A 65,282-nucleotide genomic window follows, 5' to 3' on the forward strand; every position below is an offset into this window, starting at 1 on the left:
CTGACTAGTAGTCTAGTAGTGACTGACTGCACTGTTCCCATTTAATTCAGACCAATAAACCAATACTAAACATAAACTGAACGATAACCAAACAAACCTCATACGACTTGAAACGAGACTTAAGTTATGAGAAAAGCTAACACTGAAATAAACATGTGCACAATTAAAATATTTTATATCCATTCACTGCATTTAATTATTTTATATATAGTCTAGTAATTGTAATTGTTTTGTTTCTTGTACTATCTCGTACTACCCTAATACTCGTATTAGGGTGGAAAATCTTTCTAATTGCCTAAAAGGTCAATACAATCTCAACCTCTCAATATACAGGGTGGGGCAGAACCAATTGAGCAGTTTTGAGGTAAAATAAAAGAGTAATGGAGATACATAAAGAAGAAATTTTATTATCCTAGAGGTTAGCATAACATACCATTTAGAATACTTATGTTTTGAAAACAATATCTGGAAGATGGGGGCCGTTAGCTGCAACACATTGTTGGAGTCGTTCTCAGAGGAGGGAGTAACCATGACAGTGAATTCCGATCGCTATGCTGCAATGTTGCAAAATTTCTTGCAGCCCATGATGGAAAACATTGTTGAAAATGGAGCATTGGGAGACGTGTGGTTCCAGCAGGATGGGGCTACAGCTCACACAGCTCAAATGTCACTCAATGTTTTGAAACACATGTTCCCAGGCTCTGAGGGGTGATTTACAGTGGCCTGCGAGGTCACCTGATTTGAGCATTTGCGATTTCTTTCTTTGAGGACATCTAAAAGAAAGGGGTTCAGAAGTCGCCCTCACACCCTACCACAGCTAAGGGAACAGATTATTGCAGCTGAGGTTTTGGCCATACCTCGCCATATGTGTGAACGTGCTGTTGGAAACTTCCGAGAACAACTCCAACAGTGTGATGCAGCTAACAAACCCCATCTTCCTGATATTGTTTTCAAAACATAAGTATTTTAAATGGTATGTTATGCTAATCATGAGGAAAATAAACTTTCTTCTTTATGTACCTCCATTACTCTTTTATTTCGCCTCAAAACTGTTCAATCAGTTCTATCCCACCCTATATAAGCTGGCTAACACATTTAAATTGTATATTGTAATTAATATATAACAAATAGTCAAATAGTTAGACTACTTATAGCCTTATAAGAATTAGCTAAGCTGCCAGCTACGTACAATGTATTGCACTCTTGATGCCTCTGTACTTATTTCTGTTGAAATGAATACTCCATTTATTGGAACCTAATACACACTAAAGGCAACAAGTTTATATACCAATTTGTCATTCATAGTACATTTATACTAAACCATGAATAACAATACCTCAATATAAATTAAAGACTGCCACTCAATATTTTTAAATATATGAAAAAATCAAAAAAATCAAAAAAATCATGATTTTTTTATAAAAAAATAAAGTGATTGAATCACATGATTTAATCATTTTGATTTAATCATTGCCAACCCTGATTTGAACACTAACAAATTTCATATTGCAAACTATTGACTGAAACTGAATTTTTTCATAAAATAGCTTATATTTTTTATAAACTGAGTGATCTTGCAGGTTTGATGTTGAAATAATCATAACTTCACTTCAAGACACTATAGGAAGAATTTTTGAGCTGTGAATCATTTTCAGAGATATGAATCTAAATTTCTTATCTGCTACTCAGTTGTTGTCTTGTAGATATAGGGCCAAACTTGATAATATAACTGTTGCATGCATTTTTTCTTCATTACAAGGAAAATTATGGGTTAATATAATCTTATTTTCTGTTGATCACTGAGGCATATGATTGTTTGATTACTGAAATGACGGAAATAATTGAGTCAATGATCAAATGTATATGCCATTTCAATTTGAATTCAGTTAAAATTTTGGCAGATACAAATAGTAGGATTTCAGATTCAACAATTATCAATACCAACAATTATATATGTTGATATAATGATTCTATAACTTCTTACATGTAGCCCCTAATTCCATTATTACTTAAAAAAAAACTTTTTTTTGCAGGTTACCACTAATCCTAAATAGGTGTGAACAGGAATTGTCCGACCTTAAATCCTAATCTGGCCTTTAATCTCTAAATATGTCTAATCATATCAAGTTTCTTTAGAAGTTGAGGCTAATGACCTTACTTTTCTTCATGTAAAAAGTTTACATCATGCCAAGTGCTCATCAATAGTTATTAACCTCATGAAGTGTCTCACCGCCTGACTTTTCTCATGATTTCATTTACTGTACTCCATTACAGATCAGAGTCACTCAAGACTAAAATCCAACTTTTGAAGTGTCGTGAAGAATGCATTTTTTATTTAGGCAACAACAATAAAAAGTTATATGTTCCTAAGGAACATGAATTGCTTCACAGTAGCTAAATGCATGACCTTTGCTATAATTCCCCCCAAAAATAGCTTCTGATCTGCTACTTGTTACTTGTTATTACAGCTATTTTTGCAAGTTGAGACGGTTGCTCCAACCTCGACGGTGATGATGGATTGAGCGGTTCAGCTATTGGTCCTACCTGTCTCGACTTTCACTCCTTCGGGAGCAGCCGGACCAAGTAAACACCTTGACAAGCAGTAAGTTGATTGTGAATTTGATGTGCAATGTAATCTGTGCAACACATGATCAGTTATTAAATTGTATTTGTCATTACCATTATATTATTAAAAATATGTCTAACCAATATTCAACGCTCCTTTCAATAATCACCTAGTCGTAGCAGCCTTGCTGACATTTGTTAGCAAGGCCAAATTGTCCTTAGGTGAAGCTGCACAACTCCAAGAAGTATTTCAGCTATTTCAAAGATGCCATAAACAGGAGTGACTTTACCATAAATTGGCATGAGTTCGTCTTGCAAAAAGATGGGTTTTGCATCATTGATTGCATCAGTCAGATTGTGTTGAACAGAGTGGCAGTACTATAAAAAGTTCAGTATAGGACTCATAATTCACAGCGATCCCAGTAAAGTTTTGAGCTGAAATCCGGTCATGCACCTTACTTACAATAGCTTTAATAGTGACCTGTAAAGTGATTTGACCATTTAAAAATATTTTCAGGTGAGGGCGCAACGTTGAAGCTGACTGACTGGGGCTTGGCCCGGTATACCTGGTAGCCAGGGGTCATCCTACCGCCCCATCTTCAGCATATGTCCAGCAGTCAAGTTCCTGGACTCACACGTGGACGACCTCACGATCTTCGTGTCTTCCTCGATTCCTGACGCTGCGGAGCTGACCTCGCTGGGCTTCTTCGGGGCGTCTCCGACTGGTCTACCTCCAAGAAACTGGCAGTAGCACCGTGCAAGTCATTCGTCACGTTCATCCCAACTGACACCCACCAATCCCGCTCACCCCCTTCCGCCACTATCTGCAACGGCAGTATCCCTCTAGAGAGTCTAGATAAAACTCCAAAAATTCTAGGCGCACCTCGGATACCCACTACACGTCTTCACCACACGTCAGAGCCACAGCCACTAGAGCGGTGGGCTCTCTACGTATCCTAAAAGCCATGGCTGGCACCAAAGGAGGTTTATCCAAGGAGGACCTCATCGCCACCTACCGGATAATCACGCGCCAGATCCTCGACTGCGCTGCCCCACCACCGATTGCATCAGAAGAGGCCTCGCTTCCTTGCCCCCACCGCACTGCTCTATCCCAGCTCCGCTCGGGATACTGTAGTTCCCTGGAGTACTACACCTTAATTCAGGGTCGGACGCTCCCCCAGCAGCACCTGCCCGGAAAGCAGGGACCCCCTCCAGTCCGTCCAGCACGGCTTTACCTGCCCCTCCTTCCCTCGTCCCTCAGCGTCTCGTCATTGTGGGAGAGTCCCGAAGAGGCGGCGGCGTTCCTGGCCACCCTTTATATTTCTGCCTTCGCCCATCTCCCTCCTTTTCCGGTACCTCTCCCTCGGCCACCACCAGAGCCTCCACCCCTGCTAGCGTGATGCCGGTGCCAGGAACAACAACTGGGGCTTGGGAGCTTCGTGAGCCACATTCAAACCATGATTACCGCCCACCGGTGAGCTCACTGCACTTGCTACAGCTGGGTCAACCAAAGTGTCACGCAGTCCTTCCGTCCTACAATCTTGAAATTGTCTTCCGAATTTCAACTCACTGCATCAAAAAATTATGTAATGAAGTGGTACTGGTCAGTGCGTCGAAATTGAACCTTGTCAACACAACAATTCATTCTTGATAAACATCAAATGCTTTCGGTGAATACTAGAAAATACTAAAAAATTATATTGGTTAATATTTAGAAAACTCTTCTCACTATTTAGTTAAATTGACAGTGCCTGGAAAGTTATTCAATATCAAGATTATGATGATTGAGGTTAAAATATAATTTAGCCATACGGCCCTAGTTTAATAAGAACCTTATTTTAATTTGTTATACATCTTACTCGCTCCTACTGTGTAAATAAATTTCATATGTTACAAATAACTGTGATTGATTATTTAGGAACAAATTTGATATTGAATTGAAGGAAATCAGTTGATCAGAAAGAATTTGACACTTGTCACTGTTTTTTTGTGGTTGAGTTTCTTATATATATCTGCAATTTTACAAGCATTTCTTTAATAATCGGAATTTTATGACGCAAACGTAACATTTTTATTTCTCAAGTTTGCTTGACGTCTCCCTGATGAGTTAATAAAGTTTGTGTTGATGAAGTTTTTCGATGAGTTCATAAAGTTTGTTGATGATTTGATGAAGTTTGTTATCAATTTCATTGTGATAAAGTTTGAAACTCGATCCTTCATGCCATACTTTGAATCCTAAATTAAATCAAAGTGTATTACAAACACGAGCCACATGTTTTTACTGTCAAGAGTTATTATCGGTGCTAAATTTTTACGACTGCACGAACTTATTTTTCGATGAAACCTATTATTATTTCCTATTTTTTGTCTACTTCATCTCATGTCATAGTTTGCTTCTATGTTTCAACTTTTTTAACGAATAACTGCTTTGAGTAACCACCATGATTAACCTGTTGAATTGTATTCAGAAGACTGATACAGGTTAATAATTTATGGAGTTGTGACAGCGTGTACAGTATGTTTCTTGCACACGCGTGGATTTGATTTCTGCGTCGTATGTAATGTGAATTTTATAAGAGTAAATTGTTTTATATTGATCTGATTTTAATTCAACTTTCGTTCAGTTATAGGAAATTTATTATATTCGTACAGTAAAGTGTAAAAACTGCTAATATTCAGCAATCGATTTATGCAGATTCGGCAACGATTAATATAGATTCAACGTAGATCAATGATGATTCAACATAGATTAATGCAGATTCGGCTTCAGCTACTGTATATTCGACATCGTTCGATGCAGATTATTCGACTCGACAAATTATCGGGAGCAGAAACTTTGAAGATCTTCACAGAATCGGCATAGAATTCTCCTCTTTAATCGGTGCTGCGCCCCGCGACATTGCCCCTGTAATTATCGACTCCAAATTGAGTTTTGCCTTCGCCGATCGAGCAGGAATCTGCATCAATATTCTTGATCGAACCACATCAATCTCCGTCGATCGATCAAGACTTGATTGACTGGGCTCCCTTCGGTTCAAGTCGCGAGGCAAATTCGTCATTGTTCTTACTCAAAAATCCAAGACTGAAAACTCGGCCCTTAATTCCAGTGACGATGATTGAGATGCGTGGTTGCAATCGCTGTTAGTCACCGCATTGCTGCTATGGCATGCGCCGCAAGAATATATATGAAGTTGAATTTCTACGCATTACTTTGTTCAGAAAATTTTAAATGTTATTATGATGCATTTATGCTTTCCAATTTCGTGTCTCGTTACAATTTTGCATTTCTGCTTTCCTCGTGTTACGTTTCAGTGGCTCGTATTGTTTGCTGGCTGAAGTTCATGTCTCTCGAATCCTGGTTGTCTTTTTTAATTTGCTCTATTATTTTTGTTTATATATGTGTTATTAATAGCTTTTTCACTCGTTCATATCAAGCTTTATAGAACTCATAATAAACGAATATTATTATCTTTTGTTCAGTCCAAATTATACTTCAGAAAAAAAATTAAAAGTGAAATTTTATCGAGTCAAGTCTTGGTTCGATCAAATAAAGTCTAAGACAAAATTTCTTCTTCTTCGAAATGGATTAAAGACAACATCTAACGTTTCTCGTCAACGCTCAGTTGTATAAAATTATCTTGACTTTGATATTTCCAGTTGGAAGTTTATTGTTTGGGTTTGAGTTAGTTTTGATTTCATTTGGCCGGCTACAGTTTCCCAACATTTCTTCCAATGGTGTGGGCAACCTTCCGCATTTCTTCAAATCCACCTTTGAAGATATAAGCTAACTTCAACTTTTAGTCAGATTCAGAGACGGCCTATGAGTCAGATTTCTTACGACCGCCAGCTACGCCACACCTTTACGCTTTGTCCTCCACGTTTACGTTATATGGAGTGAGAATTTCAGCTTGGATCTCGTCTGAGGTGGCGGCCTCGAGGAGCAGGGACGATCTGGGAACTGCGGCATCGGCTCGTCTTCTCACGGAGGACGGGTCACTGCGAGAGCTGAGAGGACCGGATGCTGCAGGTTGGTTGTCCATCGCTAAGGCTCAGGGTGTTGTGGCAACTTGTAGCTCCGGCCGGTTTCCTTTTTGGATGACCGTCTCCCCTTCACTGCTCTCAACCTATAAACAATAAAACCCTCCTTGTCTTTCAACTGAATCTATATATTTCGTGGAATGCCAATTTGTTTCTCTCATTTTAAGATGACCATAAAATTTTAGGAGCATAGCTGTCAGGTTCGTAAATTTAAGCATTTGATAATGCTTCGGACCCTAATCTTCAGCTTGTTCTAATTTTCTATTTTGGCTTTAGTTTCCTTAACATCAGTTGGCTTTTATTTTGACAAGATGGGTGGCACGGAACTTAGCACGTCAGTTTCTCTGTGCTACCTGGTTGGCTTGCGCTGGCCAGGGGAAGCTCTAGCTCCCGGTTTACTGATAACTTCCACCCGGCAGCGGCTCGGTCCTGTTCACTATTCTTAAGATTATTTTTGTGTTCCCATGAACACTGTGCAGAAATAAAAATACTTTAATCTTAGACGTTTCCTTCCATCTTTCTTTGTCGTAATAAAATTTTTCTTCCACTGAAAAGGGAGGTCACGCTAAACTTAAGTTTTGTACTCCAATCAATTGATGTATTGGATAAGTAAAACATAATCAAGTGTTGTATTGGATAAGACGCAATCGATTGTTATATCGGATAAGTTAAACACAAACAATTGTCGTACTGGATAAGTAATACACCATCAATTGTTGTATTGGATAAGGAAAACAATCAATTGTTGTATTGGATAAGTAAAACACATCAATTGTTGTATTGAATAAGTAAAACACAATCAATTGGTTCATTGGATAATTAAAACATATGGGGTAAGTAAAACGGATGAGGAGTCCCCTGGGTGTCATTCTTGCTAACTTCTACATGACCGAATTGAGAAACAAGATCTTTAAACTAACACACATTTAAAACTTAATTTTCTCCGAGATATCGACTACCGCTTCACAGTCGCCGATTCCGTTGCGTCCTTCTTACAACTCCATAGCAGATACAATAACCACAACAGTATCAACTACACATCATTGGAAAAAACGTACGCCACGTTCTATTCTCTAGATTTTCTATTTTATATTCACTTACTTGCTGCTATGGTATCGGGCGGCTAAAAATAATATTGTAACTTTTTCGTTAATTTCCATTGTTTTAAGTGTAAACATCATCTAGGTTGGAGACTTGGAGGTAACCAACTCATGAAAGAGTAAGGGTTAATCAGCACTTGAGAGGATAAGGGTAAGTTACCCCTAATCCTCTATGAATTCTCTCTATGAATACCCCTTATCTCTAATGAATTCGAGGGGGGCTTTAAATGACTATAAAGTATAAACGATGGGCGGAGACAAATCCCTCTCCAGCTGGAATTGGTTGAGATGTCATCCTCTCTAGACTGTGATTGGTTGATAAGATTGTGATGTCATAATCTCCAGACTGTGATCGGCTGTGGGATCAAGATATCTTCCTATCCAGCTAGACTGGGATTGGTTAGGCGATGGCCTATCCAATATGCAATGATTTTTTGGTCATTTGAAACTCCTCTAGAATTCCACTATGGGGGTAACCAAGGCTTGGGTGGGTAATGGGTAAACAATACTCGGGAGGGAAAGAGAGTAACCAATACAAGAGAGGGTAATGGGTAGGCAAGGCTTGAGAGGGCAACGAGTAAGCAACACTTGAAAGGGTAAGAAAACTCAACTTCTTGCATTTCATGGATTATATTCCCGTCCCATCAATATATATTGTTTCTCAAAACAATTCCTTACATTATGAACGCGTGGACAATATAGGCACACTTAATTTAGAAACTCGTTCTGATATTAATGTTGATTTCAGTCGTGTTCCCTATGAGTTCAGTTCGCCGTGTTCTAGGTGAGTTCTGTTTGCCGTGTTCTGTATAAGTTCAGTACGCCGTGTTCCGGGTGAGTTTTGTTTGCGAGTTCTGGTGCGTTCTGTTTGCCGTGTTCCGTGAGATTTTTTTTCTTTCGGTTGCCTCAAAGTTGTAATTTTCCATTTAGGCACCAGACGAACCGATAATACTGGAAAACAGGACACGAAACATCAGCATCAAACATTCGCAGATACAACAAATTGTACTCTCGCATGGCATGGATTTGAGTCAGAGGTGTAGTCACGCCATACATTGCATCGAGTCTCTGATGGACTCGATAAGCAATATATGTTAAAAAAATGATTTGAAGTTGGTCTGAAGAATGTTAAAAAAAATTAAAAACAAAGTAATCATTCCTTACGTTCAAGTATTTCATGGTGGAGTTCTTGCAAAGCTTGTACGCGGTTGAGAACTTGACGTCCGAGTTGCACTTGTCCTGCAACGTTGTTTTCTGGAAAGCAGCGTCATCGAAGGAGCCGTCGACTTTGAGCTGTTGAAGATAGAATAGGATGCGATAAGTTAATGGAGAAAAGGAAGTCTTGGAAAAGAAGAGATCTTTTTCTCATATGAGGGTTCATGTGTAGTAATATATTATAGGAACAGAAAAAAATTAAATTGTGGATAAATCTAGATCGTTACGCTTCATGCAAGCAAGTGATAATAGATGAATCACAAGAATGTGTCATAAGAAAAGAAACAAATTATCAAGTCCCCCACAACATTGAATATTAGCTTTGAATGAATTGCTATGGTGACACCAACTGATTTCCTTTGAGATACTGTAACTCGAGTTATCTGCTTATTGCAAATGACTTATATTCATGTTTCTTTTTGGAGTGCTGAATGTAGGATAATATCACACCAGCACCAATTTTTGAGAAAAAATTATGCAAATTCAGACCGTATACAATATAATAAGATTTTTCCTTTCGATGCACATCCATTCCCACTCCAATGACCGTTGGCCTCATTAAAGGGACTGGACATATAAGGTGTGAAAAAGATTTACGTCCCAACGCATTTTATTGCAAGCTAACAACCGTGAAATAAATAATAAAACCAAAATTTTGAACACTGAACTCATATTCAGCTCGCCAAGATACTCACAAGTCCTGATGCTTTTAAGATGCATTTCATGTAATCGAACACAATCGGATCACAGACTTCAACATTGTACATCGACATCGTACCAGAATACCATCGGCAGTTTTCGACTGTTGAGAGAGGATTAAGTAAGATAACAGTGCGAAGTTATTCTCTTTCATTTCATAACCTAACAATAATGCAGCAGAAAGGAAAGATAGTATGCAGCCTTCAATAAAATTACTTTCCGCAATATTTTATGACGTAAATGGTGGCTGACAACGACAAAAAGAGTGTCAGAAGGGATGCGTTGGCTGGTATCATGCGAGTCGTCATTTACGGAGCCAAGCTAGGGTGTGAGCGGGACAATCATGTACCTCAGGAGGATAAGATAAAGAAACATGTTCCAGCGCAGCGTTGAGCGTAGAATGAACTGTGCGTAAATAACGTAATAATTTGTTGCTTATCTTGTGGGAAAATTTTCCTAAGGGAAGAGAGACGACATACACTAGGCTGTTCATGTTTGTTCTTTGCTAAATTTGCTCATTGTTGTCGTTGGTTTATGTTGTATTCAGTTTCGTTTCATAATTAAGTAAGCAGTTCCAGATGGGGTAGGAGGAATCATGAACCAGCATTCATTCTAGTCACATCTCCAGTCTATTGACGTAAATTTCATTTAGTCATTATCTCCTCCCAACGAGGAGTTCACTTATCATGTATGCACCTGGTCAAGCCTCGAGTTCAGTTAATTAACTTCAACCGGCATAAGAAGTTCCTTATATTCTACCTGTATTCCTAATTACTGCTTCACAATCGCCAATTTTTCCTTCCAGTATCTGGGATTCATCGGGGCAACGGCTTTCATTATATTTTTCACTGCTGAATTCGCTACCTCTCTTTTGAGATCATTGTCCGTTCTGGATAATCAACTCCTCGTTCATTCTTATTTTAAGTCCTGCAAAATATGAATTTCTAATTCAGCTGGCTCATCATACTGTCCATATAAATTTTCATTTAACATTCGTTTAATATTATTTGCATTATTTTCGTCCTATTGTGCGAGTTAGTTATATTTTCAGACAATCTATGACCTTACTTGCGTTGTACGAGTCCCACGCCATCCGGTAGTTGCAAGTCCTACCTATCTTCTCCAGACTTCTGTCCACAGATGTCAGGGCCAATTCACAAGAGGAGGGGACACTGCAACAAAAACATACATTGTATATTTTTATTTTAATTTGCATTAGAGGAAACGTAAAATTTTGCATAATCATTCGAAATTAAGTTGGCCCTGTTTTTCAATGAAGTTTTAGAACATTGTCAATTTTTTTAGACGTAAAATAGTCACAAACGTCATCGTGAGCGCAACTATCTACTGCACTGTGACCGCGCTACACTTACGTCTGGGCCGACACGGACGCCGCGGCCACGACGAGAAGCAAGAAACCTCGATTCATCTTCTGCTTCGGGATATGCCGTGGGTCAGAGAGACAGAACAGGATATGCTTGGGGTCCCGGTGCTGTTGTTTCACTGTTGCAGTGTTGGCACGAGACGAGCAGTTTAATATACCTGCTGTTCGTTGGTTCAGGTGCACTGAGAATAAATTCGCAGCCAACCTCCACGCGCTGCTTTGATAATGCATTTTGTTCAAGGTTGCAACCAGTGCAGTCATCGAATAGTGATTAGGCAATGATGCTTGTTTTTTTCAAGAATGATGGAACATAAGAAAGAACTGTCTATAGTTTTTTCGGTTTTCTTGATAATATACTCGCTGAATTTTTCCTTGTTGCTTCCGACTGGAGCCGAGGCTGTTCGATGGAGGCCCTGAATTTCAATATTCATGTTCTGACATGCACTGTAAATGCGACGGGGGTGTGAGCCGCTCTTACTTCAGCGCCAGCCAGACCAACCGAACTTTAACCGCGCGTGGAAGGGAACTTTGTATTTTCGACACTTCATTGATAACGATCGAAGACACTGGTGGATACTGATGATACAGAGCAAATACAGAAGCAAGAAAAAAACGAACTAGTGAATGGCACACACTGAATTAACTGACCCTGATAACTGAGTTAGTTTCAGTAAAACTTGGTAAAAGGAACAGTGAAAACGGTAAAGGGTACAGCAAAAATTCGGTTGGTCCGAAGTAAGAGCGGCTGGCATCACGCTTTCTACGAAATTTATCAAATAAAACATATATTCACGACACTAATCGATCCAGCCAGTAACGGAGTTGCTGAAAGGGTTAATCGAACCATTAAAATTGGTTGTAAATTTTTCTCGTCATGCTAAAGTGGGATGACACTCTACTACTCGCGGCAATAACGTATAACGATATTTTTTATATGTCTAGTAACAGACTGCATAATCTAACGCACTATTTTTTATATATTAAACCATTGACCTCATTGAAGTATACATGTACACTCATGGTTTATACAAGGTCCCAGAAGGATTACTAGAATTTGAAACATGAACGAACACCAGGGGCCACGACTATAAACTAAGAAAACTGCGCTGCAACTTATCCACGCAACAACATTTCTTCTCGCTTCGAGTCACCGACATGTGGAACAGCCTCCACGATTACATCATTGACGCTCCAAGTATAAACGCGTTCATGAAGAGACTAGAAAAAGCTATGGAAACATATTTGTTCAGACTTGAAATGCCCAACACTATATCGAACCCGGTAGAAGTCTAGTAGCTATTTCAAACTATCGTCAGTCATGAAAAATCCGGTCAAAGAAAATGCTTTTGGTTCTTCTGTGAACAAATCACGAAAAGATCGGAGACAGGCCACATCAGGCCTACTCTTCAGCGCCGACATCACTATGTTATGTTATTTTATATTATGTTATGTTATATTATGTTATGTTATGTTAGATTATGTCATGTTATGCTATGTTATTTTGTGTTATGTTATGTTATGTTATCTTATGATGATGTTGATTATCTTGCTGGCAGACTTGAAGGTCAATATTCCGATAAAACTATCATTAAAGTATTTTAGTTCCTTATTAGTATTCCTAAGAATATTTGCTCGTTGAGATGCTAATGACATCTGCGACCTCGACTGCCGGAGCGACACAATCGAACTTCATTAGTTCGAGAATTTTAATGCAATGCATTTGCCCCGAGTTATCAACTAACAAACACGCGTGGTCATTATTGCAAGAATAATTATGAACGCAATCGCTTGATGGCGCCGATGTACTTAATCACCGCCCACATGCAAGCCGTGTTTGCTCGTTGAGATGCTACCCAGTTAAAATTTTGAGCCGAGACCGGCGCCGGGTTTAGCCGGGCTGGTCGCGCTTTAGCAGGATGGAGCCGTGAAACTATAACCGGCCATCTATCCCTAAAACTGCGCTGCGCCATGGCTGATACAGAGACAAAATTCTAGCAGCTCGGCAGAGACGGTACTCTGCGCTGTTTTAGCGCTGGTACTTGGGATTGCCCGGCAGGGAATTTTTTAAATCGTTGTTGACAAACGGTGACGCGTAACTGCCGCGTACACTGCCAGAGCCGCCCCAGAGCAGGCGTTGGGCAGATTTGAGCAGGTGGTGCTCAGTAAGGGCTGCGTGACGGCAGGACAGAGCACACCTGGGCAGGTACTCAGAAGCTAATTAGCGCTGATACGCGGCTGGCGATATCGTCTCTAAAGCGGACATTTCTGCTCTATCGCTGCTCTGTCGCGTCTCTACGCCGGCTCTGCAGCCGGCGACGGCCTGCTCTATTCCCTGCCCTAAATTTTAACTGGGTAATGACATCTGCGACCTTGACTGCAGGAGGAAGTCAATCGAACTTCATTGGTCCGAGTATTTCAATGCAATGCATTTGTCCTGAGTTATCAACTAACAAACACGCGTGGTCATTACGACAGTTAACTAATGATTCTCCTCAGGCATCAACAAATGTGAGCTTCAGTTTGTTTGAACGTGTGAGTCAATGGGCTTAATAATTTTTGGTCGCCTTTCATATTCCTTTAATCTTTTCTCATTATTTATTATTTTCATCAATGATGAAAATATCGTTATATCATAAGTGCGATTCTCCGGGTGTGGCACAGACCGCTAAGGTGTGAGAAATTCATTATTCTACACCGTCAATTTGTACAGATATTCTAGGTTTCCTTCATTAATTCATTTTTTTGATTTCATTTGTAGAATTAGTGGGAATTAGAATCCAGGATTCTGGAGCCGATGGAGAGGGAGTCGGTCAAAGTCAGAAGCTAGACACGTCACCAAGTCCAGTCTCTGCAATATCGTATTCCGTATCATCAATATAATGGAGTCAGCAATAATTTTACCGTATTCAGCAAGAAGTGTGACCCTTAAGTATCAATATACTGTATTAGGCAAGAATTTTACCGTATTCAACAAGAAGTGCGACTCTAATGGATCAATATACCGTATTCCGTTTCATTAACATTGCAAAAGTCATCAAAGAGATTCACCATCTGAGCAACACCGAGCATCATGCGGACATGGTAGTATGTCCAGCAGCTATTGCAAATACGCGTCATTTTTGAGAAGATCTGGTCAAAAGGCCAGTTTTTAGATCTCCTCTAAACAAGTCACGGGAAGAACAAAAATCAGCAACAGGCCATGGGCCCACTACTTTATTTATTGGAGAAATTTCATGTGAACCCCCGATGGCACGAGGAAAAGCTCCGCATTTAACTGAAATTTTTTTAGCTACTTACAGTACATATATACATACCGCCGACATATATATTCTGGCTGTTAAGAGTTAGCAGGAGTATCGACAAAGCGGCAACTGTTCAATACACCAACGTCTAAATATCTCTAAATCGTTTCTATTATCCTTCTTCAATATATTTTGGTTCGTATGACTGGCGTTTACTTCTCGGTAAATTAGTATATTTGCATTTTCTACGTCGAATTTCTAAGTAATTTCTACATAAATGTGAAGTTGGATGGCGGTTAAGGCTCAAATCTTCAACGTAATTAAAATTTAGTATTCAGATCTCAACGTGCAAATAAACTGTTTAAAAATTTGTCAAGATTTATTATGTAAATACATTAGTGTATCTGCACATGCGGCGTGGCCCCTACCGTGCTAGCAACTATCAGTTGCTTAAACCAAATCTCAAGTTTATTCTTCTTCTCCGCAGCATTAAAACCTAACACTATTCTTTCGGTCGTAACATTCAGCTTCCCACCCCGAGTAGGGCAACATGGGGCAGCGCCCCCCCTTTTTTAAACTACATTTTGGATGAAGTTTTAATTTATACGAGGTGGTTCTTTCTTTTGTTCATAGGTACAACTAATGAGGAATGTATGATGTGAACTAGACGCCTATAGAGTTATTCAATTTTTTATGAAACACTATTTTGTAAAAAGTGTCAAAATGGGCCCATTGCCCTACCCCTGGGGCAATGGGCTTGGGGCAAGGCACCCACCCTTTGTACCTTTACCGCAATTGCATATATTTCGTTTAAAAATGATAAAACAATACTTTGCAGTCAAAAATAAGAAAATTTAATAAAAAAGCATGACATTCATTCATTTATTAACAACTCAAAAACTCATATCCTTAACTTGAAAAAAATAGACTCGTGGCTTAAAAAATTGATCACTGACGTGAAGAAAAATATTTCATTGACGTAAAAATATATATCCTTAACTTGAAAAATATATCCTTGCGATAAAAAATTCGTCCTTGAAATGGAAAAATGTATCCTTGACTAGAAAAAATATATTTAGTTGATCAGAAGAAAACTTCGTTCCAGTTTCATCCATAATCCAGATAATAATGTGCAGAGAATACGTACCTAATCATGATTTCAGCCAACACCATAAAAACTCATCAACTTTTGGCTCATTGGTGTTGACTGAAATCAACTTTTGGCAAGGCAAGAGTCGATAACTCGATAAGGGTCATAAATATCTCGAGGAGTTCTTACAAAAATACGCATAACTAGAAACTAAACCTGCTGCCCTGAAGCGGCAAATCAAAACATCATGCAATATGAAGTGTAATTTGTAATTCAAAAAGCTAGTCATAGTTTTGTAAAGGTCATTGAGACAAATCTAATGATGTATAACACAAGACTTCACCATGGGCGCTTTGCCTCGTGACACGCGTGGGCCTGTTGCCCCACTAGGTATCATTTCATTTAATATTGTGTCAACATTTTGTTTTAAAAGCTAGTAGTCTAAACTTGATCTCAAAATTATCCCTGTAAATATTTCTTTCGAAATATAATTCACAGTAATTTCAAAAGCTTCATCTACAGTAATCGAAAACAGTTTTATTTAGCAGCAAAAAGAAATTTATCTGGGCTAAAACAGTTATTCGCAAATAAATTAATAACGCAAACACTTAGCAAAACGTAAATCCGTACACTTCATCCCAGTGAAACTGTCGACCGGCGGTAGAGAACACGGACCAATATCTGCCAAAATTAGCGAGAAACCCGCTATGGGCTCATGACCAGCAGTGGGCTTGCTGCTACCCTACCCGCTACCCTACTAGGCTGGTGGATAATAATTCAGAAGTAATAGAACGGGAACGCTGCTTGCGCATCCTCCTCATTCAGCTGTGCGCGTCCATGCCGAGCAATATAATGTCCCGGTGTCCGCTAGAGATTTTAAATTTCTAGCTTTCACGACCGGTGTTTCTGACCTACGAATTTTAGACTCCCTGTATATTTATAAACAAAAAACTAGTTTAAATGTCGCCCCCAGCTCCTATACCCAAGAAATACTGGAATAGATAGGCCTATCACCTCAGGTTAATTTGTGTTTTGTTTTATCAATTTAGGTTTTTATCTTCAATTTTAGTTTCCTAATTGATTCTGCTTGTCCTAAAGGATCTTGAACTGACGATGGAGCTGGACCCCGAAATGTTTTCTCATTTAAAAAAATGGTAAATTTTCTGGCTATTTTATTTGCTTTTAAATTCTTAAGTCATTCACTATTCTAAATTTTCTTGCAAAGAACAGGGTAATGGTAAAATTGCACCTGCTTGGACTTCCAGACGTTGCATGCATGGTCCATCAAGACAATCGGTCCATAACCAATGTATGAGTTGTTGATGAAGGTGGTTCCGTCCACAAACACCCTCGCTGCGATGACTTCTACTCCGTTGCTCCAGACGAACTTACCGCCGGTCAGAGTTGCCGGAGTCAGCACAACCTCCGACCATAATAGAACTGGAGCCATGCAAAGAAATCGATATCAATCAACTACTGCACGAAATATATCCAATAGTTTACGGCTCAGGGGCCGGATTATCAAAACATGCTAAGTTTACGTAGCCGCTAACGTTTAGCGTAATTACAGCTAAATAGACGTAACTCTACTGAGCGTTATTATCGAAACATTTGCGCGGAAAGATAGGTACAAAAATCGTGCGTACCGTTAAGGCTGCTCGGAGGTGTCGTAGGTAGAGTTCCGCTCAATTTCTAGGTGTCCCTGTTGCAGCAATGTCGGAGTAGCCGTTCACGCTTGATTTGGTTTGCAAACTGTATAAAGAATGCTGAACAAAGTGGGTTAATTTCTCTTACTTTTGTGTTTTCGCTGTGTCTCCAGGCGCTCTGGGTCTTGTTTCAATTATGGAGCACGAGCAGAAAAAACGACGACCAAATTTTACTGAAGTCTTAGTGCTAATAAGTGAAGTCTTGAACAGGCAAAACATATTACTTTATAAATTTGATGAAAATGTGACGGCAAAAGCAAAAAGCAAAACAGTGGCAAGCTGTTACGGATAATGTTAATTCTGTCATAGAAATGCGTCAAAAGAAATGTGGCTGAAGAAAATTTTATGACCTCAGAACAAACTTGAAGAAAAAAATTGCAGCTGACAACAAATACAGTGAAAGTGTGAAACTACTGGTAAGTCCATTTCATTTGTGCTTCAATGAACTAATGCTCATCTCCATTGACTAATTTTTTGTTGACCTTGGTTTACTTACCTACTTTATTTTTCTAATATCTACTAACCCAGTGAGTAACAATTTCAATTCTATACCGTAAAATAGGTAGCTTAGACTACTTTTTTTTAATGATGCCATTTTTTACTGGCTAAATTAAACTTAAATTGAAACATGCAAAATGCAGGTCTATACTCTAGGTTCACTCACCATAAATTGCTGGCTCCAGCCTCTCACAGTTTTTATGTAATTTCAAAAGAAGTATTGGTCTTTGTTACCCCAGCTCATGGGGTATCTTAGGCTGGGTGTTAAAATCAAGTATATTTTTTTGGCAAAATAACTCCAAATAACTCCAGGTTTTGGTGTATTGTACTAAAACTCTTTTAGTTACATATGCAAATGGCAAATTTGAGGAAAGTGTCATAGTTTGCAAATGGGGAGGGTCACTCCCGAATGGGGGAACTTAGACCACCTAATGTCAGCCGTGAAGTGGTAATATTGACCGGCTTGGGAATTAAATTAAAATAACCATATATAAGACTCTGTAGAGTCTGAAAAAAAAACATTAATAGGTGTATCAAACATGAAATATGTTATATATGGAAATTTTAAATTAATTTCCAAGCCTGTCTATGTTACCCCATCAGGGCAGACATTAGGTGGTCTAAGTTCCCCCATTCGGGGGCGGCGCCCCCATTCGCAAACTATGACACTTTCTTCAAATTTGTCATTTGCATATGTAACTAGAAGAGTTCTACTACAATGCACCAAAACCTGGAGTTATTTTACCAAAAATTAAAAAATTGGAGGGGGTTCTATGACAGGCTTTAAATAATAGCTCTTTTTCGTGGGTCACATTTATGATTTTTTAACCTATTAGATATGCATAATTTTTTATCTTTCTATTGTGTTACGTAGCCTCGGTATTAGGCCTTTATTACCAAAAATTTTCTATGTCAAATAGGTTTGGAGTTTTGGAGGTTTCTGTTAAAAAAACTAAAAGTGGTCTAAGTTACTCGGGAGTCAAAGTTACCCCATTTTACAGTACGCCACTTTGTATCTCGTTGGTAGTCATGAGTTTATAATCAAAGTGAGACAATTAGTTTATTATTATTTGAGATATAGCAACTTTGAAATACAATATTTTAAATGATTTTATTATGCCACATAATCTTCAATAACCCTCAACAGCTCAAGGCTGTTTTTATTCTTTAAGTATTCATTGAGGTAATTAAACATTCTCTTCTGCAAATGGAACTTAAGGAAGGCTATTCAGATGGAAAGCTCTGTCTGTGTGTTCAGATGGGATTGGAAAGCTCTTTCAAGTCATCCCATAAATTCATATCAGTTACACCCAGTTTTTCAAAAACCAATATTGCCCATGGCTTTGTCTCTAAAAATACTATGGCTATAAGATCATAATATCCATGATTTTTCTACCATATTTGTCCCATATATATGACACATTATAGATCAAACAAAGAATCCTGCAGATGCCACCTCAGAAATTCAGAATGAGTGAAAATTGCTCAAGCTCATTAACAATTTACCTGCGCTCATGGGCATGGCTATTGCCTAATTTTCTGCTTTTAGGTTGATAAGAGATACTAATTTTCACTTATGAATAAAGAAAAAATGTATAAAATTAGGACTAGTTTCTTTAGAAAATTTTAACTTTTTTAATTGTTTTCTTTCTAGTAATTGTGTTTTAAAAAAATGTCATACAATGTTACAGATAATTTATTCAATAAAATATGTTACCGGCACCATTTTAATGAATCTTTCGCCAGAGTTACACACTTGTAAATTATATGAAATGTTGAATTGATTTTTCTTGAGTGTTCATGCTTCTTCTTATTTTATTGTCCCAGGTGGAGGGTCTGCAATGACTGTCAATTAAATATTCTGCTGCTGAAGAGGCCATGCTACATTTGCTCTCAAAAACTGCTGTGTTTGGTGTGAAGTTTTCTGAGAGTGAATGCAACGTTTCCAATCCTGGTTAGTATTGAATTTCAGTGTAAACTTCTTGATTAAATTCTTTTCACATTATTACCTCTCCCACCCTGTGAATTAAAATTTATGGCAAAAGTATTTTATTATGCGATATGAACATATTTTATTTCTGATTTAATATGTAAAGAAATATTTATTGTTAATTTATAATAATTAGTACCTATATGAATTGAAAAATTTTTATCCAAGACCTCTATGTTATAAATCATTAAATATAGTGATTAGTCTTTGTGACAAATATACTGTGTATAAAAAAAAACAATTATGAGTTCATTGAGTATCATTTTGATTTAGAACTAGAAAAAAATTTTCTTACAAGAATTGTACCATGGGAAAAAGTACTCTGACAATATTGAATTGAATTCCCAACATGATTTAAACATGTTTTCTGTTCCAGTTGTACAAGATGGACAGCCCGAGGAGGCGCAAGAAATTTGTCTTGAAATCATTGGCTTGGAAAACACTGCATGGGTTCCTCCTGGAACAGTGACAACTCCTGAATACGTCAGACATCTTCATGCTGATTCAGTGCCCTCAGGCAATCATGCTACCGCCCCTTACAGAGTCATCAATCCCATACCTAGTACGTCTTCTGGAATCTCCTTGCATAAGCAAAAATTGATGCCACAAAGGCCCCCAATGCTTCAGACAGCTGCATCTGCCAAGCTTGCCAATCAATCAACAGCAACAATCTGCTTGTGCAGTAATTAGACCATACACCCCTTCAGAGCCAGAGCTTGCACTCCTACTGGGAATTATTTGTACACACCTACAGAGCCTTGCACCTACACTCCATCTGAGAGTGAGAATTGTAACCCTTCAGAGCACAACCCAGTCAAGCAGCAATGTGGGCAACGAAGTCGATTATGGTGGGTTATGTCATATCGCGAAAGATCCGCCCACTCGATGGTTTGGCAGTCGAGTTTCCCTAGACAATCTTACTCGATAATCGTCGTCGCGCCCCGCGACATTGCCCTCTCCGTTGCCCACTCCAAATGGGGATTTGCCCTCGTCGATCGAGCAAGAATCTGCATTAATTTCTTCATCGATCCGTTCTAATCTTCATCGATCGACCAAGGCCTGCTTGACTGGGAAGTCAACTACCACAGCAAGTGTGACCACAAATGCATCTCATGAAAAATATACTCGGGAAAGGAAACGTAAAGGTGATGCTCCTAATCACAGTATGGCAAATGATATCTTAACTGTTCAAAGGGACATATTAACCTCTATCAATGCCTTAGTGGCTAATGCCGAACGTATAGCCTCCAATCCTGAAAATATAGCAACATCCCTTTCAAGAATAGCAGTAAATACAATGATGAATAATTTTTATGCAGCTTCAGGCATGCTTTAAGACATATCAATTGGCATAGATCACTATATATTTTTTTTAATTAATTAATATGAAAAGACGTTTTTCTCACTCCCTTCTTGAAATAGCTGAAATCTGTGTCAAAACTGATTGTTAGTTGAGCACTTCTATTAAAATAATAGCTTACATTAAGATCAACCTTTCTTGAGACTTATTGTGTCAATAATTTTTGCAATAACAATATTTACTGCCTTTGCTTTTGGCTAACGATCTTTTACAGGTTAGTTACTCCTTTAATATTTGAAGCTGTATTTGTCAATGTCTTAAGAGGATGGTATTTATTTAGTCTTAACTACAATTTATTTCAACCTTCTTAGCTAACTATTCATACAAAATATGTAATTTTCACCTTTTTGCTGCTCTCTGACCACCTTAACTGAATTTTCAAACTAGCTATATCATGTTAATTTTCCACTTTGTACTATTAGGGCGAGCCCAGAGCTGGGCAGCGCTACTTGAAAATGTAGCGGCGCTACCGCTACCGCTACATGCTACCGCTACATGCATACCCACTAGATTGTAACGGGCGCTACCGCTACCGCTACAGTTAAATTTAGCGCGCTACATTAGCCGCTACAATGGCCAAAATTATTGGAAATCTCTAAATATTTATTGTTCTGCTACTGGGATTTACTCATTAACATTTAATGATAATAAAACATTTTTAAAACATATAAATGCAACTTTATTGCAATTAACTTAAACGAACTTGTATGGGTTAGCCCCAGGGTTAGATACAGTAAATAAAAGTTACAGTTATTTTTCTGTTTTACCTTCCCTACATGGATGTGAACTTTAATCTACCAATCTAAGAAATTAACCACATATACATATAAAAATCAGTCTTTTTTGTATATATATGTGGATTATTTTTGAGATTGGTAGATTAAAGTAGACATCTATGTAGGGAAGGTGGAACATAAAAATAACTGTGTAAAAACAACTAAGCAAACTGAAAGATGAAAAAAACCTGTAAGTGGTAACTGGTAACAACTTAACAAGTAACAACTAACATGTTGACACTAGAAACAGGCTGAGGTTGACAACATTACACCGAAATCTTTCGTACAGTTTTATTCTGTAATTTATATTATGTATGTATCATGCTGACTGATCAAAGGATTTGATCGCCCTACGACAGCATAGCTAACGGGCTCGTCAGCGGCTGAGCGAAACGGGCTAAGGCTAGTTTGTGCAGTGCTTATTCAAGTAAAATGAACCTTATTAAGTAATCGCAGTCCTTAAACGGGAAACCATGGTCCTTCGAACCGGATCTGAACCAGTGACCTATGGATCTACAGCAAACAGCCTAAAACGAAGTTTGCTCTAATTTGATAATTTTATATCATTATTTACAAATAATTGGTATTTATATGTCATTATTTAGGTTAATTGCAAAGTGTTTGCACTCGTTTGAAAGCTACAAACAAGACGCGTTTAACAAAGCTACTACCATGGTAAAATGTGAAAAAATGGGAAGAACGCGAAAAAAACGATGAGGAAAATAAAAATTCGGGGCTCCACAGTCGCTAGGTATTGTTGTTACAAATCGAATGATATGTGTCTCGACACTGTAGCATGTGATTTGCAAAAGTTATAAACTTTTTTTAGAGTTCCCCTTATATGCCGTTTTCTATTAATTCCACGTTTTCTTTAATTTTTTTAAATTTACATGAACAAAGGTCTTAGATTTCTGTTTTACATATGTGTACCAAGTTTCAAAACGATCCATCTGTAAACAAAAAAGTTTTGTTGGAGGGTAGCCGGTCCCCTTAAGTAAACTTTAAAGGCTTTATCTATAAATGTAGCGGTAGCGCTGTAGCGGCAAAACCTCGTATCGCTACTCAAATATGTAGCGGACGCTACCGCTACCGCTACATTGCCTTAAATGTAGAGCCGCTACCGCTACTGAAAATGTAGCGGCCTCTTGTAGCGGCCGCTACATGTAACGCGCTACTGCCCACCTCTGAATTCTATTACATATATCATGTGCCAAAAAAGGGACTGAGTTATGTTATTCTAAATTGCCTATTTTCTTACTGTTTTCTGTTAATGGAAAACTTCCACTGCCTTGTTACTGTTAGAAGAGTATGCTATCTTCTCAGTTCGTTCTAATATAAATTGTGACGTTATGTGCCAAAAAGGAACTTTGAATGATTTCCTTTTGCTAGTCTATTTTTATAATATTTTCTACTAAATGAGGACACTCATTGCATTGTTGCTGTTAGGGGTGCGCTATCTGTTGACTTTGTTCTATTAATTGTGCTATTATGTGGTTGAAAGGCACTAATAACTTATGTCTAAAATTTTTTGTCCATCGAACAATTTTAATTATCAGCATTGAACCCTTTCTGCAAATTAAAAGAGTTTTATATAGGTAATTTGGACCATATTCAGTCAAACATTTCTAATCTGAGCCTTTAATTATAAAAACTATTGAACATTAATATTACCACGTATTACTATATCTTTCCAATGTTTACACCGTAATTACGAATTATTTAATACCTTCTTTTCTATATGTAAAAGGAGCCACTGCAATTGATATGCAAAACATTTTCTTTATTTTCTAGAAAGCATTACATACGATTCAATGATTTTGAAAAATTCAGATACAAGTAGCTTTACAACGGAGTAGCCAATAATTTTGATGAATAGTCAACATATTCAATACACAACCAATCGGTTCATCAGCAGTACAGCAGCAGATCCGTCCAGTAAATGTACTGATAAAGGATTTTAATAAAATATTGACACAATTTTCTTTTGCAAATTACCTTACCAGACAATTGATATGATTGTTGTAATAACCTATTGGAAAGTATGCAACAGAAATAAGTTATCTCTACCTATAATATTTGTAATAACTCCATGCTCTAAACATTTTCCAATCTTAATTACAAATTATTCGCTTCAACTGCCAAAATCTTAATATAAAAAGGATTTTTTATACCTGCATTAGTGACTGGAGAATAAATGAGCTTCATTGTATAGATTATTATAAAAATACATTTATTACATCTATTCCAATGAAAATGGTTAATTCTAGCAGTTTGCACAACATGAACTGTGGATGTATACGTCAAAAGAAATTATGAACAAGCAAGTCGCGAACTTTTAGACTTCGTCCTCTTCATAACCATCAGGATTTGGTGTGTTCATAATAATGCAGCGGTTGTGAAGTAACAAGCAGGCTGCAATAATCTTGGCACATTTAGAAGGCTTGTATTGGAGGTTTCCATCTGAGGGGATAGGAAGCACATTATTGTATATTTGATGCTAGTAGTATATATATATGTACTAGTAAAAATACATTTTTATTTACATGGGCATCTTTCAAAATAATGCTTACAATAACCCCATGCATATTTCTCCAATTGCATAATATAAAAGATCAGAAAGTTTTAAAATCTTCAAATAAAAAATTGAAAATTTCATCAATATGATGTTATGGTTCCCATCTGATTTATGTAGGCATCTGAACCTCGACTTCAGGACTCCAAAATCTTGTTCGATTATTACTCTAGTTCTTGTGTGGCATCTGTTGTACTCTTGCTTAGCTGGCAATGCAGGGTTGGCAAATGGTGTCATCAGGAATGGCTCGAGGGGATAACCACTATCTCCTGGAAGTAAATAATACAAATCATATTCAAATGGAATATTATAGTATGCAAAAAAATATTTTTTCAGAATGATTTAAGAATAAATAATTGATTAAGATATTATTAAATTTAAGTTAAAAATGATCAAAAATCTAACTTACCCAAAAGCAGGCCATCGCCAAATTCTCCACGTTGAAATCTGGCACGTAGCTCACAGCTGCTCCAGATGTAAGAATCATGAGTGCTGCCAGGGTAGCTGACATTAAAGTTGATAATTCTCTTATTAGCATCGCAAGCAACTTGTATGTTCATTGAATGAAATTTCTTTCTGTTGACAAATATGGCTTCATCGTCCACAGGTGCTTTGATTGTTATATGGAAACCATCAATGGCTTCGATGACTCCTGGAAAATCACCTAAGGCATGGAAATCCCTCATGGTTTGCTGCCGTTCAATGACACCTGCAGGCATTTTGACTTCATTTAAAGATTTTTCTGCCAGAGCATTTGTCACAGACGTGATTATGTTGCTAACACTTGGTTGAGATAGTCCACTGATGTCACCAACAACATTTGGACAAGATCCACTTGCCAGAAAGCGAAAGGTAGCCATTATTTGTGTGCAGACCGGTATAACATGGGATCTCAATGTCTGTCTCTGCAGCAGTGGCCCTAATTCGTGAATAATATAAATAATTTCATGACGTGGAAACCTGTATTTGCTCATGAGATCCTGATTACAAATATGTAACAAATCTAGTTGATCTCTGAACACCCTTTCTCTTCTTAATGCTTGCTGATACTCATGCGCAAACAATAATTTCATGCTTATGATTTAAAATCTGCAAACAAAAAACAAATTCATGAAATAGCTATTAGCAAGTTGGCAACTATAGCAAGAACTTGCAAACCTGTGGCTGTGAAAAAACAATAAGGAGCAGCAAATGATTGAAATGAAGACAAGCCAGTCCCCATCAAATCAGAAAAATTCATAATTGCCTTCCATGGAGTAAAAGAGAAGAAAGAAAGAAATGCATGGCTGACAAAAGCAAAAAATTGCATTATTCTGATTCAAAATTGGAAGACTTTTTTATAGATAAAAATGGAGACTGCAAAAGACAGAATTTCAGAAAGAAATCGTAGTATGGAGCAAAAAAATGATTGGCTGCTCAACCTCCATATAATTTTGAATCAAAAAGGCATAAGGATATTGTTTTGAAGTGATCTTGAAACTCTATGATATGACTAACAACATTTGCTTGTAATTTATAACGTGAAAGGAAAACAAATCACAGCTCCTGCCCCCTGGCCCCTGGTTTAATCACAATTGACATTTGTTTCCCAATGGCACCGCTTGACACGATCACATATTATACGTCGAATTATTAACAAAACTTTATCGCAATTCACCGTGTGGCGTGTTGCAAGTAAATTAGTAATGTCACACTGGGGCCAAGTCCCTGCCAACAAAGTGCAATACCGACTACCACTTCATATATCGAAGGCTTCCGAGGTTCACAGAATGTAAACAAATCCAAAGCCTCTGATTGGTCAGTTAGTTGGATGGTTTCGATAATACCTTTTCAGATGAGTCTTGCGTAAGACAGTTTTGTTAATGCCAAATTTTGACTGAATTACGCAATACGTAACTTTTTGAACGTATGTACGAAAAGTTACGTGTACTTGGCGAAGTTTCGTTAATCTCCGCCCAGGCTGGGATCAGTGAGACACGACAGCTATGGAGAAAGAACGACTGTAGAAGACGACTGTGGGGAAAGCGTGGCTTCATCTGCGGTACAGCCGCTGAAAATACGGTCGCAACGTCGTGTGTTAAACGGTCGTTCGGGACAGTCGTCCTACCCTACGGAACTGCAAATTGCACGATGGATTAACGTTTCTGGTAATTTGAAAGTTTGAGTGATGAAAACTACTAGATTTTCAACTTTGACTGCGTTCGAATTATATTTTTCCTGTACTAGAGATCTCTGTTGATGTGAACTTTAATACCCCAGTTTAATATTAAACCTTTCGTGGGCAGGCATTGAAACATGCAGAAATTAAAATTTCAGAAAGCATCAAAAATAAAGTAAGTATTACACGGAATATTTATTCGTATGTATTTTAAAGAATTTCGCATATTGGAAGTTTAAATCGCACTTGAAGAATTTGCTAAATGACGACACGAAATTCTATCACGACACTAAATTTTTCTTTATAATTAAAATTTAATTTATGCAAATGAAAAAAATTATAATATAAAAATTTAATATATTTCAATTCAATCAAGATACCTTGTATAATTATATATATATAATCACAATTCCGCCTTTTCAAAAATGGGGAAAGAGCGTCAATATCATCCGAGTAGAAACTTTCAAATGCTCATAATTTAATTTTTGGGCATGGTAAGTGGCCATGTTATGCATGGAACGATTGTCAGATAATTAGCGATTGATTGAGACATGACGGGGAAGTCTCGAACACAATCCAAAAGCCGTGGTGGGTCTCTTTGTGAGGCGATTTCAGGTTACCATAAATGGCAACTTGCCTCTGAAAGGATTAAATATACCAGTGTTTCATTGCAACCCTCCCTATGTACGGGTTTGATTTCAACTTATTTCATACGATAAATCGTTTACGCGAATACCCAAAGATAATCTTAAAGACTCGTTTACACTAGGGGCAAAACACGGGCGCAAGCGCCTCACCGACCCTCTGTGCAGCGTCTACGTGCGCTTCAGGCGAGCAACGAAACGATCGACAAGCTAGCGAATCGTAGTCGCCCTGCCTCATGCAACACAACTTCACAAGCGCTGCACTGAGTGGCGAATGACTGGCCTACGGCAGTCACAGTAGAGCCTTCGTAGCGTGTGGTGGTCAGTAACATTGGCAGTGCCGTGCTCCGTAAACTACGACCCGAATAAAGTTTTCTGGAAATTTTTTCTTGGTGAATCACTCGGCCAATTTTGTGCCCCGTCAGAGCTGATAGTCTTTCAAATTTGATCAGAAGTAGTGTGTCGCAAATGAACTTCTCATCTGGAAGCAAATGTAAGCCCGTCTTGTAACTTTTAAATATTTCGACGCGCATGCATTTTAGAGGGCACGGTATTTTTTATTATGGGGATCGTAAAGTTACAGTGGATTCTAAAAGTCGAGTCGTTATAAGAAAATAAATTTTGCAAGTACGTAACTTGCTTTTTGTTGCACCGCACATTCGTTACTAACCGATCATCTGTCGGGTAACATTTTGTGTGATAGCCTTAATTCTGACCACCGTAATGAACAGATCTATCTCTTCTATGATTGTATTATATTTATTACTGTGGCACAAGCGCAGCCTGTGTCTGCGGGCGTATGATTACTTTTTGAACGTGAAATAAAATAATATACGTTTAAAAATTACATTTTAAAGACAACACTTCTAAAGAATCCAGTGTTTCCAATGTTACAGATGTGCAATGAATTTCTAAATTTATTTCGAATATTAAAAAATTAAATTCTCAATTTTTTTAATATATAAAATTTTTACAAAATTTATTTTGTCATTTGATTCTTGCATTGTCTCCAACTTCACGCAAGTGTGCAAAATTTCAGATCGATAGGGTAAGTAGAAGTGTGTTAAATTCCGATTACAAGATTTGTAGCAGACAGACAAACAAGAAGTGAAGTTAAAGAGAAGTATTGTAAAAAGGTGCGATTCCTTTGGTTTCAATTTCGCCCATTTGGGCTTTGACATGTTTGCTCGTTGGTCGAATGCCTGTGCATCGATCACTGATCGTTCCCGTGATGAATGAAGCTGCAGGGACCCCTAATAATTTGAACGTACGTTCAAATTATTTACATACGTCCCTGACGCAGAAAATACGTGTCTAGCTACTTATTTTTGAGTGGGATTCGTTTCCTTTATAAGAAATTAAATTGGCGACAACACTTTTCATCAACAGGCCTGCCGGATAATTTTTTATATGAATGCTCTAGTACACCTAGTGGGTTGCACATTCGGGAAAATTTGATCTTAATTTCGCATTGTTACTGTTTCTGGACTGAGAAATGATATTCTTCACTGGACTGTGAGTTTAATCGGATTGGGGAATGATTCGTAATTTTCCATATGTTCCGAAGTTTCTCAATCTACAGTTATTTTGATTAGATTTGCGGATTAGATAGCATTCTTGAGGAATGCTATAAGTCAATCGCAATAAAGAATAAAGGTAGTTTCGTCAGATCGATTTCATTATATTTTAATGATTTATCTAACAAAAATTCACTCCTGCTGACATGTTCGTTATAGGGAGGCCTAACTGGCCAGTTAATTAACTCTGTACGGGCAACCATGTTCTCGCCGACGACGACGACATCATCCACACGGAATTGACTTCTCTACCGAATGATATTGTCGTTGCTTCAGGAATTTATAACACCGTGAATGATTTTGGAATTTTCCGGGTTAGGAGTCTTCATTAATATCTGTCCATTTGCGTTCTAATACGCGCAAACATAATTTTTTCAGGCTAATTGCTTGATAGATTGTTTTTTTAAAAGCTCCTGTTAAAAATTCATTGACACCTACAATTAGAGTGCAGGAAAAACTAGGATGTTACCAATGTTTGCTTGTTGCCAATGCGGTGCTGGAAGAATGCACCAGCATCGTCATGTGGTGCTGGAAGAATGCACCAGCATCGTCATGCGGTGCTGGAAGAATGCACCAGCATCGTCATGTGGTGCTGGAAGAATGCACCAGCATCGTCGTGAGGTGCTGGAAGAATGCACCAGCATCGTCATGCGGTGCTGGGAGAATGCACCAGCATCGTCATGTGGTGCTGGAAGAATGCACCAGCATCGTCACGAGGTGCTGGAAGAATGCACTAGCATCATCATGCGGTGCTGGAAGAATGCACCAGCATCGTCATGAGGTGCTGGAAGAATGCACCAGCATCGTCATGAGGTGCTGGAAGAATGCACCAGCATCGTTATGTGGCGCTGGAAGATACACCAGCATCGTCATGCGGTGCTAGAAGAATGCACCAGCATCGTCATGCGGTGATGGAAGAATGCACCAGCATCGTCTTGCGGTGCTAGAAGAATGCACCAGCATCGTCATGCGGTGCTGGAAGAATGCACCAGCATCGTCATGCGGTGCTGGAAGAATGCACCAGCATCGTCATGCGGTGCTGGAAGAATGCACCAGCATCGTCATGCAGTGCTGGAAGAATGCACCAGCATCGTCATGTGGAGCTGGAAGATTGTTATTGTTAAGGATGATACCACAGCTCCTCTGACTGCCGGATGTATGTTGGAAATTCTCGAATTTTTTAGGCTGTGAGTTTTGAGAGTTCTTTTTCTCCATACCAATTGATAGGTATTGGTTTGTGAATATGTTGGTTGGCAGTGAGACTTGAGGGTGCAAACATCCATGCTACTGTTGCTCCGACAGTAGTGCGTGAAGCCATAGCTCCGCAAGTACTATTTTTTGTTGAGTGATCACTCATTGTTTTTCGTTATATTTATTTGCGTTTAAACTACATGGTCGAGCTTTCTTTACTTAATAGGAGACCGACTCCAGTTTAACGGCCGCATCCAGGAATATAGAGAGGCGGAGGCTGGAACATCTAAAGGTTAAAATTAAGGAAACTGAGCGACAGTTGCAGGACTCACACGAGGCCGAGCAACAAATTGCAGAGGTGCAAGCGGTGTCTGCCATTCGAGAGAATCCCAAATATTTCTACAAATATGCCCGGTCAAAGGCCAAAATCAGTGCCTCAGTGGGGCCTCTGAAAAATAACGATGTCCTTGTTGTTGACGACCAGGGCATATGTGCAAACTTCTGGGAGCTCAATTTGAAAAATTATTCAGCGAACCCCGATACTCAAGACAGGAGAACGAAATTGGAGTCATTCAAGAACTTCCAGGGGAGCAGAAGCTGATGAACATTGAGTTTGAAACACCTGATCTAGAGAGGAGTATCCAAGAATTATCTACGTGCTCGGCTCCCGGGCCAGATGGGGTCCCTGCAGTATTACTGAAAAAATGTGTCGGTGCAATAAAGATCCCTCTGACTTTGCTCTGGAAAACATTATTGAGGGAAGGAAATGTTCCAAGTGACCTAAAATTAGGGCTAAATACCCCTATCTACAAAGGAGATGCAAGAGACAAACCCCAAAATTACAGGCCGGTTACATTAACATCACACGTAATCACAGTATTTGAGAAGGTTGGTGCAGTACATGGGAGACGCTGACCTTTTCAACAGAAGGCAACACGGTTTTAGACGAAATCGTTCCTGTTTATCTCNGTGTACTTGGACTTCGCGAAAGCGTTTGACAAAGTTGACCATGGAGTGCTCTTCAGAAAATTAAGACTGCTGGGGGTCGGAGGTGAGTTGCTGGCATGGATCCTCAGCTTCCTAACAGAAAGACTGCAATCTGTTGTTGTAGGAGGCTCGAGATCGAGCGAGGCTAGTGTGAAGAGTGTAGTACCACAGTGAACGGTACTCGGCCCAATTCTCTTCCTCATTCACATCGCCGACATAGATGTGGCTGTGAACCACGCCACTGCATCGTCATTCGCGGACGACACCAGGAGACTAATGACCATAACGGACAGGACGGACTGCGAGAGGTTGCAAGAAGACCTCTCTGCAATATATGACTGGGCCCAAGTGAACAACATGCAGTTCAACGGGACCAATTTTGAGGTTCGGAGATACGGAGGTAGCGGAAGAGCTGGTATGGAGCACCGCTACCTAGCACCTGACAACTCGGAAATCGAAGAGAAACAACTTGTTCGTGATCAAGGAGTGTTGATGAATACTAAGGTCAATTTTGGTGATCACGTAACGGCAATAACCGCAAGAGGTAGGCGACAGATGAAATGGATCTGGCGGACGTTCAGAACAAGAGAAGCGGAACCGATGATCACACTCTTTAGAGCCCTTGTAATACCAATTCTCGAATACTGCTGCCAGCTCTGGACCCCGTTCACACTCGGCGCAGTGCGGCAACTGGAAGGTGTCTAGCGAACCTTCACTTCCAGGATCAGAGGGATGGAAGAGTTGAACTACTGAGAGAGATTGAGGCGCATGGGTCTGTACGTACTGCAGAGGAGACGGGAGAGGTATGTCATTCAGTACACATGTAAAATGATAACCGGAATGGTGCCAAACTTCGAGAGCGAGACCTTCAGGATTGAGACATATCACAACGAGAGAAGGGGGAGACTATGCAGGATCCCTCCATTACGTTACAGATCCGCAGTCAGATTTCAATCCCTGAGGAAGGATCACTTTCCGTGGCAGGGCCAAGGCTGTTCAACGTCCTACCAAAGGATCTAAGAGATGGGGAGTTCACCCTGGAGGCCTTCAAGAGACAACTGGACGTTTTCCTGGGCACAATCCCAGATCGACCTCCCCTGCAACACTACCAGCAACGAGAAGCAAGCAACAGCATCGTATATCAGGTGGCCCAAATGAGGGCGCATGAACGATAATCAGAGGCCACGATCCATAGTGGCCTGGGACTGCTATGTCCCAAACAAGTACCAAGATTACCAAGGATTTGCTTTAGCTGTGGCTTGACCACCTTGGTTCTATAGAGTTTTTGCCTATTACTACAATAGATGTTCCAAACCTTATTAATAGAAGAGCTAGTGCTTTCTAAGTTGAATTACTGCTTTTTATTGAAATCAGCCGTTCATTCCTTCTACTCCGTTTTCCCTTTGATGCCTCTAAATTGCCACTTGAAATTTACTGCATTACCGCTCGGTGGCAAAAGATTTCTAAGTAGGTGCTAGGCAGCAATCTGTCACTACGCTGATTCATTGAAGCAAATCTTTAGGTTGCGATATGATTTAGCTCATTATTTCATTCCTATTAAAATGATTAGTTTTGTTTAGATTGAATAACAGCGACTCCTGTAGGCCCTTCTGTATATTTTTCGGATTCTCAACAGGCAGCTAATTTGTTTATTCAGATTGCCTTCTTGTTTAATGGTTTGTAAATTCCCTGCTTTATCAATTAAAATAATTGTAAGTTTTTTTAAGGGGACCGTCTACCCTAAAAATCGGAAATTTTGGCTTTTCCGTTTTCTTGACTCATTTTGTAGCTGCTGAAAAAGCGCGTCTAACGCAGTTTACCGCATGTCTGTGCGTGCTATAATTTTTGCGTAAGACAATTTTAAAAATACATAAAATGAACATTTTTTAACAATATGTACAAAGATTTATTTGAATTAAATCTGTATATATAGATCAATACTTTCGTTAATTACTAAGTGTTTGCACTCGTTTGAAAGCTACAAACGAGACGCGTTCAACAAAGCGGCTACCATAGATGTACATGCAATATTTTTTGTGTAATGCAGTCTTAAACTTTTATAAAATGAACATTTTATACCATTATTTACTAATATATGTTTTTTATATGTCATTATTTAGGTTAATTGCAAAGTGTTTGCACTCGTTTGAAAGCTAGAAACAAGACGCGTTCAACAAAGCTACTACCATTGATGTACGTGCAATAGTTTTTGCTGAATGCAGTTAAAACGTTATGTAAAATTAATATTTCACATATATATTTATATATGAAAAGTCCAATTTATAGCTTATTATTCACGTTAAATTTGACATAAATAGGTCTAAAGACGCTTGCTGATACCCTGAATGCAAATAATTGGCAATGGGAAAGCTTGGGCTACAATATCAAGACTTTTTTGGGTATATTCTTCTGTTTTCAATGAATTTTACTCTATTTGGCTCCCCTGAACTATTTAAATTTTCGTTTTTTGTCTTTTTGAAAACCTATCTCCTCCTACAGTTTTTAAGCTACAGCAATGAGACATATACCATTCGATTCGTAAAGTACTCTATCATCATTTTTTGGAATTTGTGTATGGTTCGTCTTATATATGGGGGAGAAGGGGGGGGGGAGGGGGAAAATTAGAAAAATGGGAAAAATGCGCATAAAAAAACTATGGGGAAAATGAGAAAAGTGATGTTAGAGTCGATAGGTATGGCTTTAAGAATAGAATGATACGTGTCTCAATGTTGTAGGATGATATCTGAAGGAGGAGATAGACTTTCTAAAGTACCCGTTTTTAGCCGTTTTCTATGAATTTCACGTTTTCTATCAATTTTTTCAAAAATTTATATGAATAAAATGTTTTTTTACATGTTACGTGTGTATGTGAAGTTTCACGATGATCGGATAATAACTGTAGAAGTTTTTACGGAGGGTAGACGGTCCCCTTAATATTTGCGATATTACAGATTTACCGAACCTTATTTTTTTGCAGTTATGTAGGGCTGGGTTCAGTCGTTCGTACACGACTAACCTGAATTTACTGCACTACCAAGCAAATTATTCTGACCTTGTTCTCCATCCAAATCTTTACTCTGGTCTTGGGATAAACTTCAAAAGAAAAGTCCAATAGTATACTGTTTTTTGTATTGAGCCTGACAATTATGGGACTTGAAAATTATTTTCGGAGTAATTTTCGAGATCAAGTTTTTGAGTCCAATCATCAAATTTACCTACTGCATGTACTGGTGTCGATCAAAATCTCACGAATTCAAAGCTTTTTTAACTAGAAAATGAATTTGTTGCATTCTAGGTGCCGTTTATCAGTTGGATTATTTATAGGAGTCCTGCGTTTTGATGCATCAGTGCCTACGAAGAACATAGTTTGCCTAACAGAAACAGTGAATAAAAAACAGTTAGTAAAATTTTCTGGTCTCCAATCGAACTTGTATATCCAGAAACTTCATCATGATCGTTTTTGAATTAAGGACTGCCATGATGTTTGCATGATCTCAAAAACTGATGTTTACATTGTCTGAAAACTGTCCTGAAAATAACTCTTTACGGATTCTGTCCTTGAATCTTCAAGATTCATATTAGCTCTGAAGTTATGATGATCCAGATAAAGCTCATAAGTTCACATGATCCTGGTTTTCTCTGGACTTTTATGTTCTAATTTAGCACAGTAGTTTTATGATCGAGATAAGCTATATCTCGATCATAAAACTACTCGATAAGCTATATCGTTAGCCAAAAATCGCAGAAGTTTGAGCGGTTTTCATTAAATTAATGTCCTTTTTATCGAATTGAGCTTTTCTTCTGAAATTTCGTTGTCTCTAATTGATTTTTTCCTACTGTCCTCTGAGGAAACTGTCCAAGTTTGCTCACTTTCTAAAATTTTTATCGTAAAATTTGCATCGTGGCACAATTTTATTACATTGTTAATCTTCAATCTACTTAACAACGTACTTGAAATACTTTTACCCAATTGAAGGTCCAATCTACTTCCAAATCACCGATAGCTGTCAACTATAAGACAAGAGTTTAGCGAAGAACTGAAGGTAATGACTTGTGCCGTAATGTTGTACGATTAAATTCTTTAGTAATTTCGTGTCTGATTCATTTATTCTGTATCAATTGAATGAACTTTATCCGTGTTTGGTGTTAGCTGTACCCTAACAAAATTTAGAGCCGAGGGCGGCTCTGAATTAAGCACCGCATGGGACTCGGGAGCATAGTCCACCAGCATTCCTATGTCCGCGTTTCGGTCTACATTCCGGTCCCCAAATCAGACGGCTACCAGAGCCTGATCCTTATTCTGGCGGCCGTTGAGCCTGGTATTAAGGTCGCCAACGTATTCGGGGAAGGTCTGGCCAAGTGTGAAAAATTGCTAAAAAATCCCCCCCTTCCTCCCACTGGGGAGGAAAGAGGGGGTGAGCGATTCTTCTCCTTACCCCACTCTCTTCCTCTACAGTGGGAGGAAGGGGGAAAGTTGAACAATACCTGTATTTAAGTAGTTTCTTTCGATACCTGTTTTGTTTTCTACTCGCTGAAAATGATATAATACAAGAAGTCTCTGAACACTATATTATTCTGAACACTATTTAGATTCCACCAATACATATTAAAATTTCAGGGAACAATTTGAAGCGAAAACATGCGCGCTCACTCTAACTCAACATTTTTCCACTCTCCCCACACAAGTTTGAGTAGCGCTTCATCATCCAATTTGAACATTAAAAATAACACATATGAATATAAGAATTTCCTTTACCTGTATCAAAATTGTTTATTTTTATAGGCTTTATCACTAACTATCGCACAACTCTTTCTTCAACTTAAAAGCACGCTACAAGAAGCCTAAATTTAGAACTTATTCTCATTCAATATTCTTACGCCAATTTTTTACAACTTTGAAATCTCAACACTAGCAAAATACAGCCAAGACCTTGTAAATCAGTCATGGGAATCAGAGAGAGAGCAAACTTTTGGCTCATTCCGCATTCTCTCAAATATAGCACATATAACGCAAAATTTACAAAATATAGATGGCAAAAGAATACGTTTCTACAGCATTACCACTAATGACAAACAAAAAATATAGTCCATTTCATTTTGGAAAATTTCATTACTTAACGGGCTGTATCACTATCTTATCACTGAAGAATGTTCCTTCTATTGAAGAATGTTCCATATTCATAGTTCCATAGTTGATTACAATTCAAGGAGCCTGACGGTTTTAGAAAAAACACTGTGTATGGGAGAAGTAGCATTGTGTTGCCTAGGTGAGCGTCATGGAGTGGCCGAAATGCGGTAAGAATCTTTGGCATTTCCTTGCATTTCGATTGTCGAAGTTGAAGATAATTCATTCCGTCTTAGAGGAACTCGTCTTCTTAGGAAGCGGTGGTCTCTCCCTCCTTCCCAGTCAGGTACGTTTTTGAGCGCATTCATGATGGCTCGGTTCACTTCAGGTCTTCTCGCACTGTCGAATCTCGTTTGCTTCAGAGCGACTGTAAAATATGAAAGAAAGTAACTGCCTGGGTTGACTATAAACTGAAAAGAAAGAAACAGGGTCAATAAAAATCTTTGAACGATGTTGTCAATACAAAAAGTATATAGCGGATCTTGTGATTGCGCCGGCATGGAATATTAAGGAATTAGAAGCAGGTCGCGCTCGTGGGCGAGTCAATCTTTGATACTCCGGAGCTACAACAGGATCTCAAGCAATTGTGGTGCCAGGAGCTTGCGGTTTTAGCAATTAAGATTATTAACGATTAAAATACCCTGCGATTCGTGGAAGCCACGGTTCGTAGATACGAATATGCGAACAACTCGTCATCCAAAACAACCACAAGTGCATTTTTGAATACACAAACAATAATTCATAGGGGGCCGTACCACGTATGTGGTGTCTTCTTTTAGCGTCCAAATCAATTGTGATTTTCATAGAAAGAAAAAGGAACTTTAATTGCGCGTCAAGGGCAACCTTAGATGTTATTTTGAAAGTTCACCGTTTCAATGGACCATAGTAAAGCCGGGCAACAAGTTTCTTATTTTTCTAGATATTAGCAACCTTTGCAATGTTCATAATATGTCAATATGGTTCCAGTAATTACTTATCTTATAGCTTACCCATTATCCTCTCGTATGCTGCGTGATTTTTGGAGCTTTCCTTTGTTTTTTTGACGTCGACAGTCCAAACCAGTGAAGGAGAAGAGAAGAGCCACGTCCTTGGTAATCATTAGCTTCAACATCCCACTTACAGTGGCCTGAAGCGACGACCGCTCGGCCCAGCCAGCCTCTCAACCTGATAAAATGTTGAAAATATTTTAACCCGGAAATATAAGTCACATACTAAAGTGAATAACTTGTTACTCAATTTCCAGATTTTCTTTTGGAATGCTGTGTTTGGTCCGCATAAGTACATTTCCAAAATCTCCGGAATTCATCTCAAACATAATATAACAATAGCTTAGAAAGTAATCGATTGTGAAATCTAATCCGATAAAATTTACGAAAGTGTTACATTTACATCTAGTGTGAATCAAAGGTCACTGGGTAAATACTCGATGCACTGATAATGTTATCTAGAAGGAACAACTTGGTTGTGTTTCTGTACTTCGAACTGGCACAACTGCACATTAAAACTGGGTTACTGGGCAAAATTTACAATACAAAACAGCGGGGTTCAGAGGCCACCTAGACCCACGCTATTATGTGAAGATATCAAATGATATGGACAATATGCACGCATAATTGTGGTAGGGTAGTAATAAGTCTAACGTTCCTGTGCGATACGAAAATGGTTAGTAACAACGCGGCTTTCAACAGATACGTTACAAAATCTGGTTGACAATGCAATGGACTGCATCATACAGCAAATTTCGTTAGAGATTGTCTTGGATTTTTTATCAACTCTTTCAGTGCAATATCAACTAAACTCACCAACTCCTCAGTTGACATCAACTCATCCAGTTCTTCGAGGGTTGACGCAGGACCGCGGTTAGGCCAAGCCAAAGGTTGTGCATTGGCAGGAAGCCTACCACGTAGTTCATTGACCACCATATTTGTATCTGTGCACATGGACTTCAAGGAAGTGAGAGTGGCCAAGATATTCTGCATGTGGTCAGGACAGCAAGTACACGATCTGTAGAAATGTATTCGTTAGTTTTATACTTTTGTGATAACCGCCAGAGAAAAACCTTTCAATCTCAAATCAAACCAATTTTTTGGAACGCACAAAAATTATTAAATGATTCAAACATGTTGCATTGGGTACTTATGCCACTGTTCTGCAATATTTAATAGTGTATACAGCATATATATTGACAAACCTTTTGCAAGGGTACTCAGTATTCCTTGCGGACGGCCCACTTCTGATGGTGAGTGGTCTTGCAGTTGAGGAAAATCGTTCGCCTAGAAAATTTCAATTTTAAACAAAGCGGAAATGAAAATCTTGCATTTACAATAATTTCTCCATTATTGCTTATAGAAAAAATGAACCTGCTTTCGAAAATCAATAGAACTCATATAGTTTTTCAACGATCATATTAAAACCCTGCAAGAGATTGAGTTGGGCTTTGGACGGCATAGCTTTAGACAGTATTCAGCTTTGGAGGCATAAGCATTACGTATAAGCCAATCAACGATGAGCCATTGTGAAAGAGTACATTATCATACCGCACTAATACACACAAAAACATTCATCTCACTATTACTCATGCTAAAAACTTTGAATTTTTCCAGGGTCACATAATGCAACATCTGAAATCTTCCGCAGACTTAGGCCTTCAACAATGAGACTAATTTTCATATAAAACGATTCAAAGTTTTGCCTTCAGCTCCACATAGAGCAGAATTAAATGACCAATGTAAAATAGTTGTCCTTGCCAACAGAAATTTATCAAACCTTTTTGTACAGCATTAACATTAAAACGTGAAAATATATCGATTTCAACAAAAGAAACGAAACCCAAATCTTGCCTTCCATATCAACCGATTCCTCTGATGATCAGTCTGCCCTGGTAGCCCCTGGTACTTGACTGGGATTTTTTACGTTCAGCGAGTGCTGCCCGCGGCCAAATAGATTTTCTCCCCTTCCTGAGGAAACAGTTTGGACATTCAAGAATAATTTCAACTAAAATATCAATTGTTTAAAGTTACAGATGACTTCATGAATGGAGGATCACGTTACACATCATTCTTACAGAGTATTGGTTCAAAAGAATTGCACGCCCCACAGTGTACCAAAGGGTGTTTGTTGCTGGAGGTTAAAAATTTAATGATGGCATCCACCTCGAAATCCACCTGTAAGTGAACAGATGAACATTGCAATCTACTTTTTTATTCAATCTTTTGTTTTGCTGATATTTATTTATTACTTGAAAAAGAAGCAAAACGACAGAAAATTGCACAGAAGAGATGATGCGCGGCCCGGATGCGGGCTCAAATCGACCTCCGAAAAGGGGTCGTAAGCCCATGTTTTTATGCTGCCGGCCTGCGGCTCCCCACGTGTAGTCGGCGTCCTTGTTGCTACTAGCGGGGGATGTCGAGCAGAACCCAGGTCTGACTTGGATGCGTGACATTTGCAATCGGTGGACAAATCAAAAAACGACAATACTCTTTTCTCTGTACTCTTTTCTTTCTAAACATCCCCGCACCACTGATCTACCCATCTGAAATTAGCCTACTTAGACCTGCACGCAGGAAGCTTGCCCAACTTCGCACAAACAAGTCACCGCTACTTCTCTCATATCTAAATAAAATAGACATGCCTCACACCCTTCTCCACTTTGCCCACTCTGCCTACCCAACACGCACGACTCCATTCATATTATCTCCTGTCCTGAAATGCACACATCCCTGTCGGTGGGTGACCTTTGGGCAGACCCCGTAAACGCCGCGGGGCTGCTGGCCCACTGGGGCGACCGACTTGGCTGGCCCCAGAACTGGGTCTAGGCCCCGCCTCGCGCCGTGAGGCTAGGCGGGGAGGGTCAACAACAACAACAGACAGGCAAAAACCGAGGCACGGGGGTCCCTCAACCTTGAATCAGTTATATATTTTCTAACACTGACCCAGTCTGAAAACAAAAAAGAATTGAACATGGTTGTTGCCGGAAGGCATCTGACCTTTTATCACTCAACCAGTCTGTGTTTTAATTCATTATTTTTCAGTAACGTCTAACTCAATTTAATTATTTCCATTTTAGTTCAGAGTGATTTATTTGCACAGCTAACGACAGTCGCGTTCGATTCAGTTCCGCCATTTAGTACCTAGCAGCCACTGGCATTCCGTGTATTGTGTTAGCCTGGAAGTGAAAGCCTTGGTAAGTCTGCTCTCCAAAATCGGAACAATATTTTGTTACTTCGGTTGTCATTTATCAGATCAATAATAATGTCTGTGTAACTGTTAGTATCCTTGCTCATTATGCACTTCACTGCTGTTAATGTTTCTGTGATTATGCTTGTGGTATATTTCATCCAAATTTATTCTGATCATTTGAATAATTTTCTTGTGTGAATTAATTGATTATTTCTTGGCTGACGGTCACTGTTTTAAATGCATAATAAATAGTATTTTAGATTAAATTCTGACATTGGTTAAAATATTGAATTATATTGCTTGTGACTAGGGTTATTTATGTTCCATTTATTTTTCTTGCAGTGTCACTGTCACTCTAGAGTCTAGTCCTACCCTGTACTCCCTATAAACTAAGGTTTTGGCCTAGAACAGCCAACAGTTCTCATAACCCTTATCAGTGGAACTACCAGTTACAGTTGAAGCCACTGATCGATGCCACACTCTTCACTTGTTTCATTTGTGTTGTTCTACTATCCATAAATATACTTTTAATAGAAAACTCATTTAAACAAGATTAATAGCTTCCACTGTTTAATTTACTCTGAAGTGGACAACGGGTTTGTCCCACCCGCTAGTACGGTAACATGGTGAACTTAAGGAGTGCACTCACTAAATGTATTATTTTGACAGTAAACAAGAATCTAATTATGATGGAATCAGTGAGTAAATCCATGAAGTATACATACAATATCTACTTGAGTGGTACTAATATATACATCTATACATCTACTTCACGTGCCTTTGCACCTTAAAAAGGGGAGCTGGCATGGACCCCTAGTTGAAAACTCCTAATTACTAGCAGACGGAACATGAAAAAGGGCTTCCATCAATATTATTGATGTTTCTTTTGCTAGGAAGCATCATTTTCAAATACTGTATCATTTGCAGGTGTATATTTCATCTCATGGAATTATAGATATTTAATCAGTTTCATATTAACCATATTAACATCTAATGTAGTTATTAAAATGAGAAAATTATGGTATCTGCCTGAATTTTACATACCTGAAGGGACAGTCGCTCTAACAAAACCTATCTTCTTTTCAGTCTCTGAAGCACTGATGTCAGTGTGTGAAAGATCCCCCACTATCATCTTCCTCTCACACCGCGAGAAATCATCTAGAATGATCATCAGTCCATAGTAAATTGCTCTACATAGAAGCAGGAGGAAAAAATAATATTTCATCAAATTTCATTATTTTGCTCAAAATATGTATACTTTAAGCATGAAGTGCCTGAATTAGATAGCCTTAATTTCTTTTGCTTAAAATCAAAAACACTAATTGATATCCCCCTTACATAGAAAAATTAATCACAAAAAGTAATAACCGTAGGAAAATTTGTATTTGTTTTATTTTGTTTACCAGACTTTTCAGCAATCCATGATACAATGAAACGCGACCATGTAGAAAGATCCGGAGGAGTAACGGATCTTGCAAGCCATTCCACTTTACCATCTGGTGCATCTGGTGGCCATCCAAGTAAAAATTAAGGGTGGCGCATCGATGATTATAGGTGGCGATGGTAAATTACAGGTGGCACAACGGTGGGTGGTCGGATCTGCCAAAAATCGAATATAAAACGCCAATCAATCGAGAGGGTGGCGTGTATAGGTGGCAGTCATCGATGATTTATAGGATCTGAATCATCGACGTCGCATTGCCGGCAAATCTCTTGTAAGCCACCGCTAACCGTTTTCCCAAACTGCACAGTGCACGAAGGAATTTGTCACTGTTATTTACCCAAGGTAGAAAGGAGTTATTGTGTTGCGGTTCATTCGAGATCCAGAAGAAACCATGATTTCGGTCTGCGTGCTTGGCTTGTAAGATTTTGATTTAAGTAAATTTAGCAAAAATTTAGCGTTAATTCGGTAGGTACGAATAAAACTGAAAGTTGTTGAGTGTTCGCAAATTTTTCATGCTTAAGTGAAGCAACTGGGAATGTGTCGCGCTGCTCCTGATAGAAACTGTCCGAGGAGCAGTTGAAAATTTTGTTGCGAAAAATAAAGTTTTCCGAAAGATGATGGCGAATCCAATTTTCCATGTTCATCTAATAAATTGCGTAAATTCATTGCATATTTTGTGTATGCGTCAACCTGCTGTGCTTGAAATATTGCGATCAATTGAGACTTATTATTTGTATCATAAGGTATAAATTATATGATTCGATTATGTGTGCTTCATAATATTTATATTATTCTCAAGTTGACGCATTTATCTAAAGCCACGTTGACACAGTCGACAGTGGCCCGGCATCTCTACAGCGCAGCGAGCAGCTACACGTGTACACGTTCATTCCTGTTGGGTTTCGAACACGTCGGCGTAGAGCTTCTTTTTCATTAATCTTTAACACGTCCTGCTTGGAATATGTGCTTTCCGAGTAATTTGCTTGCCAAAATAGTATCCTCTTTACACATAGGTATACGAGTAAAAATTCAGTTTTCTATCGCTGACTTCGATAGGGAAATTTTCTTGAACCGTCAGATAATTATTTGGAGTTAAAGTTAACAATTCTAATTAATAGATATCTATGTCTTTCCTACGAAAATATTAAACATTAGGCTAGAGAAAAATAGTGACACGAAGTGATGGAGGCATTTCACGCCTAACATTTCAAAATCATCGAGTGATGACTCGTTAAAACACGCATGAATATTCTTGGTGAAAATATTTCGAATCGAACCGCTGTTAAAATTGGTGTAATGTTCACATTATGAAACTTCGATGCTCATCAAGCATTTTCCTGTAGCTTTTGCTCTGAGCTGAACCATCGCTCGTTATTGATAAACGAAGTATCTTTCAGCGGCTGTTTTCTCGAATATACGAATACAGCAGCATGTCCATATAAAATTGCTAATGGAACCATCTAATCATCACGGTGGTAGGATTAACTTCTGTCATTTGATGAAATTAATATTTGAAATACTCCAGTTAAATATTTTAAAATTACTCGACTGCCATGTCCTCTCCGATGGCTCAACGGTAGAGGCTTGGCTTCGCGTGAGGTGAGACCGAGGTTCGAATACTGCAGGCAGGGACTCTTCTTCATGTCGATTTCTCACGAGGTATGTGTATGGTATTCTGAAATAGGTTTCCCTGGAAATGACTTTTAGAAATAAAGTTCCCACTAGAATATTTTCACTGGGAACCTTATTTCTAACAATTATTTTCACGGGAACCATATTTTATTGAGAATTAGTTGCTAGGAAACAGGGCTCCCAGTAGAAATACGTGAAATAAAATAGGTTCCCCTGGAAATAACTGTTAGAAAAAAGGTTCCCACTAGAATATTTTCACTAGGAACATTATTTCTAACAGTTATTTCCAGGGGAACCTAGGCAAACCTATTTTATTGCGCGTATTTCTACTGGGAGCCTTTCTTTCTAGCAACTATTTCTCAATAAAATATGGTTCCCCTAGGTTCCCCTAAAAATCAGTGTTAGAAATGACGTTCCCAGTGAAAATATTCTTGTAGGAACTTTTTTTCTAACAGTTATTTACAGGGGAACCTATTTTATTGCACGTTTTCTACTGGGAACCTCTTTTCCTAGCAACTAATTCTCAATAAAGTATGGTTCCCCTAGGTTCCCCTGGATATTGTTAGAAATAAGGTTCCCAATGAAAATATTCTAGTGGGAACCTTATTTCTAACAGTTATTTCCAGGGGAACCTATTTTATTGCACGTAATTCTACTGGGAGCCTTTTTTGAGCTCCATCAGTTGTTATCAATACAATTATTTTGTACTTACTTCTCCATCAAAATTTAGAGCTGGGGGCGGCTCTAAAATAAGGAACGCCTATATAGACTCAAGGAACACGTTAATCAGCTTCCCTATGTCCGCTTTTTGGTCAACATTTCGATCCCTGGTGAGACAGCTACAGAACAGGCGCCAAAAGTGTATATTTCACATGGGTACCAAAAGTGACAAGGACATGGACGAAAAGACAAAAGTTAAAATCTAAATGCGGATCTGAATTTAAATGTTTCTTCGAAATTCTTTCGGAGTCCCTGCGCGATTAATAAAATAGGTTCCCCTGGAAATAACTGTTAGAAGTAAGGTTCCCACTAAAATATTTTCACTGGGAACCTTATTTCTAACAGTTTCCAGGGGAACCTATTTTATTGCACGTATTTCAACTGGGAGCCTTTTATTCTAGCGACTAATTCTCAATATAATATTGTCCCCCTAGGTTCCCCTGGAAATAACTGTTGTAAATTAGGTTTTCACTAGAAATTTTCACTGGGAACTTTATTTCTAACAGTAATTTCCAGGGGAACCATATTTTACTGAGAATCAGTTGCTAGGAGAAAAGGCTCCCAGTAGAAATACGTGCAATAAAATAGGTTCCCCTGGAAATGAAATAACTGTTAGAAGTAAGGTTCCCACTAGAATATTTTCAATGGGAACCTTATTTCTAACAGTTATTTCCAGAGGAACCTATTTTATTGCACGTATTTCTACTGGGAGCCTTTTTTCCTAACAACTAATTCTCAATAAAATATGGTTCCCCTAGGTTTCCCTGTGAATAACTGTTAGAAATAAGGCTCCCGCTGAAAATATTCTAGTGGGAACCTTATTTCTAACGATTATTTCCAGGGGAACATAGGGGAACCTATTTTAATGCGCGTACCTATTTTTTTCTGGGAGCGTTTTTTCCTGGCAACTAATTTTCAATAAAATACGGTTCCCCTGGGTTCTCCTGGTAATATCTATTAGAAATAAGGTTCCTAGTGAAAATATTCTAGTGGGAACCTCATTTCTAACACTTATTTCCAGGGAACCTAGGGGAACCTGTTTTATTGCACGTATTTCTACTGGGAACGTTTTTTCCTAGCAACTATTTCTCAATAAAATAAAGTTCCCCTAGTTTCCCCTGGGAATGACTGTTAGAAATAAGGTCCCCATTGAAAATATTCTAGTGGGAACCTTATTTCTAACAGTTATTTCCAGGGGAGCCTATGGGAACCATATTTTATTGAGAATTAGTTTCTAGAAAAAAGGCACCCAGTAAAAATACGTGCAATAAAATAGGTCACTATAGGTTCCTCTGGAAATAACTGTTAGAAATAATATTCCCTGTTAAAATATTCTAGTGGGAACCTTATTTCTAACAGTTATTTATAGGGGAACCTAGGGGAACCTAATTTATTGCATGTATTTCTACTGGGAGCCTTTTTTTCTAGCAACTAATTCACAATGAAATAGGTTCCCCTGGAAATAACTGTTAGAAATAAACTTCCTACTATAATACTTTCACTGGGATCCTCATTTCTAACAATTATTTCCAGGGGAACCATATTTTATTGAGAATTAGCTAGGAAACAGGGCTCCCAGCAGAAATACGTGCAATAATATGGGTTCCCGTGGAAATAACTGTTCCCACTAGAATATTTTCACTGGGCACCTTATTTCTAAAAGTTATTCCCAGGGGAACCTAGGGGAACCTATTTTATTGCGCGTATTTCTACTGGGTGCCTTTTTTCTAGCAACTAGTTTTCAATAAAATATGATTTCCCTAGAAATCACTATTAGAAATGAGGTTCCGTGAAAATATTCTAGTGGGGACCTTATTTCTAACAGTTATTTCTAGGGGAACCTAGGGGAATCTATTTTATTGCACGTATTTCTACTGGGAACCTTTGTTTCCTAGCAACCAATTCTCAATAAAATATGGTTCCCATAGGTTCCCCTGGAAATTGTTAGAAATAAGGTTCCCAGTGAAAATATTCTAGTGGGAACCTTATTTCTAACAGTTATTTCCTGGGGAACCTATTTTATTGCACGTATTTCTACTGGGAGCCTTTTTTGAGCTCCATCAGTAGTTATCAATACAATTATTTTGTACTAACTTCTCCATCAAAATTTAGAGCTGGGGGCGACTCTAAAATAGGGAACAGCTAGGACTCAAGGAACACGTTAATCAGCTTCCCTATGTCCGCTTTTTGGTCAACATTTCGATCCCTGGTCAAACAGCTACGAGAGCCTGGTCCCGATTATGGCGGGCACTGAGCTGCTCATGTTTAGGGTTCGTCCACGCATCCGGGTCAGCTCTGGCTGAGCATGCCAATGTGAAAAAAAACGTCCCAACCCCCTTCCTACGCAATAAGGAAGAGAAGAGTAATCAAATTAATACGTGATTTACTTTCAATGCCTTTTTCTGTAAATCGCTGAATACAAAGAGCATTCTTAGAAAACTCGGAATCGTGATTAATAATGCTCGTAGAAAAACATTTTTCATTCATAAGCTAAGAGATAGTGCAAGAAATATTCCAAAATCTTTAATTGTAAAGCAAAGAATAACAGTTTTTCTTAATCTCTGCTCCTTCAACGGCATCCCATTTGCATCATTCGTTATCGCGTGAGGAACGTATTGATGTTGACCTACTTACACGCTCGTTGGCTGGGAAGGCTTATATGCTCAGGGAAACTTTTGAGTCATTATTTATTGTAACGCTGGGGCTCATCTGAGACACTTCATCAAAACGCAGAATAGACGGAGTCTCTTTCATGCGCGGGTCTCTCATTTGGATATGGGATGAAGGAAGAGAAAACCTGGACATTATTGGGCTCTGTTAACTAAATAGCTTGACGTTTATTTGTGAAGATCATTTCGTAGGAACGTAAAATTTTGCCGCAAGAAATTGTATATAAAATACATCAAAATACTAATGATATTTTGATAAATACGACTTAATGGTGACACTATAGCAATTTTTGGTCTATGAAATACACACGCGGTTCCAGAAGACGCATACGGGATGTCAAATAGGTGATATGTTTGTTTAAATTCATGGAAATAATAAGTATTTAATCAGAAATGGAGCAATGAAAGAGCAATCATGCATTTAGAAATTCATGGAATTAACTATCTATTGATTTGTATTTAGCAATAATTAAAGATTACGCTTTAAAATTAAAGAAAACGATAGGGCAAACCGATTTCTGATTATTTATAATACATTGCAGCAGTTGACCAATAAGTATCATTGACCGGTAAATTTCTTTCTTGAAATCAAGTAATTCATTACATTCAAGAGCAATATCATCCGATCCTAATGTAATATCTACAAGAAACTGCGGAAGGATACTGTGGTTAATTGGTTTTCGTGAAAGTATGGAATTATTTTTTCCTTATCATATGAAACCTGTGGACTCGTATACATAGTTAATTAATGCTAATAGCGATGCCTCTCCTTACCCCTGAACCGACGTCATGCTCGTGAAGTGTTTTGAAAGTGTTGAGCTTGAGGAGTTTTTTGAGCCAGCGACCATAATCACTGCGGAAGGATACTGCGGTACGTGACAACAATTGCGGGCGTTATCCACAACAGAGGAATGCTCACATCGGTATTAGTGCGCATTCATGACAACGCCCGTCCGCCGCCCAGTGCTCCTTTACGATGTGAAAAGTCTTTTAGACGGGGTTAAATGGGACTTTTTTTGACTATCCGGCGAATAGCCCTGACAGCGCCGAGTGACTATCACAACCATCAACTCCTAATTCAGCAGTGTGATTGTGTTAATTATGACTGACCTCGCATTTAATAATTTTTTCAACGAACTTTACTTAAAATCTTCTCTACGCTAAACAGATTGAAGCAGGTCAACTTTTTGGGTCCAGCTTTCTTTATGTCTATTATCTTGACAATATGTACGCAAGAAGTTCGTTTCACACAGATGGCAGATTCAATATTTATATGCCAACATTTAACAGTATTTGATATTTAACTCTAATAATTTTTGATCGTGCTGTCGTCACGGAACGTCTGAACAGAATTCCTATCGCTTTTCAATCGTCTGCCCTCGAGCGAACAGTCATAATTAGGTATAAATCAATGTAAAATTCATGGTTTTCAACCGTTGAATCAACTTTTTGATACGTCAGTAAACCATTAACTGCAGATAAATTTTAATGTATTTGAAATTAAGGCAATTTTATTTATTTTAAAATTAATTTGTGGCGAGTAGTGGCGGGTGTCTATATGGCGACATTGTTGACACCTAATTTCGTTCCCACGGGAGGAAGAACTGACAGATTTAGTGACTCCTTCTAGCAATACTCACTGCCAACCTTTCGTATTCATGGCATAATTCAGCAAAAATAAAAATAAAAAAAAACTTTCATCTGCGAAGCATTGTTTAAACTCGTTTCTGTTCAGTGCGTAATAGTTTGATTTTGTTCATTTTCTTTTTAATGCGAATGGATGTTTAGAATAGAATTATTAAAGTTTATCAGACATAGAGAATTTATCACTGTCCCTAAGTTCCGGCATTCAAGATGAAAGAAATCAGGCGCTACAATGTCTTGCCCATGGAAATTTATTACGTAGGCCTATATTTGAGGTGAGTCGGTTATAGCAATAAGACATATAAGGACTAGACCTAGGCACGGTCACACCTGTGCATGAGATACTAAATAGACATTCATATTGTTAAATTGCTTGGCTGAGCTCCTTGCATAATGTTCAATTGTGGGCGCTCTCGCATATCGTGCTTTAGAGTATATATAGCGAACGGTCATGAAAATTAAGTGCGTGTAGTTTTTGTTGTCAACCCTAATGGGGAAATTTAGTTACATGTAAGTGATAGAAGGACGCATCTGTGATTTTTGGTTAAGACTTGAGGATATTTCGTTTATTATATGACTAACTGGCTGTTCGCATGAGTGCACTCTGGCGCTTCCCAGTCAAAAATCTTGGCCGTGGCGCGCGCGATTATCGCCGTGGAAGGCGATTATAAGCGCAAAGCGGCGGATTGGCCGATACTCCCAAATCTCGGCGAAATAGCGCCCGTGGGCTGAAAGCTGACGGGCGGGCCGCCCTACAACCATCAGCGAAAGTTCGAGTGGTACTTCAAGGTTGTTTACAAACGAGGGGCCGCCTGCTTCTTATACTACCATGTTTCGGTTGCTGCATATGTACTGTATATAGATGAACAATTCTGCAATATCGAACTCGTTCGTACGTACGTTGGTGTTCGAACCTATAAACGTAGGATTTGACATCCAAAACTATTGAAACGTAATCGCTACTTATATAGAGCTACTTTTACTTCATGCAGAGTTTACTTACTTAATTTTACTTTGTATAGAGCTACTGCATTCATACGCATCTTATTATAATGTTATTAGCTTATAAAACGGAATATTGCTGGAGATCAGGCCAAATGAAGATAAGTTCAATGCATGATGTATCTAATGATCTGATTTCTTACAGTTTGAAATGAACCGCATATAGTGCATGATTAATTTTATACAAGATTGCTCAAAAGAATTTATTTAACTAGAGAGGCATTTCAGAAATAAAATTTTTCATTATGTTTCTATGAAACTATGAAAGTTCGGGGTAGTTAAATAGCTGGAAAAGTCATTTCAACAGCAATTAATGAAAGAGTGAAACACGCATCTAAATTTTTCGAATCGCGATGAATATTGATGAGGATTTAATATCTAGGATGTTATTTTTGATGATTTGATTAGAATGAAGAGTTAAAAATGCCTTCACAGACCGCAAGCAACTCTCATCGTCTCGATTGTTCGAAAAGTTTAAATTACATTCTGACCCAACGTTCATGAGCTAGTCCACGGCCAGTTACAGGCACTTTTTTCATCATCCATGGTTTAAGCCAGTGGTTCCCAAAGTGGGCGATATCGCCCCCCTAGGGGCGATGGAAAGATTTTAGGGGGCGGTAAAGAAGAAGAGGGTGATAGGGGGGCGATAGGGGGGCGACAGTCCGAAGTCGAAGTCAGAAGTTCCGTTTGTTTAACGATTTGTACTTGCACAGCACGTGCAGCACATGACTCCCCAGCGATGGTTTTTTCACCCAGATCTGTTTTTAGCGCATTTTCTAATTTCTGGAAAAAAATACACTATTGTGCTCGCCATGTCTGTCCGTCTGTCTCTCTGTCCGTCTGTCTGTCCGTCCGTGACTTCACGTTTTATGCACTATTGTGCTCGTCATGTCCGTCTGTCCATCTGTCTGTCCGTCCGTGACTTCACGTTTTCGTCGACGAGAAAATGCGCTCTCTGTCACTCACTGCAGTGAGTACTGAGTTATATTTTTTTAACCACCCCTGGGTTTATGTCTCCGACAAATAAACGGCCGGACTCGCAGCCGGTCTCTCGACCAATTTCCAAATTTTGCCATACTTATACGGCAATACGGGCCGAAATTCACAGTGATCAAGGAATTTCTTTCAAACTATTGAACAGATTCGAACGAAATTTTGAATTTACAGTCCTAAGTACCGAACGGTTATGTTTAGCTCTTGAAAATTTTTTCGCTTGTGCCCTCGTTCGCGAGTTTCATTCGTGATTGAAACAGCAATACGTGCTTAACTTCGCAGTAATCAAGAAATTTCTTCCAAACTAATGAACAGATTTGAACGAAATTTAGTATTTTAATACCTTACCTCAGCAACGGTGATGTTTAACTTGTTACAATTTTTTCGTTTTGCCTTCATTTGCGAGTTATATGGCTATACGTAAACGGCTCTTGGTTAAACCCTGTCTCTTATACACATCTAGATGTGTATAAGAGACAGCCTTATCGAACCCGGTGGAAGTCTAGTAGCTTCTTCAAACTATCGCCAGTCATGAAAAGATCCGGTCAAATGACACGAGTTTAGATCTATGAACAAGGCACGAAATGGAAAAGAATCGGCGACAGGCCACATCAGGCCTACACTTCAGAGCCGACATCACTATGTTATGTTATGTTATGTTATTGCTTTAAGGTTCACATAACAAGATTTGGAGCAGTGAGTGGCGGGTTTAATACCTGCTTACTGTGACAGTTATAGTCAAAATCGATTATGTAGCTGGGTCGTTGGAAACAGTCGAATTGGAGCAGCAAATTGCGGGCTTGAAACCCCACCTAGCTGCGAGTATTCTGTGATATAAAGCATTATCAACAGGCCATATTTCTCCTATCCAACGCTGATACCGCTATGACTATTACTATCACCTCAAAGATACTGGGTTGTCGTCGCTGCCTCGAACCGAGACTCGGGCGCTGATTGTCTTGTTGGAGCCGGTGATGGTGGAGAGGGGAGGAGACTCGATGGTCATCACGCCTGGTGGTTGAGTACAATTATAGTATCTATGTTTGTTAGAACAGGTAACGGTCACCAGGTAATATTGTCTAGTCAGTTCACACGCTTAATTTAATAAAATTTAACTGATGAGGGGCAATTTGTTTGCTCAATGGCAAGATCAATGAATCCAATTTGTCAAGAACTTTATTCTGCTATCAAAATTTTTTTGTAAACTAAATTAGAAAAAAAATATTCTGTTAAAACCAGAAAGAAAATGCTCGAACAATTTTGCTGAAATTGTTTATTGCCCTTTTGAATCCTCAGCCCGGTAACAATGGTTAATCTGCTGCTCTCTCGTGTTATGGTGTTGACTTGACTGCTAGTTAGACAGACTACAGACAATAATTATGAGTTTTCAATCAAATCATACTAATAAGAGAAAATTTTTTAATTTTCTTGAGACCTTAGGGAAACCTGCGAAGTATTTGATACGAAGTATTTAATATAGTTCACAATAGTTTTATTCACCAACCACTGAAAATGTCGAATCTGTCGGCGTACAGAACGTTGAGTCCAGTGGGCTTGGGGATGGTCACGCCTATGTTGCGGTAGTCTTCCACCTGCCACCTGCCACCGTCCATGTTGCCTTGTGACCAGCCTTCAATGAATAAAAAAATTTTATTCGGTTTTTAGAAAAAAACTTGGCAAATGAGTTGAATAGAAAACCGGAAAGGCAGATGGACGGACGGACATATGACGAGCACAATAGCCCTTTTTTTCCATAAACGAGACAATGCGCTAAAAATGGTCTTGAATGAAACGAAATGTTTTTTGAAATGAATAATCTTGTACTATGGCGTAAATCGATAGGAAAATGTGCTGAGGGTTTATTTTTTCTTATTTTGAGTAAGTAAATTGCACCTATCAGCAAAGGCTAATCTGTTATATGTTGCATTTCTGAATATCATTGGCATCTGGCTCATTACCTCAAAATTCCAAATTCCCTACACAATTCCGTCAACGGCAAATACATAATAATTCAAGGGTATTCTGAAATTCGTTGTACAAAAATTGCTTTGCGGATATTTTTCTTCAATTACTTGTGTATTAATAAACCTGGTCTCTAAAAATATATCAAGGAAAAAAACTTTATATTAAAAAAAATAAGTCAATGGAAAAGAAAGAAATTATTTTCCCCTGCTAATAACATAAGGGAAAAATTTAGTCTTCCATTTACAGACCCACAAGCCCACCATGGAAGGGAACACATTTTTTGGTGAAGTAATTCACCCTCCCCTCATAAAGAACTCATTAAACTATATAGTCTTCCTTTTACAGACACACATGCCCACTTTGGAGAATAAATCCCCCCTCTCAAAGAACTCTACAAATTATTCCATATTCCGTTTACTGACCCACAAGGCCGCCATGGAAGTCGAAGAAGTCCTGCTCAGGCACGGGGTACGGCGAGGCGCCCACGAGCTGCAGCGCCGTAACAGAGATTACGTTGCTCTGGTCAATGCCCAGCGACCCCTCTGAAATATTGTTGTCATCGCATTATTATCTTGTAATCATTATCTAATCGTCATGATATCATTACGTTGTAGAATGTAAATTGCATTTCATGATATATACGAGTTTTTCCTAAAATTTCTGCTCATTTTTTTGTTGAATTATTCGACTAAACCGTTGCAATACGCTAAAATTGTCAGCTATTTATCAGAATCATCCTTGTTGCATGAATTAATTACGATGAACGCATGAGAAGGGTCTTAATGACAATATTTGTAATTAATTCATGCGATTAAACCTAAAAACATCATGACATTAACTTCATGGCATCTCATATCCGACTTTATAGTGGCACGACAGTATGACAAGGGTTGGCCGAGCCGAGTCATTCCGAGCTCGCCAGCTGCCCAGACACTGCTTGCTCTTCGAACCTTGGGCCGAAGCGGATTAGAGAAGCTGATTTACGTGCTCCCCGAGTCCCAGGCGGCCCTAACGTAGGGTCGCGTACGCCTTTAAATTTTGAAAGGGTGCGATCATATTCAAGAACATAATGCCATCAGTCAGCATTCCGATAGTCATGGGCACGAAATCTACCCAGGATCTCCAATATTATGACTAACGAAAAATTATGAACTGACGCAGCAAGTGCAGCGAAATAAACGTGCGCAGAAAAATCAGTTTTGTTGAAATCTCCTGAATAATAGTAGTCTCACCCAAAACAATGAAGAACTCTTCGCCGGGCACCAGGTTGCTGAATGTGTCCGTGTAGGTCACGTAACCGGAGGTACCGTTCGTTCCGAAGTCGTCCATCGAAATTGCGGGATTAGGGTCGAAGTTACTGTGGATTATTGATTGAGCATGAATCAATTTACAGTTTAAATAAAGCAGTTTTGTAAAGTAATTGGTGCGGGGGTTCAGTTTCGTCTAAAAATATATTCTTTCCGTACTTCTGATTTAAGATCGTGCACCTTAGACAATATACTTAATTTTGGTTGTATTTAATCAGAGCATACTTGTAGCGTATAATAATAGCATTTTTGGTTGAATGATGCTTGAAATTAGTTTTACAGTTTTTTTTCTTGAAACGAATGATGTTGTGATCGCAACATTCGTCTTAGAATAGTAGCTTAATTTTGTGGTCTTGCGAAACCTTTGCGTTCATTCGTCTTCTGTCGGCTGCGGAGTACAGACCGAACTAAGATCAGGAACGAATTTTGGTGAGCCTAGTTCTCATGTTAGAACATTTCTTCGTTGTTTAGAAAGTCTTTGTAATTGCTTGAATATTTTCTAATATTGTTTGTATATTCAATAACCCTTTTACTAGAATAAATTTGTATTTGTACCGGTTTCTTTTCAGAAACCGTGTCTTCTGGAATATAAAGCAAAAATGAACCCTGCATGGATGCACGCGTATTCAATTAATCCTGCCATAGACAACAGTTGCGCTGAAAAGCACAAAATAGTCCGCAACAAATGATTTCGAATGATGCATATAACAACGGTCTGCAGATACATTCCAAAACAAATCTATCATCGGTTGTAAAAAGAGCTCCTTCATTTTCGACATATTGTACAAATCCCCTCATCAACCGCAAAGGAAGATATGAAAACAAAGCGTGTAAACTATCTGAGCAATTGATCCATCTTATATGTTTAAGTAAAGACTCTTGTCATCATTAAATCTATTGTCAGTTTTGATGAAACGCTTCCTTGCTTCTTACGATATACGATAAAAAACTTTCCCCTTGTTGCGACTGAATGACCTTCTCAGTACGAGTATGCGAGTATATAAAAAATTACTCCTATTCTCGTTTATTGTTTGAGACGAATCAAAAGTCCTCGTTTGCTTTGCGAGAGGTTTTTTCACATTAGCGTGGAAATAATTTCACGAAAGTAACCTGAAAGCACCCATAAACTAATAATATTTTATTCGCATCTTTTGGTTCAACTCTAATTATTCGCGGTATGAGAAAAAGTTTACTGTTTGCAGCTTTACGTTGTAGGGGAGGAAGATTACCTATAGGAGTATGAGCTTTCTTGTAGGAAACAAGAGATTACTTGCATGAGTAGAAGCTTTCTTGTAGGAAACAAGAGATTACTTGCATGAGTAGAAGCTTACTTGCAGTAGTATGAGCTTACTTATATGAGTAGGAGCTTAATTGCGGGAGTATGAATTTACTTATAGGAGTCGGAGCTTAATTGCGTGAGTAGGAGCTTACTTACATATATGATAGGAACTTACTTCTAGGAGTAGGAGCTTAATTGCGGGAGTAGAAGCTTACTTGCAGAAGCTTGAGCGTACTTATAGGAGTAGGAGCTTACTTGCAGGAGTAGCAACATACATGCAGGAGTAGGAGCTTACTTATAGGAGCGTCATTGCAGGAGTAGGAACATACTTGTAGGAGTAGGAGCGTCGAACTCTGAGGGATGCAGGATACTCATAAGATCCTTCCATGCTAAACGTCACAGACACGGTCACTTCGCCTTCCTCCCACACGACCAAGCGCGGACTCGTGGCCAAAACCACGCCTGCAAAAACAAAGCGACACAGAAAGATATAGTGACACGACGTCGTGATTTATAAATATCAGTTTTTTTATTGCTTAGGTCAAACAAAATCTGCTATATATCTGAAAAAAAAATCATAACCTCATTTCGACCTGCAAATCAATAGTAGGTACATGTTTTGCAGGATCGAACCAATATTATGATGAATATCAGTTAAAATTTTTGATATGAAATATCGATTCGCATACTAATGACAAAATATGGAAATTATGAACTTGTGGAGTTATCAGGCAACATGAAGGTTATTTCTTCCATCTTTCCTCACAACTCTATTAAGAAAAGAAATACTTCATACAATCCACAACTTCCAGCTTGCAAATTCTTTGCTACCTGCAGTGTACACATATATTCGATTACCAGAATTCGTTAACCTCCAAATGTTTTCCACGAATCAATATTTTCTTTCTTCACTGGAGTTAATCACGAAGTTCTATGATCTTCATTATATAATCCCAGGAACGACCGTTATTGTAAGTATTCACTGACCCAACTTAGCATTCAAATAACGCGACATCTGCACCAAAATGTCAGAAGAAACTATTTAGATGTTATTTATTCGAAACTTTTTCGAGCTACCTTACCTGAAATAACCGGTGACCCCACAACTTCAATGGCATACTCCCCGTTGGTGTTTTGCCGCCTCCAGGCTGCCCCATTGCTGCTCCCCAGCACCCAGCCTTGGGTACCCGACGTGAAGTTGAAGTCAATCACAGGACTGCAACATAAACGCTTTACTTAGCTTTAACCTTCTTTAATTATTACATTATTTGAATTTGCCACTTTACAAGTCACAGCTTCGGCTCGGGGCCAAAGCTTTCATCAAATAAAATTTCATTTCATAAAATTTCTTTCATATCAGTCACAAACGGGAACTTCCTGTTTTGAACTTCGCGCCAAGCAACCATTGTAGAAAAAGTGCTAGGAGTCTTTCATATACAAGGCAAGGTCATAAAGTTTGTGTCCCGCCTTGTCAGTTGCCACTATGCATTGGACAAGCGAACAGCGTGCGTTTGCTGTCGAGGCCTAATGTTCTGATGACCGTTTCATTTTCGCTGTTCAGCGAGCTTTCCCTTACTCGGTTCCGCATTCGTCCTGCAGGTCGGGTACTAGATCGGAAATCGATTGTTACGTGGGTGAGCACATTCAGGCAAGTTATCTTAAATCGATTGTTTACAATGGCTGTCCTCACTTGAAAAAAAGCCAAGCCATCGCCAACATACCCGTCAATATGCTTCAGCGGGTTGAACGGAACTAATTAACGAAACTATGCTAGTTTTTTATTGAGCTTCCACTTCACAAAGTTTCCGTGAATCACCCTGTAGATTAGATGGCTTGAGTTCTTTAGGTATCTTTTCTACTTCTCGTGCCTCATTTTATTAGCCACGCGTTTAATTATCAATTTCAGTTTAGCATCCGTAGGCTTTGACTTTAACTTGCTAACTTTATTTGCAATGGAAATCGGTACGGTTGTGTCGTCCGTAACGATGCAATAAACGACTCATTCATGATTGAGGAACATTGTCTGGATTTTTTATTTAGCAATACACTAATATTTTATCCAGACAAAAAAGATTCAAATGAGAAGCCGAGGTGAAATTCCGGATTTTTACCATTTTGTTTGTCATAATTTATCATGCTTGTCCATCATGAGTGACTTCTATATAGTCAGCGCCTATACTTACGGTGGAGGTTTGGTAGTTGTGGTTGGAGTAGTTGTTGTCGTAGTTGGGGTTGTTGTAGTTGTTGTCGTAGTTGGGGTTGTTGTAGTTGTTGTCGTAGTTGGGGTTGTTGTAGTTGTTGTCGTAGTTGGAGTTGTTGTAGTTGTGGGTGTTGTTGTAGTTGTGGTTGTTGTCGTAGTAGTAGTAGGAGTCGTAGTGGTTGTAGTGGGAGTTGTAGTGGTTGTGGTGGGGGGTGCGGTAGAGGTTGGGTCAGGTCCTGTGATGAGGTTCATTGAGTCCACAGCACAACCCCAGAGGTAACCATTGATGCCGCTGGGGTTAGAATATTCAGACTGGCAGAATAACGCGAACTGCAGGAAGAATAACAATTTAATCAGGTTTTTATATATTCCGGTAAAACCAGCAATACAAGAAATAAATAGGTTAAGTTCTTTTATGAACAACTCCTATTAGTTGTATTTATTATTGGTTGGTCATAGAGTAAGAAAATATGAGTGAACTGAACTCTAGGAAATATATATTGACTAAATATTACGAATCGTTCGACTAAATATTGAAGTCGTTGAAATATCAGTCTGATATTTCAAGTTTAAATTATATATTGCCTGCATTTATGAATGAATACTTTGAATTTTGAGAAATATCTCTAAAGTTCTTTCGGTTAGCAGAAGCGAAGTATTAAACGGAAACGTAATTCTTTGCTGGTACATTTCGAGTGATCCGTTCTTAGGAATTTATGACTTAAAAAAAATCTATTGAAAAGCCTTCTTGTTATGAACTTCCAACATAGTTTGCTGTAACAGATTACTTGTCAAGAATTTAAAAGCAAAGAAAATAGCCAGAAAATTCACCATTTCTTATAATGGAAAACTCTTCGGAGTCCAGCTCCAACGTCAGTTCAAAACCTAAAATTCAGGAATAAATAAACAAAAGTACGAAAAATAACACTTAAAAGACTTTGAAGATCTTAAAACATAAATCGTCATCTGAAAACAAATAAGAATGAAGTAAATATGAGCAGTAAATATAAAGTACATATAACGTATCTATACAAAATTTCGAGGGGATATGAACTGTTGGAGGCATTTAGAGTAGGCTTTTGTTTAAAAATATGAACGGACTCCAAAATTTGCAAGTCAGCCTAAATGTAAAGTGATAGAAGAAAAGTAGCAACAGGCCATGTAGTTGCTCCGAATATTAGTAAAATGATGAGTCCAATAAAAATGCGCACTTCCAATCCCAACATTAATGAAGGTTACACAAGGTAGAAATTTTAAGAACGCAAAGATCCCAGATCGGAAACTTAACAGATCGGCCCAAAGTTTTGATTATTTTAGTTTGATCAACACCGATCAGATAATTTCGTACAAAGTTCCTCCCACCAAGAGCAAATCACCCAATGTATGATCAGAATGCAAGTCGAATGAAGATGAAAATCTTACAGCCGTTACTAGTTGAATAATTCATTGCACAATTTTAAAACATTAAATAACACTAAGGTTATTGATAGATACGATTCGTATAAAATTATCCCTTCTTACCAAAGCGTGAGATTCTGGTGGCACATATCCAGAGACGGTAATCCAGTCCTTGTTGAGGGGGCTGGAGAGATAAGTGTAGTCGGCAATGAGTTGAAGGTAATCGCCATTACGGGAGAGTTTGTGTAGAGCAAACGTGGTTCCCTGCTCATACTTCGAGTTGAAGAAGAAAGTGATGGTGTAATTCAAGCCGTAATCCAGTGGAATATACTCGGAGTATAGCTCATCCCCTTCACGAGGGGTGTCGTAAACTGCGAAGCCATCTTTACCAGGAGGTATTTTGTACTGCATGCTTGCCATGTCAGACCATTTCCAGGTGCCCCTGTGCACCGTTAGTCCTTGCAAATCGTCATCGAACGTGAAATAAAAGTTGGTGTTGCTTTGTCCAACACAGGCATCGAAGTCGATGCTCAGCACCGCGACGAAAAGAATGACTGATAGTAATTTCAACGCCATCTCGTTGGTTGTGATGGTGAAGAGATGATCGAATAGAGTGAGGAGTTGCTCTGAAGAACGATAGTATTTGAGGAGAGCTTATCTCTCTTTGGTCGCAATTTTTTTGATAAGACGAGATGCACGTGTGCGACTCGATAATGCAACTACGCTCAAAGGCAAGTTGCATAAAAACTGTATATGACTTGAAAAATATTCAATACTTTGTGAAGAATACATAATTCTTTGCACCAGAAAGGAATGAAGGAACATTTTTCACTTCTTCGACTTCTTTTGTAGGTTAACCGGAAGATTTTCAATATCGTTTCCAATACCAGAGATCCTTTAATGTTTTCAGATATGCATCTAATCTCTTCATTTAATTATATTATTTTTTTATGCCAGAATTTTTCTGCCGTTAAGGGTTTTGAAACAGACTTAATAAATGACAATTGAACGACATATTCCTAAAAATATGAAAGTTCAGATGAAGCTTGTTTTCTACCAATCATTCCATATACTCACCAATGAATTCAATATCAAACAACCCATTGGAAATGGGCTTGCACAGAGCGAGCCAATTCGACACATTTACAGGAAAGACAAATGCATTCCAAAAATTATTTGCATTTCCAGAAACAACTTACTACGTTCGAAACTATTATGGTAATAATGTTTTTTTCATCTTTCAAAAGACATTCGATTTGCATTGCTGAAACATAAAAAAGTTGATTGTTGAAAGCTTTTGAAATATATTTCGTACTACGAAGCATCTCTCCTACCCTTTCTCAATTTAGAAATATTGAAACGCCGTTCACTAAGTTTTTACAGTGACAAATGTTATAGAATGAATTTTTTTAGCATGTGATAAATGTGAAGTGAGCATGTGATAAAATGAAGTTTGATGGCACCAGGCGTCACGATGTCTCCATGATATGGCCTTGTGATTGAGGCCTGGTATTCTACGAATCGTCGAGCGCGAGTCATTGGCCAGACGCGCGATTACAAGATACGTTGACGCATCTGTTATTTGCCACGGCCATCAGATAAATGTTATTGTCATGCAAGAGTTGAAGGCTAACCAAGTTTATTCACGTAAAATAAATTATATTATTTATGTTGAGAATTGAGAAGAAGTTTACCAAACGATTTGTCAAGCGTACAAACAAAAAACTTTCGATTTTTAGTGTTTGTTCTCAGATTCGAGATGTGCGATTCTTCCCACTGACATATCCGTCGAATATCGGCACGGTGAAACAAGCAAATTGTGATCCTAAGTTTTCAAATATACCATGCAGCATTAGTAAAAAAAATCCGAAATTATGATATTTTGTGCCTCGTAACACTTGATGAGAGAAACATCAGGTGTCCTCCAACTCTTGATATCAGAAAAAATTACTTACGGTATGTACCTTCCATCTCCTGAGCTCTGAGATATCTCAACAAATTTCCTAGAAACGAAGCACAGTAGTATCTCGCCATTCGCACGCTTTGTCATCAATTTTTCGCTAAATGTCGTAATAAATTTCTTAGATATCCTTCAGACCTTTTTTCACGCCCCACAACAATCACTCACTTAGCACAGTTTCATCTTGAGAACTAAATCATTTAATCGAGCTAACTTGACATTTACGCCAGAGTAAATTTAGCAGTCAAGTTTACTTAAAGGCGGTGCATTATTACGGTTACAGTCAGATGGGGTAGCATTGGTAAAAAATTTAACTTTTTAGCACATTTTCTCATTCATGGAAAAAATGCACTATTAATTGTGCTCGCCATGTCCGTCCGTCGTCTGTCTGTCTGTCTGTCCGTCTGTCTGTCTGTCCGTCCGTCTGTCCGTGACCTCAAGTTTTCGTCGACGAGAAAATGCGCTCTCTGTCACTCACTGCAGTGAGTACTGAGTTATATCTTTTTACAGTTTTATCAGCTCAATATCTCATGGCATTGAGTATATTAGTTTGAATGTATCTAAATGTGTTAAAAAACTTTTGACACTTGAATTAAAACCATATTGCCATCTCACAATCACTTTCCAATATTATCATTATTTATTTTGAATATTTGGGCCAAAAGTACCTTTAATATATAAAAACTCTTTACCATATTTTTATACCGTAATGAAACCTATGTTGAATATTTATTGGGTTAGATATTACCCGCAGATTTTTTCCCTTTTTTATTCCAAGAAGATAAAGAAAGGTAAAAATTTAGACAAAAGTCAACTTAGTGGAAAACATTGTATTGTTAAGTGCGGAGAAAAAATAATTTTACATCGCAAATAATTGTCTTATTCTGTTACATTCACATAATTGTCATATTATGTTACAAAAATTAATTTTACATTACAATAATTGTCTTATTCCGGTTCCTCTCTGGAGATATTTCTGGACAATTTATCTTCTGAAAAACATCCGCCCAATCATAGGTCAAGCAATTTTATTTCTGGCCAGCGCTATAACTCCAGTCACTTTTATATGCAATTAACTAAAGTTCCTTCATCGAATAGCCTGATAATTTTTCCCGAGTAGTATTTCAGTCCACTATATTTAATATCCCCCGAAGTTATCAATAGCGCCTGTGAAGCTTTTTAGCTTATATGGGCATTCACATGGAAGCATTTTGTATTTTTTCTCTAAATTTTCGTTATTTTTTATAGGTAAGGATTTTTTTGTATGCTCCTGTGTGAATAAAGAATAAAGCGAAGTCTTCAAGTATCAACTCAATTTGGGTTCTTATTAGAGGCCTGTGAATAGGCATATCCCTGCTTATTCTCTTAATATTTCTTCTATATCGAAAACGTTTCGCCTTTCACATTAGACATTACTATCATCTCAACATCATCTACGTATGAAGAAGAGTTACACCTGGTTTTGTTTTTCTTCTTCGAAGCTTCGTTGTTATTATCATGATTTGTTTCATTAAATGTTCAGGCCAAAGTTACTCTAATTCTGGGAGAAAGTCGTAATGTAATCGTAAAATATCAATATTTTGTAAATAATGAAGCTAACAGTCTTAATACACCGAAAATATTTGTAAAATTCATTATATAATATTATTATTTGACTTCTACTAGCTCTCCAATAATTGGAGGGCTAATTGCACATCTGAGGTAACCCCGCAAAATCGGCGCCTGAGCCCCTATGCAGGAACAAGTGAGGCAAGGAGTTACGGGCGCCGGTTTGTGGGCAATTTAAGGCGTCAGAACGCTTAGAGTGCGGCATCAGAACTCAATTATGCATGCGTCTGGTAGCTCGTAGCAGCTACTACGAGCTAACCGACACATAGATAACTCAGTTTTGATTCCGCACTCTACACGCACTGAAGCTCACAATTGCTCACAAACCGGCGCCCGTAACTCCTTGCCTCAATTGTTCCTGCATTGGCGCTCAGGCGCCGATTTTACGGGGTTACCTCAGATGTGCAATTAGCCCTCCAATTAGTTATTACAAGTAAAATTTTTAATGGGAACAAATAGATGGAGCAAAAATATGAAGGCGCATTGCAATGGTCGAGAATATTTGAATTAAACCCAAACTTAATCAACAATCAAGCCATTGGTGCTACCTACATAGTCATGCATGAAATTGGTTAATAACTCATCACATGGTTACACTACAGCACAAAAAAATCTAGCCGTGGGACAATGTTATACTCAACGAACCCTAATGTTACCTAATATGACGAAGAATAAATACAAAGAATTTCAAAACAAATATAAAAAAAATATTCAGGTTGGAAATTTTTTTTTAAGGGGTGAGTGGTAATAATTGAAGATGTTGGGATCACAGTACTCTCTGTCCAGATCGCAAATAGTGAGATGGTGCGCTCGCTGAGTGAAAAATTGAGCTCGATGTGAAATGAGCTGACTGAAGTGAAAGCTGAGCTGAAAAATACAGAAAAAAATTAAATTAAAGAACAAAAGAGCTGATTTATCTGAAGTTGCTGGCGAAAGCTCCCATGAATTACTTGATAGAGAACGTAGAAATTGCAACCTTGTGTGCTTTGGTAGGTATTCCCGAAGGTACCGCATTTGATGCGAAAGACCGAGTGATGGCTGACGCTGCATTTGTTGCAGACTGTTACAGCAAGAAGGCACTAAGCACACCGGTTGATATTATGTCGTGCAAGAGGCTACGCTCAAAGGATGCATGCTGCTCTGATGTTGACTCTAAAGCAGGTTTGGAGCGTACTGAAGGCAGCGAGAAAGCTTGGAAAATCCGCAGTCTGTACAAGTAAGTTTTTGTAGAGAAAAATTCCGCGCTTCGGAAGAGTGAACGTTTGAAAGGCGACTATGATAAACTCCGTGAAGCAGTGAATGCGGCGAATATTTAGGACTGTATTAAGGACATGAATGCGGCTGATTGATTGTCATATTTCATAGAAACGGTTATGTCTGCAGTTGATGCCTGTGTACCTAAGAACATCAGGTCTACTCTTCAGCACCGACATCACTGTAGGTTATGTTATGTTATAAAGGTTCAATATATAAGCAAAAAATTTGAATCGTTGCACGTTTACGAGACCAAATTTTTTCTATGCTGACGCAGCGCTCTAGTCTTGTAGGTCCCAAAAACTTTTTAGTCTTCAAGTGCAATGAGTAACCGAAAGCTGCATTTCAACCGGCTAATCAGAAAATTTTTACCAGGAAATATTGTGTTCATATTGACATTTAACTTATGAAAGATTATCTGCTTTTTTAATGAATTTTAAATCATTCACACGCTGAAGCCCCGGTGAAATTGTTTTACTCGTAACCTAAAACCACAATAATTTCAAGATATTAGCTCCAATAATTTCAAAATAACTCTAATCGGCAGAAACATTCAACAGATTAATAATTATTTGGCCTCTTATCTTATTCGTACGCCATAACATCGACAAGCAGAATGCACTGAAATCCAAGGACTTGCTAGCACTACTCGGCTAGCCACCATAAGCATTTATTAGAAATATTTAAAGTGAAAACTTTGTATTATTCGGAATTAAATTGTTCGTGTATTGAAGAATATTTTATGGGGTTATTGACATAGAAAGATATATATGTTTGAGAAATAATAATAATGATAATCTAGTTAGTATGAACTCTACTGTTAATGAGTTTGAGTGCCGAGAAATATTTTCTCGGATTTAAAACAATTTCATTGACTTCAGCAGCCGCAGTAATGGTTGTGAGATCGTCGATCGTTTCATTACAGATAAGAGGACCACGCTTACTTCTACATAATTAATTGGATGCAAAATGTTTGAAATTTTGGATTGTTATTTTTAGAATTTTTTTTTCACTCGACTACAACAATGAGATCACAAGATGTATAAAATTCTAATCCTACCTAAGATAGTTCCAGTTGGAAGAATATTATTTGGGTTTGAGTACGTTGTGATTTTATTTGGCTGGCTACAGTTGCCAACATTTCTTGCAATGGTATGGGCAACCTTCCTCATTTCTTCAAATCCACATTTGAAGATAGAAGCTAACTCCAACCTCTAGTCTGCTTCAGAGACAGCCCACAAGTCATATTTCGTACGACTGCCAACGACGCCACACCTTTACTTTTTGTTCGGTTCATCTGCGGTATGGAGTTAGACTTCCAGCGTGCGTCTCGTCTGGGGTGGCAGCCTTGAGGTGTGAGACGATCTTAGGGCTTCAGCATCTGCTCGTCTTTTCACGGAGGACCGGTCTCTGCGAGAGCTGGGGAGAGGACCGGATGCTGCAGGTTGGTTGTCCGTCACTGAAGCTCAGAATGTTAGGGCAATTTATGGCTCCGGCCGGTTTCCATTATGGAAAACGGTCTCCCCTTCAATGCTCTCATCCGATTAATTAAACCCTCCTTGTCTTCCAACTGACTTGATATTTATTAGTTGCCAATTTATTATAGCCTCTTATTTTTAAGACGACTATACAATTTTAAGATCACGGCTGCTAGGTCTGTAATTTTAAGCATTATGACAATATTCTGGACCCTAATATTCAGATGGGCTAAATTTCTTTATATTGAAATGATATAGTTTTATTCAAATCAGCTGGAATTTATTTGACAGGATGGATGGAATTTACCGTGTCAGTTTCTCTGTGCTACCTGGTTGGCTTGCGTTGGCCAGGTGAAGCTCTTGCTCCCTGTTCAGAGGACTTCCAGGGGGCAGCAGCTAGGGCCAATCGCCTTTATTAAATTTTTGTGTTTGCCCGACACAAGTTCTATTCAATAAATTCAGAAAAATTGAATGGTTTTCTTCACATTATTTTCAAATCAAAAGGCAAAGATAGCCTTCTCATAGGGGTCATTTACAGATCACCTAACAGCTCCTCTGATAACAATAAAGTACTAAACAGCCTTTTACCGAGCATGTCATTCAGCAGGTCGCATACATTGATCGTTGGTGACT

At 38.5% G+C, this 65,282-nt stretch overlaps 3 protein-coding genes across 3 annotated transcripts; 1 reads left to right on the forward strand and 2 right to left on the reverse strand.

The window, feature by feature from the left end:
- Window positions 1-2,445: 2,445 nt before the first annotated feature.
- On the forward strand, window positions 2,446-4,014 carry LOC125177839. The gene is made up of 2 exons (XM_047880337.1): window positions 2,446-2,602; window positions 3,083-4,014. Exon 2 carries the CDS (start codon window positions 3,531-3,533, stop codon window positions 3,963-3,965), a length of 435 nt encoding a protein of 144 aa, XP_047736293.1. The 5' UTR covers window positions 2,446-2,602; window positions 3,083-3,530; the 3' UTR covers window positions 3,966-4,014.
- A 4,306-nt stretch (window positions 4,015-8,320) lies between these two features.
- Window positions 8,321-11,115, reverse strand: LOC108670790. The gene is made up of 5 exons (XM_018158283.2): window positions 10,991-11,115; window positions 10,686-10,789; window positions 9,614-9,720; window positions 8,868-8,996; window positions 8,321-8,654 (listed from the first exon to the last, which is right to left on the reverse strand). Exons 1-5 carry the CDS (start codon window positions 11,044-11,046, stop codon window positions 8,610-8,612), a joined length of 441 nt encoding a protein of 146 aa, XP_018013772.1. The 5' UTR covers window positions 11,047-11,115; the 3' UTR covers window positions 8,321-8,609.
- A 39,960-nt stretch (window positions 11,116-51,075) lies between these two features.
- Window positions 51,076-58,962, reverse strand: LOC108670789 (flocculation protein FLO1). Its single transcript, XM_018158282.2, has 8 exons — window positions 58,473-58,962; window positions 56,935-57,281; window positions 55,834-55,967; window positions 55,081-55,213; window positions 53,398-53,522; window positions 52,588-52,707; window positions 51,705-51,830; window positions 51,076-51,211 (listed from the first exon to the last, which is right to left on the reverse strand). The coding sequence occupies exons 1-8, from the start codon at window positions 58,923-58,925 to the stop codon at window positions 51,099-51,101; spliced, it is 1,551 nt and encodes a 516-aa protein (XP_018013771.1). The 5' UTR covers window positions 58,926-58,962; the 3' UTR covers window positions 51,076-51,098.
- Between the last annotated feature and the right edge of the window lie 6,320 nt (window positions 58,963-65,282).

This window comes from Hyalella azteca, unplaced genomic scaffold, assembly GCF_000764305.2.
Source record: "Hyalella azteca isolate HAZT.00-mixed unplaced genomic scaffold, Hazt_2.0.2 contig5219, whole genome shotgun sequence".
In the NCBI taxonomy this organism is placed as follows: domain Eukaryota; kingdom Metazoa; phylum Arthropoda; class Malacostraca; order Amphipoda; family Hyalellidae; genus Hyalella; species Hyalella azteca.

Coding starts and splice junctions, on each gene's coding strand:
- LOC108670789 (XM_018158282.2), bottom strand. CDS start 58,925: ATGGCGTTGAAATTACTATCAGTCATTCTTTTCGTCGCGGTGCTGAGC. Junction 55,214..55,833: donor GGGGTCACCGGTTATTTCAG/GTAAGGTAGCTC, acceptor TTGTTTTTGCAG/GCGTGGTTTTGGCCACGAGT. Junction 52,708..53,397: donor AGAGTTCTTCATTGTTTTGG/GTGAGACTACTA, acceptor ACAATATTTCAG/AGGGGTCGCTGGGCATTGAC.
- LOC125177839 (XM_047880337.1), top strand. CDS start 3,531: ATGGCTGGCACCAAAGGAGGTTTATCCAAGGAGGACCTCATCGCCACC.
- LOC108670790 (XM_018158283.2), bottom strand. CDS start 11,046: ATGAATCGAGGTTTCTTGCTTCTCGTCGTGGCCGCGGCGTCCGTGTCG. Junction 9,721..10,685: donor GTGGGACTCGTACAACGCAA/GTAAGGTCATAG, acceptor CTCTCTCAACAG/TCGAAAACTGCCGATGGTAT. Junction 8,655..8,867: donor CCACCATGAAATACTTGAAC/GTAAGGAATGAT, acceptor CCTGTTTTCCAG/TATTATCGGTTCGTCTGGTG.